Source organism: Elgaria multicarinata, chromosome 9, assembly GCF_023053635.1.
Source record: "Elgaria multicarinata webbii isolate HBS135686 ecotype San Diego chromosome 9, rElgMul1.1.pri, whole genome shotgun sequence".
Classification (NCBI taxonomy): domain Eukaryota; kingdom Metazoa; phylum Chordata; class Lepidosauria; order Squamata; family Anguidae; genus Elgaria; species Elgaria multicarinata.
The window spans coordinates 35,462,150-35,534,238 of record NC_086179.1 but is presented as its reverse complement, the minus strand read 5'-3'; the positions used below and the strand labels follow the sequence as shown (position 1 = coordinate 35,534,238).

The 72,089-nt window shown below is 45.8% G+C and overlaps 1 protein-coding gene across 1 annotated transcript; it reads left to right on the top strand.

Moving 5' to 3' along the window:
* Nucleotides 1–40,436: 40,436 nt before the first annotated feature.
* NPTXR (neuronal pentraxin receptor) lies at nt 40,437–70,204 on the top strand. The gene is made up of 5 exons (XM_063133534.1): nt 40,437–41,136; nt 64,037–64,259; nt 66,619–66,863; nt 67,440–67,619; nt 68,123–70,204. The coding sequence occupies exons 1-5, from the start codon at nt 40,504–40,506 to the stop codon at nt 68,345–68,347; spliced, it is 1,506 nt and encodes a 501-aa protein (XP_062989604.1). The 5' UTR covers nt 40,437–40,503; the 3' UTR covers nt 68,348–70,204.
* The last annotated feature ends 1,885 nt before the right edge of the window (nt 70,205–72,089 follow it).

The window sequence follows — 72,089 nt, the reverse complement described above, 5'->3', positions numbered from 1 at the left end:
AATGGGATACTAGCTGTGTCTAACACAGTTTTAAGTCAACCAGCCCTTTAACAGGTGGCAGTGTAGCTTTAAGTCCCTGGGATCCCAATGAATGGGACACTAGCTGTGTCTAACACAGTTTTACGTCAGCCAGCCCTTTAACAGGTGGCAGGGTAGCTATAACTCCTGGGATCCCAATGAATGGGACACTAGCTGTGTCTAACACAGTTTTAAGTCAGCCAGCCCTTTAACAGCTTTAAGTCTCTGGGGTACTAGCTGGGTCTAACACAGTTTAATGTCCGCCAACCCTTTAACGGGTGGCATTGTAGCTATAAGTCCCTGGGATCCCAATGAATGGGACACTAGCTGTGTCTAACACAGTTTTAAGTCAGCCAGCCCTTTAACAGGTGGCAGGGTAGCGATAAGTCCCTGGGGTTCTAGCTGTGTCTAACACAGTTTAATATCCGCCAACCCTTTAACGGGTGGTAGGGTAGCTATAAGTCCATGGGATACTAGCTCTGTCTAACACAGTTTTAAGTCAGCCAGCCCTTTAATGGGTGGCAGGGTAGCGTTAAGTCCCTGGGATCCCAATGAATGGGACATTAGTTGTGTCTAACATAGTTTTAAGTCAGCCAGCCCTTTAACAGGTGGCACGGTAGCTTTAAGTCTCTGGGGTACTAGCTGGGTCTAACACAGTTTAATGTCCGCCAACCCTTTAACGGGTGGCAGTGTAGCTATAAGTCCCTGGGATCCCAATGAATGGGACACTAGCTGTGTCTAACACAGTTTTAAGTCAGCCAGCCCTTTAACAGGTGGCAGGGTAGCTATAAGTCCCTGGGATCTCAATGAATGGGATACTAGCTGTGTCTAACACAGTTTTAAGTCAGCCAGCCCTTTAACAGGGTGCAGCGTACCTATGAGTCCCTGGGATCCCAGTGAATGGGACACTAGCTGTGTCTAACACAGTTTTAAGTCAGCCAGCCCTTTAACAGGTGGCAGGGTAGCTATAACTCCTGGGATCCCATTGAATGGGATACTAGCTGTGTTTAACACAGTTTTAAATCCACCAGCCCTTTAATGGGTGGCAGGGTAGCTATAAGTCCCTGGGGTACTAGCTGTGTCTAACATAGTTTTTAATCCACCAGCCCTTTAACGGGTGGCAGGGCAGCTATAAGTCCATGGGATACTAGCTGTGTCTAACACAGTTTTAAGTCAGCCAGCCCTTTAATGGGTGGCAGGGTAGCTTTAAGTCCCTAGGATCCCAATGAATGGGACATTAGTTGTGTCTAACATAGTTTTAAGTCAGCCAGCCCTTTACCAGGTGGCAGGGTAGCTTTAAGCCTCTGGGGAACTAGCTGGGTCTAACACAGTTTAATGTCCGCCAACCCTTTAACAGGTGGCAGTGTAGATATAAGTTCCTGGGATCCCAATGAATGGAATACTAGCTGTGTCTAACACAGTTTTAAGTCAGCCAGCCCTTTAACAGGTGGCAGTGTAGCGATAAGTCCCTGGGATCCCAATGAATGGGACACTAGCTGTGTCTAACACAGTTTTAAGTCAGCCAGCCCTTTAACAGGGGGCAGCGTAGCTATGAGTCCCTGGGATCCCAATGAATGGGATACTAGCTGTGTCTAACGCAGTTTTTAATCCACCAGCGCTTTAATGGGTGGCAGGGTAGCTTTAAGTCCCTGGGGTTCTAGCTGTGTCTAACACAGTTTTAAGTCAGCCAGCCCTTTACCAGGTGGCAAGTTAGCTTTAAGTCTCTGGGGTACTAGCTGGGTCTAACACAGTTTAATGTCCGCCAACCCTTTAACGGGTGGCATTGTAGCTATAAGTCCCTGGTATCCCAATGAATGGGACACTAGCTGTGTCTAACAAAGTTTTTAGTCCGCCAGCCCTTTAACGGGTGGCAGGGCAGCTATAAGTCCATGGCATACTAGCTGTGTCTAACACAATTTTAAGTCAGCCAGCCCTTTAACAGGTGGCAGGGTAACTATAAGTCCCTGGTATCCCAATGAATGGAATACTAGCTGTGTCTAACACAGTTTTTAGTCCACCAGCCCTTTAACAGGTGGCAGGGTAGCTATAAGTCCCTGTGATCCCAATGAATGGGATACTAGCTGTGTCTAACACAGTTTTAAGTCAGCCAGCCCTTTAACAGGTGGCAGTGTAGCTTTAAGTCCCAGGGATCCCAATGAATGGGACACTAGCTGTGTCTAACACAGTTTTAAGTCAGCCAGCCCTTTAACAAGTGGCAGGGTAGCTATAACTCCTGGGATCCCAAATGAATGGGATACTAGCTGTGTCTAACACAGTTTTAAATCCACCAGCCCTTTAATGGGTGGCAGGGTAGCTATAAGCCCATGGGATACTAGCTGTGTCTAACACAGTTTTAAGTCAGCCAGCCCTTTAACAGGTGGCAGGGTAACTTAAAGTCCCTGGGATCACAATGAATGGGACATTAGTTGTGTCTAACATAGTTTTAAGTCAGCCAGCCCTTTAACAGGTGGCAAGGTAGCTTTAAGTCTCTGGGGTACTAGCTGGGTCTAACACGGTTTAATGTCCGCCAACCCTTTAACGGGTGGCAGTGTAGCTATAAGTCCCTGGGATCCCAATGAATGGGACACTAGCTGTGTCTAACACAATTTTAAGTCAGCCAGCCCTTTAACAGGTGGCAGGGTAGCTATAAGTCCCTGGGATCTCAATGAATGGGATACTAGCTGTGTCTAACACAGTTTTAAGTCAGCCAGCCCTTTAACAGGGTGCAGCGTACCTATGAGTCCCTGGGATCCCAATGAATGGGACACTAGCTGTGTCTAACACAGTTTTAAGTCAGCCAGCCCTTTAACAGGTGGCAGGGTAGCTATAACTCCTGGGATCCCATTGAATGGGATACTAGCTGTGTTTAACACAGTTTTAAATCCACCAGCCCTTTAATGGGTGGCAGGGTAGCTATAAGTCCCTGGGGTTCTAGCTGTGTCTAACACAGTTTAATATCCGCCAACCCTTTAACGGGTGGCAGGGTAGCTATAAGTCCCTGGGATCCAAATGAATGGGATACTAGCTGTGTCTAACACAGTTTTAAGTCAGCCAGCCCTTTAATGGGTGGCAGGGTAGCTTTAAGTCCCTGGGATCCCAATGAATGGGACATTAGTTGTGTATAACATAGTTTTAAGTCAGCCAGCCCTTTAACAGGTGGCAAGGTAGCTTTAAGTTCCTGGGGTTCTAGCTGTGTCTAACACAGTTTTAAGTCAGCCAGCCCTTTACCAGGTGGCAGGGTAGCTTTAAGTCTCTGGGGAAATAGCTGGGTCTAACACAGTTTAATGTCCGCCAACCCTTTAACAGGTGGCAGTGTAGATATAAGTCCCTGGGATCCCAATGAATGGAATACCAGCTGTGTCTAACACAGTTTTAAGTCAGCCAGCCCTTTAACAGGTGGCAGTGTAGCTATAAGTCCCTGGGATCCCAATGAATGGGACACTAGCTGTGTCTAACACAGTTTTAAGTCAGCCAGCCCTTTAACAGGGGGCAGCGTAGCTATGAGTCCCTGGGATCCCAATGAATGGGACACTACCAGTGTCTAACACAGTTTTAAGTCAGCCAGCCCTTTAACAGGTGGCAGCGTAGCTGTAAGTCCCTGGGATCCCAATGAATGGGATACTAGCTGTGTCTAACGCAGTTTTTAATCCACCAGCGCTTTAATGGGTGGCAGGGTAGCTTTAAGTCCCTGGGGTTCTAGCTGTGTCTAACACAGTTTTAAGTCAGCCAGCCCTTTACCAGGTGGCAGGGTAGCTTTAAGTCTCTGGGGTACTAGCTGGGTCTAACACAGTTTAATGTCCGCCAACCCTGTAACGGGTGGCATTGTAGCTATAAGTCCCTGGGATCCCAATGAATGGGACACTAGCTGTGTCTAACACAGTTTTAAGTCAGCCAGCCCTTTAACAGGTGGCAGGGTAGCTATAAGTCCCTGGGGTTCTAGCTGTGTCTAACACAGTTTAATGTCCGCCAACCCTTTAACAGGTGGCAGTGTAGATATAAGTCCCTGGGATCCCAATGAATGGAATACTAGCTATGTCTAACACAGTTTTAAGTCAGCCAGCCCTTTAACAGGTGGCAGTGTAGCTATAAATCCCTGGTATCCCAATTAATGGGATACTACTGTGTCTAACACAGTTTTTAATCCACCAGCCCTTTAACGGGTGGCAGGGTAGCTATAAGTCCCTGGGATCCCAAAGAATGGGATACTAGCTGTGTCTAACACAGTTTTAAGTCAGCCAGCCCTTTAACAGGTGGCAGTGTAGCTTTAAGTCCCTGGGATCCCAATGAATGGGACACTAGCTGTGTCTAACACAGTTTTAAGTCAGCCAGCCCTTTAACAGGTGGCAGGGTAGCTATAACTCCTGGGATCCCAATGAATGGGATACTAGCTGTGTCTAACACAGTTTTAAATCCACCAGCTCTTTAATGGTTGGCAGGATAGCTTTAAGTCCCTGGGGTTCTAGCTGTGTCTAACACAGTTTACTATCCGCCAACCCTTTAACGGGTGGCAGGGTAGCTATAAGTCCCTGGGATCCCAATGAATGGGATACTAGCTGTGTCTAACACAGTTTTTAATCCACCAGCCCTTTAACGGGTGGCAGGGTAGCTATATGTCCATGGGATACTAGCTGTGTCTAACACAGTTTTAAGTCAGCCAGCCCTTTACCAGGTGGCAAGGTAGCTTTAAGTCTCTGGGGAACTAGCTGGGTCTAACACAGTTTAATGTCCGCCAACCCTTTAACAGGTGGCAGTGTAGATATAAGTCCCTGGGATCCTAATGAATGGAATACTAGCTGTGTCTAACACAGTTTTAAGTCAGCCAGCCCTTTAACAGGTGGCAGTGTAGCTATAAGTCCCTGGGATCCCAATGAATGGGACACTAGCTGTTTCTAACACAGTTTTAAGTCAGCCAGCCCTTTAACAGGGGGCAGCGTAGCTATGAGTCCCTGGGATCCCAATAAATGGGACACTAGCAGTGTCTAATACAGTTTTAAGTCAGCCAGCCCTTTAACAGGTGGCAGCATAGCTATAAGTCCCTGGGGTCCCAATGAATGGGATACTAGCTGTGTCTAACGCAGTTTTTAATTCACCAGCGCTTTAATGGGTGGCAGGGTAGCTTTAAGTCCCTGGGGTTCTAGCTGTGTCTAACACAGTTTTAAGTCAGCCAGCCCTTTAACAGGTGGCAAGGTATCTTTAAGTCCCTGGGGTTCTAGCTGTGTCTAACACAGTTTTAAGTAAGCCAGCCCTTTACCAGGTGGCAGGGTATCTTTAAGTCTCTGGGGTACTAGCTGGGTCTAACACAGTTTAATGTCCGCCAACCCTTTAACGGGTGGCATTGTAGCTATAAGTCCCTGGTATCCCAATGAATGGGACACTAGCTGTGTCTAACAAAGTTTTTAGTCCGCCAGCCCTTTAACGGGTGGCAGGGTAGCTATAAATCCCTGGTATCCCAATTAATGGGATACTACTGTGTCTAACACAGTTTTTAATCCACCAGCCCTTTAACGGGTGGCAGGGTAGCTATAAGTCCTGCGATCCCAATGAATGGGATACTAGCTGTGTCTAACACAATTTTAAGTCTGCCAGCCTTTTAACAGGTGGCAGGGTAACTATAAGTCCCTGGTATCCCAATGAATGGAATACTAGCTTGGTCTAACACAGTCTTTAGTCCACCAGCCCTTTAACAGGTGGCAGGGTAGCTATAAGTCCCTGTGATCCCAATGAATGGGATACTAGCTGTGTCTAACACAGTTTTAAGTCAGCCAGCCCTTTAACAGGTGGCAGGGTAGCTTAAAGTCCCTGGGATCACAATGAATGGGACATTAGCTGTGTCTAACACAGTTTTAAGTCAGCCAGCCCTTTAACAGGTGGAAGGGTAGCTATAAGTCCCTGGGATCTCAATGAATGGGATACTAGCTGTGTCTAACACAGTTTTAAGTCAGCCAGCCCTTTAACAGGTGGCAGCATAGCTATAAGTCCCTGGGATCCCAATGAATGGGATACTAGCTGTGTCTAACGCAGTTTTTAATCCACCAGCGCTTTAATGGGTGGCAGGGTAGCTTTAAGTCCCTGGGGTTCTAGCTGTGTCTAACACAGTTTTAAGTCAGCCAGCCCTTTAACAGGTGGCAAGGTATCTTTAAGTCCCTGGGGTTCTAGCTGTGTCTAACACAGTTTTAAGTAAGCCAGCCCTTTACCAGGTGGCAGGGTATCTTTAAGTCTCTGGGGTACTAGCTGGGTCTAACACAGTTTAATGTCCGCCAACCCTTTAACGGGTGGCATTGTAGCTATAAGTCCCTGGTATCCCAATGAATGGGACACTAGCTGTGTCTAACAAAGTTTTTAGTCCGCCAGCCCTTTAACGGGTGGCAGGGTAGCTATAAATCCCTGGTATCCCAATTAATGGGATACTACTGTGTCTAACACAGTTTTTAATCCACCAGCCCTTTAACGGGTGGCAGGGTAGCTATAAGTCCTGCGATCCCAATGAATGGGATACTAGCTGTGTCTAACACAATTTTAAGTCTGCCAGCCTTTTAACAGGTGGCAGGGTAACTATAAGTCCCTGGTATCCCAATGAATGGAATACTAGCTGTGTCTAACACAGTCTTTAGTCCACCAGCCCTTTAACAGGTGGCAGGGTAGCTATAAGTCCCTGTGATCCCAATGAATGGGATACTAGCTGTGTCTAACACAGTTTTAAGTCAGCCAGCCCTTTAACAGGTGGCAGGGTAGCTTAAAGTCCCTGGGATCACAATGAATGGGACATTAGCTGTGTCTAACACAGTTTTAAGTCAGCCAGCCCTTTAACAGGTGGAAGGGTAGCTATAAGTCCCTGGGATCTCAATGAATGGGATACTAGCTGTGTCTAACACAGTTTTAAGTCAGCCAGCCCTTTAACAGGTGGCAGCATAGCTATAAGTCCCTGGGATCCCAATGAATGGGATACTAGCTGTGTCTAACGCAGTTTTTAATCCACCAGCGCTTTAATGGGTGGCAGGGTAGCTTTAAGTCCCTGGGGTTCTAGCTGTGTCTAACACAGTTTTAAGTCAGCCAGCCCTTTAACAGGTGGCAAGGTATCTTTAAGTCCCTGGAGTTCTAGCTATGTCTAGCACAGTTTTAAGTAAGCCAGCCCTTTACCAGGTGGCAGGGTAGCTTTAAGTCTCTGGGGTACTAGCTGGGTCTAACACAGTTTAATGTTCGCCAACCCTTTAACGGGTGGCATTGTAGCTATAAGTCCCTGGTATCCCAATTAATGGGATACTACTGTGTCTAACACAGTTTTTAATGCACCAGCCCTTTAACGGGTGGCAGGGTAGCTATAAGTCCTGAGATCCCAATGAATGGGATACTAGCTGTGTCTAACACAGTTTTAAGTCAGCCAGCGCTTTAACAGGTGGCAGGGTAGCTATAAGTCCTGGGATCCCAATGAATGGGATACTAGCTGTGTCTAACACAGTTTTTAGTCCGCCAGCCCTTTAACGGGTGGCAGGGTAGCTATAAATCCCTGGTATCCCAATTAATGGGATACTCCTGTGTCTAACACAGTTTTTAATCCACCAGCCCTTTAACGGGTGGCAGGGTAGCTATAAGTCCTGAGATCCCAATGAATGGGATACTAGCTGTGTCTAACACAGTTTTAAGTCAGCCAGCGCTTTAACAGGTGGCAGGGTAGCTATAAGTCCTGGGATCCCAATGAATGGGATACTAGCTGTGTCTAACACAATTTTAAGTCAGCCAGCCCTTTAACAGGTGGCAGGGTAACTATAAGTCCCTGGTATCCCAATGAATGGAATACTAGCTGTGTCTAACACAGTTTTTAGTCCACCAGCCCTTTAACAGGTGGCAGGGTAGCTATAAGTCCCTGTGATCCCAATGAATGGGATACTAGCTGTGTCTAACACAGTTTTAAGTCAGCCAGCCCTTTAACAGGTGGCAGGGTAGCTATAAGTCCTGGGATCCCAATGAATGGGATACTAGCTGTGTCTAACACAATTTTAAGTCAGCCAGCCTTTTAACAGGTGGCAGGGTAACTATAAGTCCCTGGAATCCCAATGAATGGAATACTAGCTGTGTCTAACACAGTCTTTAGTCCACCAGCCCTTTAACAGGTGGCAGGGTAGCTATAAGTCCCTGTGATCCCAATGAATGGGATACTAGCTGTGTCTAACACAGTTTTAAGTCAGCCAGCCCTTTAACAGGTGGCAGGGTAGCTTAAAGTCCCTGGGATCACAATGAATGGGACATTAGCTGTGTCTAACACAGTCTTAAGTCAGCCAGCCCTTTAACAGGGTGCAGCGTACCTATGAGTCCCTGGGATACCAATGAATGGGACACTAGCTGTGTCTAACATAGTTTTAAGTTAGCCAGCCCTTTAACAGGTGGCAGGGTAGCTATAACTCCTGGGATCCCATTGAATGGGATACTAGCTGTGTTTAACACAGTTTTAAATCCACCAGCCCTTTAATGGGTGGCAGGGTAGCTATAAGTCCCTGGGGTTCTAGCTGTGTCTAACACAGTTTAATATCCGCCAACCCTTTAACGGGTGGTAGGGTAGCTATAAGTCCCTGGGATCCTAATGAATGGGATACTAGCTGTGTCTAACACAGTTTTTAATCCACCAGCCCTTTAACGGGTGGCAGGGCAGCTATAAGTCCATGGGATACTAGCTGTGTCTAACACAGTTTTACGTCAGCCAGCCCTTTAATGGGTGGCAGGGTAGCGTTAAGTTCCTGGGATCCCAATGAATGGGACATTAGTTTTGTCTAACATAGTTTTAAGTCAGCCAGCCCTTTAACAGGTGGCAAGGTAGCTTTAAGTTCCTGGGGTTCTAGCTGTGTCTAACACAGTTATAAGTCAGCCAGCCCTTTACCAGGTGGCAGGGTAGCTTTAAGTCTCTGGGGAACTAGCTGGGTCTAACACAGTTTAATGTCCGCCAACCCTTTAACAGGTGGCAGTGTAGGTATAAGTCCCTGGGATCCCAATGAATGGAATACTAGCTGTGTCTAACACAGTTTTAAGTCAGCCAGCCCTTTAACAGGTGGCAGTGTAGCTATAAGTCCCTGGGATCCCAATGAATGGGACACTAGCTGTGTCTAACAGTTTTAAGTCAGCCAGCCCTTTAACAGGGGGCAGCGTAGCTATGAGTCCCTGGGATCCCAATGAATGGGACACTAGCAGTGTCTAACACAGTTTTAAGTCAGCCAGCCCTTTAACAGGTGGCAGCATAGCTATAAGTCCCTGGGATCACAATGAATGGGATACTAGCTGTGTCTAACGCAGTTTTTAATCCACCAGCGCTTTAATGGGTGGCAGGGTAGCTTTAAGTCCCTGGGGTTCTAGCTGTGTCTAACACAGTTTTAAGTCAGCCAGCCCTTTAACAGGTGGCAAGGTATCTTTAAGTCCCTGGGGTTCTAGCTATGTCTAGCACAGTTTTAAGTAAGCCAGCCCTTTACCAGGTGGCAGGGTAGCTTTAAGTCTCTGGGGTACTAGCTGGGTCTAACACAGTTTAATGTTCGCCAACCCTTTAACGGGTGGCATTGTAGCTATAAGTCCCTGGTATCCCAATTAATGGGATACTACTGTGTCTAACACAGTTTTTAATGCACCAGCCCTTTAACGGGTGGCAGGGTAGCTATAAGTCCTGAGATCCCAATGAATGGGATACTAGCTGTGTCTAACACAGTTTTAAGTCAGCCAGCGCTTTAACAAGTGGCAGGGTAGCTATAAGTCCTGGGATCCCAATGAATGGGATACTAGCTGTGTCTAACACAGTTTTTAGTCCGCCAGCCCTTTAACGGGTGGCAGGGTAGCTATAAATCCCTGGTATCCCAATTAATGGGATACTCCTGTGTCTAACACAGTTTTTAATCCACCAGCCCTTTAACGGGTGGCAGGGTAGCTATAAGTCCTGAGATCCCAATGAATGGGATACTAGCTGTGTCTAACACAGTTTTAAGTCAGCCAGCGCTTTAACAGGTGGCAGGGTAGCTATAAGTCCTGGGATCCCAATGAATGGGATACTAGCTGTGTCTAACACAATTTTAAGTCAGCCAGCCCTTTAACAGGTGGCAGGGTAACTATAAGTCCCTGGTATCCCAATGAATGGAATACTAGCTGTGTCTAACACAGTTTTTAGTCCACCAGCCCTTTAACAGGTGGCAGGGTAGCTATAAGTCCCTGTGATCCCAATGAATGGGATACTAGCTGTGTCTAACACAGTTTTAAGTCAGCCAGCCCTTTAACAGGTGGCAGTGTAGCTTTAAGTCCCTGGGATCCCAATGAATGGGACACTAGCTGTGTCTAACACAGTTTTAAGTCAGCCAGCCCTTTAACAGGTGGCAGGGTAGCTATAACTCCTGGGATCCCAATGAATGGGATACTAGCTGTGTCTTACACAGTTTTAAATCCACCAGCTCTTTAATGGGTGGCAGGATAGCTTTAAGTCAGCCAGCCCATAACCAAGGGGCAGGGTAGCTTTAGGTCTCTGGGGTACTAGCTGGGTCTAACACAGTTTAATGTCCGCCAACCCTTTAACGGGTGGCATTGTAGCAATAAGTCCCTGGTATCCCAATGAATGGGACACTAGCTGTGTCTAACAAAGTTTTTAGTCCGCCAGCCCTTTAACGGGTGGCAGGGTAGCTATAAATCCCTGGTATCCCAATTAATGGGATACTACTGTGTCTAACACAGTTTTTAATCCACCAGCCCTTTAACGGGTGGCAGGGTAGCTATAAGTCCCTGTGATCCCAATGAATGGGACACTAGCTGTGTCTAACACAGTTTTAAGTCAGCCAGCCCTTTAACAGGTGGCAGTGTAGCTTTAAGTCCCTGGGATCCCAATGAATGGGACACTAGCTGTGTCTAACACAGTTTTAAGTCAGCCAGCCCTTTAACAGGTGGCAGGGTAGCTATAACTCCTGGGATCCCAATGAATGGGATACTAGCTGTGTCTAACGCAGTTTTTAATCCACCAGCTCTTTAATGGGTGGCAGGATAGCTTTAAGTCCCTGGGGTTCTAGCTGTGTCTAACACAGTTTCCTATCCGCCAACCCTTTAACGGGTGGCAGGGTAGCTATAAGTCCCTGGGATCCCAATGAATGGGATACTAGCTGTGTCTAACACAGTTTTTAATCCACCAGCCCTTTAACGGGTGGCAGGGTAGCTATAAGTCCATGGGATACTAGCTGTGTCTAACACAGTTTTAAGTCAGCCAGCCCTTTAACAGGTGGCAGGGTAGCTTAAAGTCCCTGGGATCACAATGAATGGGACATTAGCTGTGTCTAACACAGTTTTAAGTCAGCCAGCCCTTTAACAGGTGGCAGGGTAGCTATAAGTCCCTGGGATCTCAATGAATGGGATACTAGCTGTGTCTAACACAGTTTTAAGTCAGCCAGCCCTTTAACAGGGTGCAGCGTACCTATGAGTCCCTGGGATCCCAATGAATGGGACACTAGCTGTGTCTAACATAGTTTTAAGTTAGCCAGCCCTTTAACAGGTGGCAGGGTAGCTATAACTCCTGGGATCCCATTGAATGGGATACTAGCTGTGTTTAACACAGTTTTAAATCCACCAGCCCTTTAATGGGTGGCAGGGTAGCTATAAGTCCCTGGGGTTCTAGCTGTGTCTAAGACAGTTTAATATCCGCCAACCCTTTAACGGGTGGTAGGGTAGCTATAAGTCCCTGGGATCCAAATGAATGGGATACTAGCTGTGTCTAACACAGTTTTTAATCCACCAGCCCTTTAACGGGTGGCAGGGCAGCTATAAGTCCATGGGATACTAGCTGTGTCTAACACAGTTTTAAGTCAGCCAGCCCTTTAATGGGTGGCAGGGTAGCGTTAAGTCCCTGGGATCCCAATGAATGGGACATTAGTTGTGTCTAACATAGTTTTAAGTCAGCCAGCCCTTTAACAGGTGGCAAGGTAGCTTTAAATTCCTGGGGTTCTAGCTGTGTCTAACACAGTTTTAAGTCAGCCAGCCCTTTACCAGGTGGCAGGGTAGCTTTAAGTCTCTGGGGAACTAGCTGGGTCTAACACAGTTTAATGTCCGCCAACCCTTTAACAGGTGGCAGTGTAGATATAAGTCCCTGGGATCCCAATGAATGGAATACTAGCTGTGTCTAACACAGTTTTAAGTCAGCCAGCCCTTTAACAGGTGGCAGTGTAGCTATAAGTCCCTGGGATCCCAATGAATGGGACACTAGCTGTGTCTAACACAGTTTTAAGTCAGCCAGCCCTTTAACAGGGGGCAGCGTAGCTATGAGTCCCTGGGATCCCAATGAATGGGACACTAGCAGTGTCTAATACAGTTTTAAGTCAGCCAGCCCTTTAACAGGTGGCAGCATAGCTATAAGTCCCTGGGATCCCAATGAATGGGATACTAGCTGTGTCTAACGCAGTTTTTAATCCACCAGCGCTTTAATGGGTGGCAGGGTAGCTTTAAGTCCCTGGGGTTCTAGCTGTGTCTAACACAGTTTTAAGTCAGCCAGCCCATTAACAGGTGGCAAGGTATCTTTAAGTCCCTGGGGTTCTAGCTGTGTCTAACACAGTTTTAAGTACGCCAGCCCTTTACCAGGTGGCAGGGTATCTTTAAGTCAATGGGGTACTAGCTGGGTCTAACACAATTTAATGTCCGCCAACCCTTTAACGGGTGGCATTGTAGCTATAAGTCCCTGGTATCCCAATGAATGGGACACTAGCTGTGTCTAACAAAGTTTTTAGTCCGCCAGCCCTTTAACGTGTGGCAGGGTAGCTATAAATCCCTGGTATCCCAATTAATGGGATACTACTGTGTCTAACACAGTTTTTAATCCACCAGCCCTTTAACAGGTGGCAGTGTAGCTATAAGTCCTGAGATCCCAATGAATGGGATACTAGCTGTGTCTAACACAGTTTTAAGTCAGCCAGCGCTTTAACAGGTGGCAGGGTAGCTATAAGTCCTGGGATCCCAATGAATGGGATACTAGCGGTGTCTAACACAATTTTAAGTCAGCCAGCCTTTTAACAGGTGGCAGGGTAGCTTAAAGTCCCTGGGATCACAATGAATGGGACACTAGCTGTGTCTAACACAGTTTTTAGTCCACCAGCCCTTTAACAGGTGGCAGGGTAGCTATAAGTCCCTGTGATCCCAATGAATGGGATACTAGCTGTGTCTAACACAGTTTTTAGTCCACCAGCCCTTTAACAGGTGGCAGGGTAGCTTAAAGTCCCTGGGATCACAATGAATGGGACACTAACTGTGTCTAACACAGTTTTAAGTCAGCCAGCCCTTTAACAGGTGGCAGGGTAGCTATAAGTCCCTGGTATCGCAATGAATGGGATACTAGCTGTGTCTAACACAGTTTTAAGTCAGCCAGCCCTTTAACAGGGTGCAGCGTACCTATGAGTCCCTGGGATCCCAATGAATGGGACACTAGCTGTGTCTAACATAGTTTTAAGTTAGCCAGCCCTTTAACAGGTGGCAGGGTAGCTATAACTCCTGGGATCCCATTGAATGGGATACTAGCTGTGTTTAACACAGTTTTAAATCCACCAGCCCTTTAATGGGTGGCAGGGTAGCTATAAGTCCCTGGGGTTCTAGCTGTGTCTAACACAGTTTAATATCCGCCAACCCTTTAACGGGTGGTAGGGTAGCTATAAGTCCCTGGGATCCTAATGAATGGGATACTAGCTGTGTCTAACACAGTTTTTAATCCACCAGCCCTTTAACGGGTGGCAGGGCAGCTATAAGTCCATGGGATACTAGCTGTGTCTAACACAGTTTTACGTCAGCCAGCCCTTTAATGGGTGGCAGGGTAGCTTTAAGTCCCTGGGGTTCTAGCTGTGTCTAACACAGTTTTAAGTAAGCCAGCCCTTTACCAGGTGGCAGGGTAGCTTTAAGTCTCTGGGGTACTAGCTGGGTCTAACACAGTTTAATGTCCGCCAACCCTTTAACGGGTGGCATTGTAGCTATAAGTCCCTGGGATCCCAATGAATGGAATACTAGCTGTGTCTAACACAGTTTTTAATCCACCAGCCCTTTAACGGGTGGCAGGGTAGCTATAAGTCCTGAGATCCCAATGAATGGGATACTAGCTGTGTCTAACACAGTTTTAAGTCAGCCAGCGCTTTAACAGGTGGCAGGGTAGCTATAAGTCCTGGGATCCCAATGAATGGGATACTAGCTGTGTCTAACACAATTTTAAGTCAGGCAGCCCTTTAACACGTGGCAGGGTAACTATAAGTCCCTGGTATCCCAAAGAATGGAATACTAGCTGTGTCTAACACAGTTTTTAGTCCACCAGCCCTTTAACAGGTGGCTGGGAAGCTATAAGTCCCTGTGATCCCAATGAATGGGATACTAGCTGTGTCTAACACAGTTTTTAGTCCACCAGCCCTTTAACAGGTGGCAGGGTAGCTATAAGTCCCTGTGATCCCAATGAATGTTATACTAGCTGTGTGTAACACAGTTTTAAGTCAGCCAGCCCTTTAACAGGTGGCAGTGTAGATTTAAGTCCCTGGGATCCCAATGAATGGGACACTAGCTGTGTCTAACACAGTTTTAAGTCAGCCAGCCCTTTAACAGGTGGCAGGGTAGCTATAACTCCTGGGATCCCAATGAATGGGATACTAGCTGTGTCTAACACAGTTTTAAATCCACCAGCCCTTTAATGGGTGGCAGGATAGCTTTAAGTCCCTGGGGTTCTAGCTGTGTCTAACACAGTTTAATATCCGCCAACCCCTTAACAGGTGGCAGGGTAGCTATAACTCCTGGGATCCCAATGAATGGTATACTAGCAGTGTTTAACACAGTTTTCAATCCACCAGCCCTTTAATGGGTGGCAGGATAGCTATAAGTCCCTGGGGTTCTAGCTGTGTCTAACACAGTTTACTATCCGCCAACCCTTTAACAGGTGGCAGGGTAGCTTTAAGTCCCTGGGATCCCAATGAATGGGATCCTAGCTGTGTCTAACACAGTTTTTAATCCACCAGCCCTTTAACGGGTGGCAGGGTAGCTATAAGTCCATGGGATACTAGCTGTGTCTAACACAGTTTTAAGTCAGCCAGCCCTTTAACAGGTGGCAGGGTAGCTTAAAGTCCCTGGGATCCCAATGAATGGGACATTAGTTGTGTCTAACATAGTTTTAAGTCAGCCAGCCCTTTAACAGGTTGCAAGGTAGCTTTAAGTTCCTGGGGTTCTAGCTGTGTCTAACACAGTTTTAAGTCAGCCAGCCCTTTACCAGGTGGCAGGGTAGCTTTAAGTCTCTGGGGTTCTAGCTGTGTCTAACACAGTTTTTAATCCACCAGCCCTTTAACGGGTGGCAGGGTAGCTTTACGTCTCTGGGGTTCTAGCTGTGTCTAACACAGTTTTTAATCCACCAGCCCTTTAACAGGTGGCAGCGTAGCTATAAGTCCCTGGGATCCCAATGAATGGGATACTAGCTGTGTCTAACACAGTTTTTAATCCACCAGCGCTTTAATGGGTGGCAGGGTAGCTTTAAGTCCCTGGGGTTCTAGCTGTGTCTAACACAGTTTTAAGTCAGCCAGCCCTTTAACAGGTGGCAAGGTATCTTTAAGTCCCTGGGGTTCTAGCTGTGTCTAACACAGTTTTAAGTCAGCCAGCCCTTTACCAGCTGGCAGGGTAGCTTCAAGTCTCTGGGGTACTAGCTGGGTCTAACACAGTTTAATGTCCGCCAACCCTTTAACAGGTGGCAGGGTAGCTATAAGTCCCTGTGATCCCAATGAATGGGATACTAGCTGTGTCTAACACAATTTTAAGTCAGCCAGCCCTTTAACGGGTGGCAGGGTAACTATAAGTCCCTGGTATCCCAATGAATGGAATACTAGCTGTGTCTAACACAGTTTTAAGTCAGCCAGCCCTTTAACAGGTGGCAGGGTAGCTATAAGTCCCTGGGATCCCAATGAATGGGATACTAGCTGTGTCTAACACAGTTTTAAATCAACCAGCCCTTTAATGGGTGGCAGGGTAGCTATAAGTCCCTGGGGTTCTAGCTGTGTCTAACACAGTTTACAATCCGCCAACCCTTTAACGGGTGGCAGGGTAGCTATAAGTCCCTGGGATCCCAATGAATGGGATACTAGCTGTGTCTAACACAGTTTTTAATCCACCAGCCCTTTAACGGGTGGCAGGGTAGCTATAAGTCCATGGGATACTAGCTGTGTCTAACACAGTTTTAAGTCAGCCAGCCCTTTAACAGGTGGCAGGGTAGCTTAAAGTCCCTGGGATCACAATGAATGGGACATTAGTTGTGTCTAACACAGTTTTAAGTCAGCCAGCCCTTTAACAGGTGGCAGGGTAGCTATAAGTCCCTGGGATCTCAATGAATGGGATACTAGCTGTGTCTAACACAGTTTTAAGTCAGCCACCCCTTTAACAGGGGGCAGCGTACCTATGAGTCCCTGGGATCCCAATGAATGGGACACTAGCTGTGTCTAACACAGTTTTAAGTCAGCAAGCCCTTTAACAGGTGGTAGGGTAGCTATAACTCCTGGGATCCCATTGAATGGGATACTAGCTGTGTTTAACACAGTTTTAAATCCACCAGCCCTTTAATGGGTGGCAGGGCAGCTATAAGTCCATGGGATACTAGCTGTGTCTAACACAGTTTTAAGTCAGCCAGCCCTTTAACAGGGGGCAGCGTAGCTATTAGTCCCTGGGATCCCAATGAATGGGACACTACCAGTGTCTAACACAGTTTTAAGTCAGCCAGCCCTTTAACAGGTGGCAGCATAGCTATAAGTCCCTGGGATCCCAATGAATGGGACACTAGCTGTGTCTAACACAGTTTTAAGTCAGCCAGCCCTTTAACAGGTGGCAGGGTAGCTATGACTCCTGGGATCCCAATGAATGGGATACTAGCTGTGTCTAACACAGTTTTAAGTAAGCCAGCCCTTTACCAGGTGGCAGGGTAGCTTTAAGTCTCTGGGGTACTAGCTGGGTCTAACACAGTTTAATGTCCGCCAACCCTTTAACGGGTGGCATTGTAGCTATAAGTCCCTGGTATCCCAATTAATGGGATACTACTGTGTCTAACACAGTTTTTAATCCACCAGCCCTTTAACGGGTGGCAGGGTAGCTATAAGTCCTGAGATCCCAATGAATGGGATACTAGCTGTGTCTAACACAGTTTTAAGTCAGCCAGCGCTTTAACAGGTGTCAGGGTAGCTATAAGTCCTGGGATCCCAATGAATGGGATACTAGCTGTGTCTAACACAATTTTAAGTCAGCCAGCCCTTTAACACGTGGCAGGGTAACTATAAGTCCCTGGTATCCAAAAGAATGGAATACTAGCTGTGTCTAACACAGTTTTTAGTCCACCAGCCCTTTAACAGGTGGCAGGGAAGCTATAAGTCCCTGTGATCCCAATGAATGGGATACTAGCTGTGTCTAACACAGTTTTTAGTCCACCAGCCCTTTAACAGGTGGCAGGGTAGCTATAAGTCCCTGTGATCCCAATGAATGTTATACTAGCTGTGTCTAACACAGTTTTAAGTCAGCCAGCCCTTTAACAGGTGGCAGTGTAGCTTTAAGTCCTTGGGATCCCAATGAATGGGACACTAGCAGTGTCTAACACAGTTTTAAGTCAGCCAGCCCTTTAACAGGTGGCAGGGTAGCTATAACTCCTGGGATCCCAATGAATGGGATACTAGCTGTGTCTAACACAGTTTTAAATCCACCAGCCCTTTAATGGGTGGCAGGATAGCTTTAAGTCCCTGGGGTTCTAGCTGTGTCTAACACAGTTTAATATCCGCCAACCCTTTAACAGGTGGCAGGGTAGCTATAACTCCTGGGATCCCATTGAATGGGATACTAGCTGTGTTTAACACAGTTTTAAATCCACCAGCCCTTTAATGGGTGGCATGGTAGCTATAAGTCCCTGGGGTTCTAGCTGTGTCTAACACAGTTTAATATCCGCCAACCCTTTAACGGGTGGCAGGGTAGCTATAAGTCCCTGGGATTCAAATGAATGGGATACTAGCTGTGTCTAACACAGTTTTTATTCCACCAGCCCTTTAACAGGTGGCAGGGTAGCTATAACTCCTGGGATCCCAATGAATGGTATACTAGCAGTGTCTAACACAGTTTTAAATCCACCAGCCCTTTAATGGGTGGCAGGATAGCTTTAAGTCCTTGGGGTTCTAGCTGTGTCTAACACAGTTTACTATCCGCCAACCCTTTAACAGGTGGCAGGGTAGCTTTAAGTCCCTGGGATCCCAATGAATGGGATCCTAGCTGTGTCTAACACAGTTTTTAATCCACCAGCCCTTTAATGGGTGGCAGGGTAGCTATAAGTCCATGGGATACTAGCTGTGTCTAACACAGTTTTAAGTCAGCCAGCCCTTTAACAGGTGGCAGGGTAGCTTAAAGTCCCTGGGATCCCAATGAATGGGACATTAGTTGTGTCTAACATAGTTTTAAGTCAGCCAGCCCTTTAACAGGTTGCAAGGTAGCTTTAAGTTCCTGGGGTTCTAGCTGTGTCTAACACAGTTTTAAGTCAGCCAGCCCTTTACCAGGTGGCAGGGTAGCTTTAAGTCTCTGGGGTTCTAGCTGTGTCTAACACAGTTTTTAATCCACCAGCCCTTTAACGGGTGGCAGGGTAGCTTTACGTCTCTGGGGTTCTAGCTGTGTCTAACACAGTTTTTAATCCACCAGCCCTTTAACAGGTCGCAGCGTAGCTATAAGTCCCTGGGATCCCAATGAATGGGATACTAGCTGTGTCTAACGCAGTTTTTAATCCACCAGCGCTTTAATGGGTGGCAGGGTAGCTTTAAGTCCCTGGGGTTCTAGCTGTGTCTAACACAGTTTTAAGTCAGCCAGCCCTTTAACAGGTGGCAAGGTATCTTTAAGTCCCTGGGGTTCTAGCTGTGTCTAACACAGTTTTAAGTCAGCCAGCCCTTTACCAGGTGGCAGGGTAGCTTCAAGTCTCTTGGGTACTAGCTGGGTCTAACACAGTTTAATGTCCGCCAACCCTTTAACAGGTGGCAGGGTAGCTATAAGTCCCTGGTATCCCAATGAATGGGATACTAGCTGTGTCTAACACAATTTTAAGTCAGCCAGCCCTTTAACGGGTGGCAGGGTAACTATAAGTCCCTGGTATCCCAATGAATGGAATACTCGCTGTGTCTAACACAGTTTTTAGTCCACCAGCCCTTTAACAGGTGGCAGGGTAGCTATGACTCCTGGGATCCCAATGAATGGGATACTAGCTGTGTCTAACACAGTTTTAAATCAACCAGCCCTTTAATGGGTGGCAGGGTAGCTATAAGTCCCTGGGGTTCTAGCTGTGTCTAACACAGTTTACAATCCGCCAACCCTTTAACGGGTGGCAGGGTAGCTATAAGTCCCTGGGATCCCAATGAATGGGATACTAGCTGTGTCTAACACAGTTTTTAATCCACCAGCCCTTTAACGGGTGGCAGGGTAGCTATAAGTCCATGGGATACTAGCTGTGTCTAACACAGTTTTAAGTCAGCCAGCCCTTTAACAGGTAGCAGGGTAGCTTAAAGTCCCTGGGATCACAATGAATGGGACATTAGTTGTGTCTAACACAGTTTTAAGTCAGCCAGCCCTTTAACAGGTGGCAGGGTAGCTATAAGTCCCTGGGATCTCAATGAATGGGATACTAGCTGTGTCTAACACAGTTTTAAGTCAGCCACCCCTTTAACAGGGTGCAGCGTACCTATGAGTCCCTGGGATCCCAATGAATGGGACACTAGCTGTGTCTAACACAGTTTTAAGTCAGCCAGCCCTTTAACAGGTGGCAGGGTAGCTATAACTCCTGGGATCCCATTGAATGGGATACTAGCTGTGTTTAACACAGTTTTAAATCCACCAGCCCTTTAATGGGTGGCAGGGTAGCTATAAGTCCCTGGGGTTCTAGCTGTGTCTAACACAGTTTAATATCCGCCAACCCTTTAACGGGTGGCAGGGTAGCTATAAGTCCCTGGGATCCAAATGAATGGGATACTAGCTGTGTCTAACACAGTTTTTAATCCACCAGCCCTTTAACGTGTGGCAGGGCAGCTATAAGTCCATGGGATACTAGCTGTGTCTAACACAGTTTTAAGTCAGCCAGCCCTTTAATGGGTGGCAGGGTAGCTTTAATTCCCTGGGATCCCAATGAATGGGACATTAGTTGTGTCTAACATAGTTTTAAGTCAGCCAGCCCTTTACCAGGTGGCAGGGTAGCTTTAAGTCTCTGGGGAACTAGCTGGGTCTAAAACAGTTTAATGTCCGCCAACCCTTTAACAGGTGGCAGTGTAGCTATAAGTCCCTGGGATCCCAATGAATGGGACACTAGCTGTGTCTAACACAGTTTTAAGTCAGCCAGCCCTTTAACAGGGGGCAGCGTAGCTATGAGTCCCTGGGATCCCAATGAATGGGACACTAGCAGTGTCTAACACAGTTTTAAGTCAGCCAGCCCTTTAACAGGTGGCAGCGTAGCTATAAGTCCCTGGGATCCCAATGAATGGGATACTAGCTGTGTCTAACGCAGTTTTTAATCCACCAGCGCTTTAATGGGTGGCAGGGTAGCTTTATGTCCCTGGGGTTCTAGCTGTGTCTAACACAGTTTTAAGTCAGCCAGCCCTTTAACAGGTGGCAGGATAGCTGTAAGTCCTGGGATCCCAGTGAATGGGATACTAGCTGTGTCTAACACAGTTTTATGTTCACCAACCCTTTAACAGGTGGCAGTGTAGCTATAAGTCCCTGGGATCCCAATGAATGGAATACTAGCTGTGTCTAACACAGTTTTAAGTCAGCCAGCCCTTTTACAGGTGGCAGTGCAGCTATAAGTCCCTGGGATCCCAATGAATGGGATACTAGCTGTGTCTAACACAGTTTTTTATCCACCAGCCCTTTAACAGGTGGCAGGGTACCTATAAGTCCCCGGCATCCCAATGAATGGGACACTACCTGTGTCTAACATAGTTTTAAGTCAGCTGGCCCTTTAATGGGTGGCAGGTTAGCTATAAGTCCATGGGATCCCAGTGAATGGGATACTAGGTGTGTCTAACACAGTTTTATGTCAGCCAGCCCATTAACGGGTGGCAGGGTAGCTTTAAGTACCTGGAGTTCTAGCTGTGTCTAACACAGTTTTTAATCCACCAGCCCTTTAACGGGTGGCAGGGTAGCTATAAGTCCCTGGGATCTCAATGAATGGGATACTAGCTGTATCTAACACAGTTTTAAGCCAGCCAGCCCTTTAACGGGTGGCAGGGTAGCTTTAAGTCCCTGGGATCCCAATGAATAGGATACTAGCTGTGTCTAACACAGTTTTTAATCCACCATTCCTTTAACGGGTGGCAGGGTAGCTTTAAGTCTCTGGGGTTCTAGCTGTGTCTAACACAGTTTTTAATCCACCAGCCCTTTAACGGGTGGCAGGGTAGCTTTACGTCTCTGGGGTTCTAGCTGTGTCTAACACAGTTTTTAATCCACCAGCCCTTTAACGGGTGGCAGGGTAGCTTTAAGTCTCTGGGGTTCTTGCTTTGTCTAACACAGTTTTAAGTCAGCCAGCCCTTTAACAGGTGGCAGGGTAGCTATAAGTCCCTGGGGTCCCAATCAATGGGATACTAGCTGTGTCTAACACAGTTTTATGTCAGCCGGCCCTTTAACAGGTGGCAGGGTAGCTATAAATCCCTGGGATCCCAATGAATGGGATACTAGCTGTGTCTAACACAGTTTTTAATCCACCAGCCCTTTAACGGGTGGCAGGGTAGCTATAAGTCCATGGGATACTAGCTGTGTCTAACACAGTTTTAAGTCAGCCAGCCCTTTAACAGGTGGCAGGGTATCTATAAGTCCCAGGGATCCCAATGAATGGGACACTAGCTGTGTCTAACACAGTTTAATGTCCGCCAGCCCTTTAACGGTTAGCTATCAGTCCTTGGGATCACAATGAATGGGACACTAGGAGCGGATCTACACCGAGTCGTCGGGGCGCCCTGAAGGCGCTTGCGTGCACCTCCAGGGCGCCCCAAAACTCCTAGTGTAGATACCTGTCCAGAAGTGGCGGAGGAGGAGGTGGCAGCGAAAAGTTTCCAGGGCTCCTGTCAGATGCGAGGTGGGATGGCTCCCAGTGAGTGACACCGTTGGTGCGTAGAGTGTCCTTGCCGCCACCGCTCACCTCTCCGCCGGCCTCTTCTCGGGCTTCTTCCACCGAGCTCTCCAACCTGGTAGCCTCTGTCACCGGCAGCAGGAGGCCGGCGGGGAGGTGAGCGGTGGCGGCAAGGACGCTCTAGGCACCAACGGTGTCACTCACTCGGAGCCGTTCCTCCTCGCATCTGACAGGAGCCCTGGGAACTTTTCGCCTCCTCCTCCTCCTCTTCTGGACAGGTATCTATACTAGGAGTTTCGGGGCGCCCTGGAGGCGCACGCAAGCGCCTTCAGGGCGCCCCGACGACTCTGTGTAGATCCCCTCTAGCTGTTTTTAACACAGTTTTTAATCCACCAGCCCTTTAATGGGTGGCAGGGTAGCTTTAAGTCTCTGGGGAACTAGCTGGGTCTAACACAGTTTAATGTCCGCCAACCCTTTAACAGGTGGCAGTGTAGCTATAAGTCCCTGGGATCCCAATGAATGGGACACTAGCTGTGTCTAACACAGTTTAATGTCCGCCAACCCTTTAACGGGTGGCAGGGTAGCTATATGTCCCTGGGATCCCAATGAATGAGATACTAGCTGTGTCTAACACAGTTTTAAGTCTGCCAGCCCTTTAACGGGTGGCAGGGTAGCTTTACGTCTCTTGTGTACTAGCTGTGTCTAACACAGTTTAATGTCCGCCAACCCTTTAACAGGTGGCAGGGTAGCTATAAGTCCCTGGCATTCCAATGAATGGGACACTAGCTGTGTCTAACACAGTTTTAAATCCGCCATCCCTTTAACAGGTGGCAGGGTAGCTTTAAGTCTCTGGCATCCCAATGAATGGGACACTAGCTGTGTCTAACACAGTTTTAAATCCACCAGCCCTTTAACGGGTGGCAGGGTAGCTTTACGTCTCTGGGGTACTAGCTGTGTCTATCACAGTTTAATGTCCACCCACCCTTTAACGGGTGGCAGGGTAGCTATAAGTCCCTGGAATCCCATGAATGGGATACTAGCTGTGACTAACACAGTTTTTAGTCACCTTTAACGGGTGCTAGGGTAACTTTAAGTAACTGGCATCCCAATGAATGGGATGTTTGCTGTGTTTGTTTTTATGATTCTCTTTTCGCACGCCTACAAATTATACTCTCACCTTGTGAAAAGAGAATTCATAACTCGTTTGCACACTTACCTGGGAGAAAGCTAATAAGCAACTTAATGTTTTAAAAGGTAGCACAAGCAAGGTCTTACAACTAAGTTCTTTGAACAATTAAGAACAACTGTTAAAACCATATTATACATTATTAATTATAATGCTAATTGCCAAATGTTGGAAGTACGCAGAAAGTTTAAACATAAGGAGATAGTACAATGTATTATGTTAAGTAACTCTGACAGAAACTTATTGAACATTTGAGAGTATTAAGAGGCGAAAAGAAAAATGACACTTTTGTAACAGAATGCCGGTGTTTTATTATATGCACAAACGAAATGAAAGCACCCACACGATTTTGAAATGTCTTTAATAGGTTATCATTACAATAGTTTCTCAGGAGAAAACATTAAAATACACAGTAATAAACTGACAGCCTTCCTTTTGATTTGGGACCTATCCTCTCATTCGTTAATTATATTTTAAGTCTGCCTAAGAACTAATGTTAAATTTGTACTGTGTATTTATAGTGTTGGACTCTATAGTTGGACTTTATTTCTTTTTTTAAGAAGTATTTGCAATTTACTACTTACTCCTTGCATGCTGATATTTAAGTTTTATATTTGCAAATAAATTAAAATAAAATGCAATCCACAGCAATTCAAACCACGAAATATATTATGATGTAAAATGCAAAAGCACAATTATAAAGCCAGGAAGTAATCTTGGTAAGGGTTTTTTAATCCTATCACTGCTAGCCAGTTTTCCTCTAAATCACCATCCCCCAACCTGGCACCCTCCCATTTCACAGTTAAAGACCTTGGGATTTACTTCTAATTAAATACATGTAGAGGTGTGCGATAAAACCCTAAAAATGACACAAACCAACTCCCACAACTGATCTCTGGGCAGTTTCCAACAATTCAGAGCACAAAATGCATCATCAAATGAAATTCAATCCACATGTCAAACCACAAAATGCATCATCAAATGAAATTCAATCCACAATTCAATCCACAAAATGCATCAACAAACAAAATGCAGTATTAAATGGGAAAGCACCATTAGAAAGCCATGAAGGAATCTTGGTAAGGTGTGTTTAACCCTGTTATGGCCAGCCGTTCTTCCTCTACAACATCCTTCCCCAACCTGGCACCCTCCCATTTCACAGTTAAAGACCTTGGGATTTACTTCTAATTAAATACATGTAGAGGTGTGTGATAAAACCCTAAAAATGACACAAACCAACTCCCACAACTGATCTCTCTGGGCAGTTCACAACAATTCAGAGCACAAAATGCATCATCAAATGAAATTCAATCCACATATCAAACCACAAAATGCATCATCAAATGAAATTCAATCCACAATTCAATCCACAAAATGCATCAACAAACAAAATGCAGTATTAAATGGGAAAGCACCATTAGAAAGCCATTTAGGAATCTTGGTAAGGTGTGTTTAACCCTGTCACGGCCAGCCATTCTTCCTCTACACCATCCTTCCCCAACCTGGCGTCCTCCCATTTCACAGTCAAAGATCTTGGCCTTGTTCAGTAAACACCCAACACCTTAAACCACAGTGGTTAATGCTTTTTTGTTAACAAAAAAACCTTAACCACCATGGTTTAAGGTGCCTTCTGAACAGGGCCATTGGGATTTACTTCTGATTAAACACACACAAGATTGTGTGATAAATGCTAAAGAATGACACAAACCAACTCTCAAACCACAAAATACATGACAAAGTAAAATGCAACTCCCAACAATTCAAACCACAAAACATGTTATAAAATCAAATCCCAGGCACTTACCTTTCTTTGAAGCAAGCTGATCAAGCAGATAGACAAGCTGGGGAAGAGAAGTGAAAATGTACAATTACGTACAAGAACAAAACACACACAGTAAGACCAAAAAAGGTAAAAGTTACTAATTGCAATATCCCAAGAGACACCTTAGTTTTCAGGTGTCCCTCAAGCAGAAGCTGCATTTCAATAGGGATTCTTTGCTCATTTGCCATTCAGTACACCCAGGAGGAGAAGGCCAGTACAGCTAGCTCAGATAAGCCATGACAGGCAAGGGTCAAGGGAAAATGTGGTGGGCTGAGCCGATGCTAGTGTCTTGTCCACATCCTAGGCTCCAAAAACTGGGATCGATCCCACAAAACAGGATAAGACCATGCACTGGACACCTCAACAGACACTGAATCAACAGTGGCATTTGAGCCAGCGTGAAAGTGAGCAATTTTATCCTCAATGTGTCTTGCAAACTCATCACAGTGAGCCCTCGAGGGTTCTAGTATTGAATTGGGTGGGTTAGATGCAAGTAATCCCTGAACCACTCTGAAAAGCTTAGCTAGACAACAGCTTGATGCAATGGAGGCAGCGAAGTAAGCCTTCTTTGCTGCCTTCACCACCATGCAGTAGGCATGATTATACACTCTTATGCATGTTCGGTCACCTTCATGATTAGTCTTACGCCACTTACACTCCAGCCATCTTCTGACCTGTTTCATTGCCCTGATCTCCCCAGTAAACCACGGTACCTTCCAAGTCCTACAGTGTTGAAAAGGGCACTCAGGAGTGATTGGGTCAATGGTCCTTCGCACTGCATCCTTCCATAGTATGACAAGGGCCTTGACAGAATCGCTGGCTCTGGCTACTGAAAATTCTCCCAAAGCATTCAGGAACCACTCAGATTTCATAAGTCTCTGGGGACAGACCATCTTAATGGGTCCCCCACCCTTGCAGGGAGGGACTGCCAGTGGCAGCACCAGAAAGGAAACTCGGGGGGGGGGGCAGAGAAGGGGCAAAGTATATTTCTAGGTGAGTGGGCTGTGTCTCACATAAGTTCTCTGAAATAAAAATAATGGTATATTCTCACACTAAAACTGCTATCCTAACCATATATTCTGAAGTCATCTATTGATTAATTTACCCAGTAGGTGTTTGTTTTTTAATCTAGCATGTATGGGCCAAATTCTAATTACAGTAAGTAGAAAAGCTTTCAAACAAGTTAAGAGTCACTACACAAACATTTTCTTGATGTACAGATTAGACAGACAGAACACTTTCTTTAGGAAACAGTTACTTTTGAACCAGTACACGGTAGACTCCTAGTATAAGGAAAGTAAGAGCAAACTGAGGCAAGATCTACACCAAGCAGGATATGACACTTTGAAAAATGGTTTGAAAACTGTACATGTAGTGTGTCCTGGGCCCCAACAGTTGTCACTACTGTTATAAACCATTTTAAACTGGGGAGAGGTAACGGGGGGGTACCACAGGGCTCAGTCCTTTACCCAGTGCTCTTCAATATTTTTATTTATGACTTGGATGAAGAGGTTCAGGGAATGCTTATTAAATTTGCAATTGACACAAAATTGGGTGGGATAGCTAATACCCTGGAAGACAGAAAAAACTTCAAAGTGATCTTGACAGGCTGGAGCAGAATGAAATTTAGTAGCGATAAATGCCAAGTTCTACACCTGGGGAAAAGAAACCAAATGCACAGTTACAAGATGGGGGGTACTTGGCTCAGCAATACTACAAGCGAGAAGGATCTTGGAATTGTTGTAGATCACAAGCTGAATATGAGCCAACAGTGTGATGTGGCTGCAAAAAAACAAATGCTATTTTGGGCTGCATTAATAGAAGTATAGTGTCCAAATCATGCAAGGTACTGGTTCCCCTCTATTCGGCACTGGTATGGGCTCATCTTGAGTTTCTATGAAAGCAGTAGTGTAGATCCTGCCTGAGACACCTGGGCCCTGTACAGCTAGGAAACCCAATGCATGTTGTTCTGTTTCTAACTTACAGCCATCTTCGGCCAGGGCCGCCTGAAGACATTTTGCTGCCCGAAGTGGAATAGCAAATGACTTGATGCCCCCCCTCAAAAAAAGTCACAGTGCACAAGCCAGTCAAGTCATTTTGGCACTTGAGGCCAGTTGACAACAGCTTATTATGCCTTAATAAAGTTGTGAGTCTTCACGATGTCACAGGACACTTTATAACTTTTGAAACCAAAAGAAGAAGAGTTCCCTATGCTTCTCTTAACATCTGTTCACCTTTCTCTAGCAAGTGCAAACCCATGCCAAGGAGGACTATACCACAACCTGGCCTTGTGGATCATATAACTAGCAGGTACAGTCCAGAAAGATGTTTTGAGAGCCAAGGAAACCCAGACACAAGCAATTCAAGCCAAACCACACTACATACCCACATATTATCTTGCCCCTAGCCCAAACGTTGCTGCTCACATCCCTTTTTGGTGCAGTGCCACTTCTGTCTCTTTAACCCAGATAAGGGGCCTGGGCAGCTTGGAAGAAGCAACAGGTAAAGAAGGCCTCTGGCACTCCATTGAATATGGCAGAAGCCAGTCCACCCACTCCTCCCCTTGCCAGGACCCTCACCGTCTATAATGGCAAAGAGTAGTAATTGGCTGGGCACCTCTTTCTGCATAATCAGGTAGTAGCTTACAATGGTGTTGTTAAGCAATTTTAGATACTTATAGGCCCCTTTACATATTAAAATGTATCACTTCAGTTCAAATGGCAGATATACCTTCCACACTGACAGCTGCTACATTCCTGATACTAGAGCAATTATATCAATCAAAAAATCGATCAAAAGTTTACTGGCTAAGTCTTCAGACCATTTCACACACAATAAACTTGTGTTAAAAACAAACAATACATGAATCTTAAAACATTACTTTTAAAAAGTCTATAATTAAGGTTATACAATATTTTAAAAGATCAAAGTACATGCTCCTATTAAGGCCCCACAAGATTTAGAAGCGGATACATGGCTCATTTAAAACACACACACGTATGTGTGTGTGTGTTTCAACACATGTTGAGGAGATTCACATTTTAAACTCATTTAAGGTGCAACCCTATGCATGCTTGGAAAGAAAAAAAAGTCCTACAATTCTCAGCATACCCTAGCCAGCATACCCTAAGAGTTGAAGGACTTTTTTCTGTCTAAACATGCATAAAATTGTGCCTTTAACTCATCATGCCACACTAGCATGAATACTGGAATCAAATAGGATTTCCTTTTGCAGTGGAACATGCTTACTTAGGAGTAAGCACCATTTTTTTATAGGAAAGGATATGTTTTTAATTAAAAAAAAACCTATCTGTTACCTGGTACAGAGTTTTCTCATGGAAAACCTAGCTGGTTCACTGTTGCAATTATTTGATTGAGACTAAAATACAGTTACACATGAATGAAGGAGAGGGGCACTAATTTTAAGGGCACTAACCATTACTGTACTTATTATTTTCTTTAAATTTGGTTAAACATCCCACAGTTATCTTGCTGTTCTATTTCTACAATGCCTTCATCGGTATCCTTTTCTCTTGCCTTTACTTCACCCTCCCTTCTTTTTCAGGCTGACTCTTATGCACATTTACCTCAGAGTAAGTCCTACTGATCTCAGTGGGGCTTACTTCTGTGTAGACATACTTAGGATTGTGCTGCAGCTCTGTTTTTAAGGTGAAACAAGATACACACCTACCATGTTTACCAAAAGAACAGCTTGAAAAAAGGGGGTTGGACACCCTAAAATTAGCAAGGGCAGATAAGAATGGTTTTAGCAAACATTCTGAAAAAAGTGCTGCTGATGAGTCCTCCTTAACCCTCCCTCCTTTCTCTCTCAGTCTTGCTGGAGTCCAGACTTGGGGGTTGGGGAGAGAGAAAGAGCTAAGGAGAGAACACTCAAACATACAGCTTCTCTCTCTCTCTCCTTGGTCAGCAACTGTCGCGAGAGGTCAGGCAGAGCAGCTCATAGCAAGGAGCGGCTGGGTGGGGGAGTGAGCGGAAGAGCGAGTGAAGGCAGCGGCTGGGCCAGTGAGAAAGATGTCCTTGGCCTTCCTTTGCAGGAGCAGGATGGGGAGAGCAGCTGAATTTGCCACTCTTTCCTGCTCCACTGCAACTGGGGTGGCAAGCTCTTTGTTTGGGGGGAGCATTTACCCCCACCCCCGCCACTGTGTGAGACCAGATTTCACCAGGAAGTAGCCTGACCATGACAATGGGGTAATTTCCATTCCCCACAAAATCCAGACCACCCCCTCACACCCTGAGGCAAAGACCGAGTCAAGGGTATGCCCTGCCCTGTGTGTCGGGCCTGCGACAAATGGAGACAGCCCCACAGTTGTCATGGAGAATATGAAATCCTGAGCTGGTCCTGTTAAGGCAGCCTCAACGTGAATATTGAAATCCCCCAGGACCAAGGCCCTAAGATTTCCCAAGACCACATCCGAGAGTTCCTCAGGCAGCTCAGTCAGGGAACCCATTGTGTAGCAGGGTGGGTGGTACACCAATAGTATCCCTAATCTGTCTCTTTGGCCCAGCACAAGGTACAGGCCCTCATAGCCTATCCCAGGGCATAGGGGATCTCCTGGTGAGCAAGATTTAACTTTTATGGATCATGGCAACTCCCAACCCTGGCCCTCAAGCCTGGATTGGTGCTGCAATAAATAACCAGATGGGCAAAGCTGGGTCATGTCTACACCATAGGGTGACCATACAGAAAGGAGGACAGGGCTTCTGTATCTTTAACTGTTACATAGAAAAGGGAATTTAAGCAGGTGTCATTTGTATGCATGCAGCACCTGGTGAAATTCCCTCTTCATCACAACATCTAAAGCTGCATGAGCCCTGCCCCTTTTTGTATCTGATAATAATAAAAGTATTTATTTCTGACCCACCTCTCCATTTTGATTGAGGCAGGGAACAACAGTATAGCTCCTGCAGCTTTAACCGTTGTGATGAAGAGGGAATTTCACCTGGTGCTGCATTCATAAAACAGCACCTGTTGAAATTCCCCTTTCAATACAAATGTTAAAGATACAGGAGTCCTGTCCTCTTTTCCAAATGGTCACCCTGCTACACTGCCCAGCTCACTGAACCATGTCTCAGTGATGAGTGAGGTCTTGTTGCAAGCTAACCTGGCATTCACCACCAGCACCACAACCAGAATAGCTGTTTCCACAAGGATACTGTTGTTTTTATGCTTATGTTTTTAAATTTTGTATATTTGTTCTAATGTTTACTGTTTTTAACTTTAGTAAACCGCCCAGAGAGCTTCAGCTATGGGGCAGTATATAAATGCAATAAAGAAACCAAGCCAGAGGGTTCAGTAGCCAGTCCACCAGGAACCTGGGGTGGGGATCTGATCAGAAAGGGCAAAGGCTTGTAGCCATCTAGCTCCCCCACAGCTTCGATAACATTTCCTCCCCATTGTGCCAGACCTTCCCTTATCCATGACAACTGCTATGGCAGCACCCTCTACCTCCATCTTACCCTCCCTTCTATCCTGGCTTGTAAAAATCCCTACCCCCGAAAAGAGAGAGAGAGAGAGAGAGAGAGAGAGAGAGAGAGAGAGAGAGAGAGAGAGAGAGAGAGAGTAGGGTGACCATATGAAAAGGAGGACAGGGCTCCTGTATCTTTAAAGTTGTATAGAAAAGGGAATTTCAGCAAGTGTCATTTGAATGCATGTACCACCTGGTGAAATTTTGCCTTCATCATAACAGTTAAAGCTGCAGGAGTCCTGCCCTCTTGACCAGATACAAAAGAGAGGAGGGCACCTGCAGCTTTAACTATTGCGATGAAGAGGGAATTTCACCAGATGTTGAATGCATACAAATGATACCTGCTGAAATTCCCTTTTCTCTACAACTGTTAAAAATACAGGAGCCCTGTCCTCCTTTTCATATGGTCACCCTAAGAGAGAGAGAGAATGAATTAATAAGAAAAGCGAGAAAGAAGGGGGAGAGAAATGCCCAGCTTGCCCCCAAGATGGCACCTTGCCCCACATTTGGAACAAGCCAGGCAAGCCCCCTCCCCATAGGTTTGGATGTTTATGAGCCTCTTCCAGGTGAGGCTCTGGCCCAGTCCATCCACCACACAGTCCCCAGCAGCAAACCCTTACCAGCAAAGCTGCAGATTGAAACAGTCCAGGTAGGCAGGCTGGCCACCAAGCAGAGCTTGGAGAAGCAAGAAGGCACTCTTGCTGGCAGGTAAAGCAGCTAAGGCAGAGGGTGAGGCATTTTGTGTGGCCCAATCAGCCCCATGCTGCCAGTTGGGCCCTTGTGTTGCTGGAAGAAAGGAAAGCCACGGCAGGGCTGGTACTTCCATGAGCCTCTTCCAGGTGAGGCTTTGGCCCAATCCAGCCACCACACAGTCCCCAGCAACAACCCCTTACTAGCCAGCTGCAGATTGAAACAGTCCAGATAAGCAAGCAGGCCAAACGAGAAGGCACTCTTACTACCAGGTAAAACACAGCTGAAGGGCTAGCTTTCTTGTGTGGCCCAGTAAGCCTCATGCTGCCAGTTGGTCCCTTGTGTTGCTCCCAGGAAGGCACAGTAGGGCTGGTTCTTTCATGAGCCTCTTCCAGCTGAGACTCTGGCCCAATCCAGCCACCACACAGTCTCCAGCAGTAAATTTTTACTAGCAGGCTGTTGATTGAAACAGTCCAGGTAAGCAGGCCAGGCACCAAATAGAGCTTGGAGAAGCAAAAAGGCACTGTTGCTATCAGGTAAAATGCAGCTGAGGCAGAGGGCTGGGTGTTTTTCGTGTGGCCCAGTAAACCTCATGCTGCCAGTTGGTCCCTTGTGCTGCTCCCAGAAAAGAAGCCCATGGCAGGGCTGGTTCTTTTATCAGCCACTTCCAGGTGAGTCTCTGGCCTAATCCAGTCACCACAGTCCCCGATGGCAAATCCTTACCAGCAAAGCTGCAGATTGAAACAGTCCAGGCTAAGCGAGAAGGCACTCTTACTAGCAGGTGAAACACAGATAAGACAGAAGGCTCATTGCTTCGTGTGGCCCAATTACCCCCATAGTGCCACTTGGGCCTTTGCGCTGCTCTCAGGAAGGACGGAAAGCCATGAGAGAACTGGTTCTTTTTTGAGTTTCTCCCCTCTGCAAACTCTCTACCTAACTAAGGAACTGGGAATACTGAGAGATTATATGCACTGTGGCTCTGTAGCTGCAGCTGAATTGAGTCTGGCTCGTTAGTATTCACAGGTGGTTCTTCCTTCACTTGAGTAGACCCCTCTAGTCTTCACCCTTTTGCTCCTGAGCAGGAATTTTCAGCCTTGAGCTTTTCGGTGTTCTGTAATGTGACAAGGTGGCATATATATTTAATTGTGGGGGAACTGGTTCTTCCAAAGCTGATTTTCTCCTGCAAAGTAGGTGCATTGCTACTGAGCAACAGCGCCAGTCCTCAATCCCCTTTAACTCTGCTTATGGGAAGGAGGGGGGAATGGACCCCTTCCCCTTCTGTAGCTGAAGACTCTAGACTGGGGGAACCCATGGCTTTTGTTTCCTTTCAGTTAATTTTACTGTGAGGGAGCAGTGCATCTAATGGGTGATTTGTGGCAGAGGTTTTTCTTGAAAAGGGACATGGAGGTGGGGTGGGTGCCTGAGAGTGAGGAGAGAGATTAAAGACTGAACTGTGGAATGGGGCGGGGGAGAGAGTAAAAATCCCAGACATGAGGGAATACTAATATTTACTTTGGGGGTTTTGAGATTGCTTGGTGACAATTCTGTCTGAAGGACTTGAGAAACATGGCTGCTGCTGCAAGCTTCTTAATGACTTTTTACCTCAGGCCAAATTCCCTAAACCTTCACCCTCAGCAGATACACCCACAACCAGGTCCACCTCTTGGGTACAGTCTTCCTCTCACCCCTAATGTTTGTTACACTGCAGTCAGCTGTTACTAATTGCATTCTGATTTCTTTGTCTGGGAACTGCTCTGTTAGGAGTTAAGGAGTTGCTCCTTTTGTTTGGGTGGGGGGATTTTTCTTCAGCATTGCTACCACCTATGTGGTTTCTTATTTACAGCAAATGCCTATAGAAACACTCAACTGTAAGTACCATCAGTTTTGAAGAGTCCAAGCGTCCCCACTGCCCAGAGGCATGGGGCCATGATGCTGAAATTGCTGGGTGCCTTTACCACCACCTGGGGGAGAGGTGCCACACTGCTGCTGAAATCACTGAGCCTCTCCTCCCAGAGGAAAGGCTCCTGCTGAGACCACTAGGCTTCTTGCTTGCCAGTTGTATTGAAAGGGGAATTTCCACAGGTGTCATTTGTATGCATGCAGCACCTGGTGAAATTCCCTCTTCATCGCAACAATAAAAGCTGCAGGAGCCCTGCCCTCTTTTGTATCTGGTCACGCTAGGCACAGAATTAATTTTTAAACTTAATTTGTGTTTCAGGTAGACACTTCCTGCAGTTGGAAGCTCTACCTTTAAAGTAGACTATTTATTAGGAAGCAAAATCTGATTAACAAATACAAGGAGTTATTTACTAGACTTTACCACCATTTTAAGAGACAAAGGCAGGATCTACACTACTGCTTTAAAGCACTTTATAACAGTTTTGACAACTGTTGGGGCCCAGGACACACCCCATATACTGTTTTCAAAACATTTTCAAAGTGCTTTAAAGCGCTTTAAAGCAGTAGTGTTTCTTGAGAATGTTCTTTCTGTGCCACACAGCATTCCTTGACAGGCTTTATATTCGTAATATCTACTTCTAAACAAGCCACAGGATTTTGTTTACAATTTGGCATGGCAGAAACTTTAGACTGGGTTTGCTCACTCGAACTGGGGGATCTTTAAAAACTGGCCCTTTCATGCACTCACTTGGCTTAGGAAGTGAAGCCTCAACTTCTCTGGCTGAGGGGAAATTTCCCTTGTGCATTTCTGGGAGAGGTTTCTTTGGCAGTTAAGACTATTGCTTCCTCCATTGGCGAGGGTTTTAAGGAGAGTCTGGATTTCTGTTTGCTGCTTTGGGAAGTCTCTTTCTGACACTTTAGATTCTCCCTTTGGCAACAATTGTGCACCTGCACTGCCTATACTTACTTTTGCTGTTGGCTGGGCTAAGTATCCTGGTTCCCACTGTAGCCCTGTCAGGGGGGCATCCTCTGAACATTACACTGAAGCTTCTTGTTCACTTGAGGATGTCCATGGGGGAACCGGGCATCCCTATACTGCTGCACATGCTTCTCTCAAGACCTGCCTTTGCTCAGGAGTTGGCATCAGTAATTGGTGCTGCCTTTGCTCTATTAATAATGCCCAAACCTTATACAAGAGTACAGTTGGCTGCTTGTCATCCATGTCTTCCCCTAAAGAACTGAGTTCATTCCATAGGGAAAAAAATCTGAATGGATCTATTTTCATTTCTGGGGGAACCTGTTTTGAAACTCCCTTCCTACTGCTTCCACTCAGCAGGCTTTGCTGACCAGGGCCCTTGGTAACTGGCACGAAGTTGGGGACCCCTGCCTTGCTTGGGTTTAACTGAGGAATGGGCTCCAGTAGGCAGAAGTTACAGCCTACAATGGCTCCAAGTGTGTCTTTCCCCCCCGGGAGGACATCTTTAAGTTACCAGAGGTCCTTAGCAGTTTGGAGGCTTGCAAAAACCTGACTGTGTGAAACCAAATATTGAAAACACTCAACTTTTCTTTTTAGATGCCAGCACCGCACAGCAAGGAGCTAAATCAAAGTGCACCCATGACTTGAGTGTACAAATACTAACGTTTTTGTAGGGTGACCATATGAAAAAGAGGGCAGGGCTTTGATATCTCGTAGGGTGACTGTGAGAACAGAAGGACAGGGCTCCTGTACCTTTAACAGTTGTAGAGAAAAGAGAATTTCAGCAGGTGTCATTTGTATGCAAGCCACACCTGGTGAAATTCCTTCTTCATCACAACAGTTAAAGCTGCAGGCGCTATAATAGATTGACCAGATACAAACAGGGGAGGAATTTCACCAGATGCTGCATGTGTACAAATAACACCTTCTGAATTCCCCTTTTCAATACAATTGTTAAAGATACAGAAGCCCTCTCGTAGTTTTCACATGGTCACCCTATCTCAAGGGGTATCTTAAAACATCATTTGAGGATGTGTGCATCTGCCTCTTTACCACTTTTGAGAAAGCTCAGCTTAGCCGTGTTCACTTTGGGTCTGATTTTGTGAATTCAGAGCTATTTCACCATCCCTTAGAGCCTTTCCTTTCACAGGTCAAACCTCCCCGCCCCCTCGATGTTGCCTTTCCCCTTTTGTTTGTCAGAGTTTGATATGACCACAATGCCCTTTGCAAGATTGTGGGCCTGTTCAGAAGACACCTTAAACCCTGCTGGTTAAGGTCTTTTGTTAAGCAAAAGGCCATGTTTGGGTGGGCACGCCCCCTTGGGGGCTGGACATGTTGGTGGGCACGCCCTATTGGGAGCTGGACATATTGGTGGGCATGCCCCCTTGGAAGCGGCCATGTTGTCCTCCTTTTTGGTTTCCAAAATATGATCACCCTATACAGGTCTTCCTGGAAAAATATAAAATGGACAGATACATGCGCTCACGCACACAAATTAAAGTACTCAGCATGATTTATTAATTATTTACAAAGGCATTTCTCCTCCCATCAAGCACTCTGAATTCTTGCAATCAGTTTTCCAACAACAGTAATAAACACTTCTCCCTCTAGATAAAACTCCTTTTCCCATTCAGCCCATCAGAGGCAATAATCAACATTAGCAAAAGAGAAACTTTGGGTTGGATCCAAAATGAGTGATGCTTAGAAGGACTTGGGCTGAATCCAGGGTCTGCCTTCCATGAAAAGAAGGGTTCCACGTATGGAAGGTCTCTCCCCCCATTACTTGGTGTTGGCCCCACATCATTCCCCATTTGGCAGGAGTAGTTCCTGACTCCATAGCATTTTTAGATGGCTGGAGGGGCCTGCCATGAGAAGGAGGGGGCAGGAAGTCTACTTTGGCCAGCCCAGTTACACTTAAATATGGCTCCAACCCATGGAAATCAAAGGGACTTAAGTTAGTCATGACTAAATTAAGTCTCATTGATTTCAATGGGTCTACTCTAAGTATGACTAAGTCTAGATCCAACCCAATGTTTATCCCCTATATAAAACCATTATTCTCTTAAGATGTTTACAAGAAGACAGACATATATTTTGGGCATCCTCTTGCCTGGACCACTGTCTCCATTCTTTAGTTAATTCTTTAAGATGAAAGGATATTGGTGCCTTTGCATAACCAAGTGATGTTTTTTTCCTCTGGGGCCACAACAACACTAAAATGTGGGTGTCTTACATATAATCAATAAAACAAGAAAGTCCCTGGCTGCATGTTTATAATCTAAAAAGACATGACACACAAGGAAAGAGGAATGTTGAGGGTTTTATTCTGGTTGTACTTTTATATTGTGTTTTTACATTGTGGTTTAAGTTTTATACTTTAAATTGTACTTTAGGGTTTTGATTTTTGTGAACCACCCAGAGAGCTTTGGCAATTGCATGGTATAGAAATGCAATAAATAAATAGATAGATAGATTAACTCTTTCATCATGGAATGGCCCTGCTTCCCCTCTCAGCAAGCTCGGTATGGCCTGCTAATTAACATGTTCAGAATTGCAGCCTTTGTTCTAAAAAACACCACCACCACACCAATTTCTCTACTCAAGGTAAGTTACTTCCCAATGGGATGTCATTCTCCTCATCCTGGCTTTCCTTCTTAAATGGTCGGTCCTCTCTTTTGTGGCCAAGTTTGTGCCAGCTCCTTTAAACGGCACTTTTACCCACTACTAGATCTTTTATCCTTGTCAGTTCACCTCAGTTTGTTTTTGTTCTGCTCAAGAACTTCTAGCCAATCTCGCATATGGAGTACTTCGCTAGAGAGTTACATCCTTATTCAAAGTAAGGATGGCCGTGGTTGTATGCTCACCGACAGCACCTTTTTCTTGCTGAGCTGTGGGTCTCTTTGCCTGGAGAGAGGGAGAGACCATTTCAATAGTGAGTACCACTGCTTTGCAAAGGACCTGTAGCCACATAACCATGAAGAGCACACAGAACTTCCAATCACATACTTTCTTGATGAAGTTAACCTTGCCAAGCATCTTCTGCCTTGTGATGCTAGGATCTTAGTGTGCCCAACTCAAAGATCTCCATCCTTGTGTTCATTCTGCAAAGGATGCCTTCCTCTTCATACTCTTGAACTGGTTCCTGATTTGGTCTGGTCTGGTTCATGCCCTGGTCCAAGCTGTAGATCTGAGCCATCTAAGGCCTTGCACACGTTTTTATCCAGAGGTTGACTTTGCCAAATCAGCAAAGCCTATCCACTCTACCCAGCTGCCAGCAATTACAGTTTCCTTCCATTATCCCAACCAGTTCTAGCAGGGAAGGTTATAAATTCAGACAGGTAGATTTCTCAATCTGCTTTTCCTCTATAAGTTGTGGGCATCTGGATTACTCCCAGTGCAGGGGCTGTGTACTCCTAGGGTATGGCAGCTACAGGAGCCTGAACCTACTCACTGCCTTTATGGGGTAAAGAAATCTACAAAAGGCTTTTCTTCATCAGTGTTTCTAGGTGGCTGCTGATTTGTCTCCAACCTACTAACTACCACAGTGGGCTGCATGGTCTTTTCTTTTAATTCCTGCAGATTCTTTTCATGGCATCTTCTCCATTCCTGTATCTTTTCCTCCAGTTCTTCACTCTTATTGCTGCTGTCAAGGCATCATAATCCTCAGCTACTGAATGCAGCATACCACAATCTAAACTCATTGGCTACTTGTTCATAGACCTCCTTGGTCAGCTCCAAATGGGTCCATCCCAACTGGGCTTTCAGGTCAGCTTTGGTCCCTGTAGCACCTGGACTAGTCCCTGTAGCATTTCCTCCCATGAAGACTTCACTTTCAGGCTGTGCAGGCATGTGTTACGGTCCCTGTTCAAACTGACTGTGAGGACCTCTCATTTGTTATTGGGACTTGCTGGGAATGCAACATCTAGTTCCTCCATTCTTTCCCAATCTGTTCACTTTAAACATTCTTCTCCAAGGAAACAAATACCTCATAGTCCTGACCCCCAGTATTAACCATGCCCCACTTCTGTGATTGGACCTTTGATCTGATTCAGCATGGCTCTTCTTATGTTTTTACATACACATTCTTGCCATTTAAAAATGGCACATGGGGAGGGGCAGAAGTATAGGGCAGTTCAGTGAAATGTAAATTTAAAAATTATTCCCCCAAAGAAAATGCTAAATCTAGTAAGATATTTTGTTATTTGTAGAGATGGTTAAATATATGATCACTTCCTCCTTTCGGGACCTGATCATCCAAACCAGGGGTGCACAACAAGCAGGCAAGGAGGGGAGAGGTGAGGAGGGGGTTGTGTGCACATATGTGTATGTATGCTCACATGTGTTGCACCTGAATCTCAGCCAGCTCTGGATGCAGCCCTCAGGGCCAAAAAAGTTGTGTACCCTTTGTGAACATAAAAATTTCAGAACACCAATAAAAGTAAGGAAAAAGTGGGGGGGGGAAGGCAAGGAACACAAGTTTCTGCTGGTGCATATTCTGGGAGCAGAACAAGTGTATACCAAGGAGTGGGTTGAATGGATTTACATTGCAGGTGGACACATGGTGAAGGAATCAGCTGGTAGCTTCATCACTCAGCCACATCAAGAGTCAACTGACAATGAGTTCAGTCTCTATATTTTTCATGTTGCTCTTTGTGGGCTGTCTGGTTATTTGGCTTCAGGAAGAAACAATCACATCATTATGGGAGAGTACACTAATGTGGATCCATTCGGTTCACACATTCACTCATCAATTTAGTCAGGAAACTCAGCCAACAATTAAAAGCTTTTGAGAAGAATACTATTTGAGGGGAGAATTTGGAAGATGTGAGAAAGACACTACAGAGATATTCCAAGATAGAACTCTTCAGTCTTTATTGTGTAGTCTTTATTATGTAATAGTTTAGGCTATCACAAGGTTTCAGCATAAACAGATAAAATCAAGAATTAAATAAATCTGTACTTAAGGTAAAAACAATACCTGGTTGTATATAAAAAGGCCAAGATGGAATTCCACTAATGTTGCTCCACTAACAGAATGCTTCCGTCAGTGGGAGTGTGATGCAATTTCTTCTCCGCAGCCCCTCATGGTCCTCTAAATCAACTTCAGAAGGTTGAGGGACCAAACACAGTGTTGTAGGGCTTCAAATAAAATTCATGCCACAAATTTGAAGGAGAGAACAAATGCAAAAGGGTGCCAATATAGTTAACTTACACCAGTCCAGATGTATTCACCCAAGAATTCTAATGAGAACATTTTGGGTCATTTAGCAAAAATATAAATGTATTGCTAATTTATTGTTGATTTATTGGCCTCTTTACTGGAGGAGTGGAAGGTACATTAGTTGACATATACCCCCCTTTTTTTGTAAGTGTGGTGGTGGGGGAGGGGGGAATCAAGGAAATCATAGATCTGCCAGCCTAATTTCTGCCCCAGTTAATCAGAAAGCATTGTCAATTATAAAATTATTAAAGCATAGACAGAATAAGTGTTGCACAGTGGAGTCACTGTGGACTTTGTCTTTCACACCAACTCTCAATGGCTTGTGTATCCACTTTTAGCCTAACTTAAGTCTCAGTCATTTCAATAGGCAGTGGAAGCTGGTGGCTCTTATTTCATGGGGGCAGTGAATCCGCTCTGGGTTTCAATCAGAACTCTAAAGGAGCTATCCAAGGTGCTGAACCCAATTTGGGGGGTGATAGGGTCTACCCTAAGCAGGTCTAACCCTGGCTGCAACTCAATGCCTCCACGTTGGCCAGTTCAGGGCCAGCTTCTAAATCATTATTATACTCCCTTTGTATGTGAATTTGACGGGAAATTATTCCAGACAGCGTGGAAACTTTCCCTTCCATCCTTCACTGCAGAAGAGGCTTTATCAATGCGATTGGAGCCGCAGCTCGGATAGTCTTTACTTTCTCTTTCTCTTCCCCCCCTCGTTCTCCCCCCCCCTTTTGAAACCACATCCGCTCTGATGATGAGGATGCTGATGCCGATGCTACTTCAAGGCGGCGCACAACCAGGTCCCCTCCGTCCTCCCGGCATGGAAAGGGTTACGAGGAAGGAGCGGAGGGGCCCAGAGGGGAAGAGCCGGTGACGTCCCCGTCTTCTCCCTCCAATCAAGATATAATCAACAGCGCTGGTCCAAGTGGCAGAAGGCAGCGAGGGCTCCTCTCCGGCAGCCCTTCCCAGCTTCCCCTGCCGCTGGCTGGCGGGTTCCCCGGACGTCTTCTCCCCGGCCGCGGCGTGCCGCTTCCCCCCCTCCCCTCCCTCCTCACCGCCCCCCAGCCCACCCTCGGGCTGCCCCATTTCTCTTGGCCTCTGCCCCCCTGGAAGCTGCCACCCTGAAGTTTCTGGTAGTGCTGCTGGCCGCAGGGATGCTGGCTTTCCTTGGTGCAATCATTTGCATCATCGCGAGCGTCTACCCTGCGGCCAACAGCGGCGGAGCTCTCCAAGGTGCTGACAATGGCTCCAACGCCGCGGCCGCTGCCCTGCTGCCCGCCGCCGGCTCGGACAAGACGCTGGGCGCTCTCCACGGTGCTGGAGAGAGCTCCTACGGGGGCTTCTCGGCCGGCCCCCAGGACTCTCTGCTGGACCTGCTGGCCAGCGCCCGGCCCCAGCAGCACCAACAGCTCTTCAGCCGCTTCCTGTGCACCCCGCTGACCGTCGAGTGCCCGTCGGAAGGCCGCCCACAAGGCGACAGCCCCGGGGCGGCAGCGGCGGCGGCCAGCGAGGAGCTCTTCTTCCTGCAAAGCACGGCCGAGCAGCTCAGGCAGACGGCCCAGCAGCAGAAAGAGCAGATCCGCACGGACCAGGAGACCATCCGGGAGCTGACCAGCAAGCTCAGCCAGTGCGAGAACGGGCTGGAGATCACTTTCCAAGACAGCCCCTCGGTCTGGGGAGTCCCCAGGCAAGACACCATGGGCGATCTGCCCTGGGACTCGCCTGCCATGATCCAGGAGCTGGAGGAAGCCGTCCGGGCGCTGAAAGACAGGATCGACAAGATCGAGGTAAAAGAGTCAGCCGCCTCGTTGCCCCGTAGAAACCCATTCATTATCGCCTCTCCCCCGCTTTTCCCAGCTTATCCTCCACCCCTACCCCCACCCCCGTGCGCCTTGTACAAGGCCTGTGCACACGTTACATTTGCCCTCTTTGCCATGGTCAGAGATTACTATTACTATATTTTCCGGTGCTTACAAACATAGACTAAGCCGTGGCTAGGCAAGGCTCGCTAGAGGGAAGGCAGAATCTAACTAGGAGGCGACTGCAGCCCATGTCCAACGCAACAAAAGGGCAGATGGCAAGTTCATTCTGCTAAAATAAATTAACTTCAAGGTAAACGCTGCAAAGGAAAGGATGGGTACACATATAGCTGCAGTTGCCCAGGCTGCTTCCTCTGAGTGAGCACAGCATCTCCTCATTCATGCCTCTCCCCCCACCCTCCTCCCAGATTGCCAGAATGTTTAAATAAAAAATCAAGCAAAGATATTTATATATATAAAAAAGCCCATAAGCTATCTTCCCAATAAGGATAAATAATTGGTTTGTGAACGCCTTTCCCCCCTTTTCTGGTGTCCATAGGGTGTTTGTTTGTTTAATTACATTTTAATAATTCATGTATATTAGGTAAATGTAATTTAATCAGAGCTATGATACATGTTCTGGTAAATCACTTGGCTTTAACTGGGAAAGATGTGACTGTCTAGGTCTGGGACTTGGGGATGAAAGATGAATGTGTGTATATGGAGAGAGAAGAGGGAGAATACTTGGCTGGCATACTGAGTATACTTGTGTGAATTGCATTCCCTGGTACCTTCAGTAAACCATCTCTCCTCATTGGATCATGAGTAGTAAAGATGGGCTTTGCTTAGAAATATGCATAGCTGCAAATGAATGGATGGGTAGATGGAGATTTTGAAAAACCACAACACCCCATACAAATAGACACGTGCTTGGTACTTGGATTAGACTACCATTCCCCCATCCCCCAAAGCCACTTGTCCCCAGGCAATATAAAATCCTTAGAGAGCATTTTATTTTCAGCCACATTTTAATTAATTCTCAGGAGACAGAGCTTTCTCGATTTCTATTGAAATACTGTTTATTATGGAAAGAGCTAGAGGGCATTTTACATATTAGAGCATCTGATAGTAGAACTGGCTCTTGAAATCTAATTTTGTATTAGGGAATTCAAATCATACTCAGTTTTGTTTTGGACTGATTATTGCCCTAGTTCCCCATATGCCTGGTCTTGGGTCTGTGATATTAATTGCTCAGAAACATTTATTTTCATGCAGTACAGCATCCTTTATTCTCAATACTCCCAATCAGCTACTCAGAATAATAAAGGCAACATAGTAAGTTTTTGGAGAGGGATCCAGTCATTCTTGTTTTCCTTTGGTAGACTTATTGAAGGTCTATTGAAGTAAATGAAATGATTTTACTCTATTGCATACATTGCACACAGTATTACCAGTAGGCCAACATAAAATGCTAGACAAATCTGGTTCTATGTAGTTGGGTGTTTTTTTTAAAATAATAATCATCATAATATATTGAAAGTTGTTTGGGAAAGCAAAAGATTATTTCAAGGAATTGGCCCGATGGCATTTTTTTTCTTCCTTTCTTTTCAATATTATTTTTTCTTAGCACACAGCTTGGGATCCTTGCCCCAGATTTCTTCCCCCTTGCCTGATTACAAATGGATGAGAGCAAACCTCACACAAAGAAAGGCAGTTGTGGATGATGTTCCCCTTGAGAGATATTTTGTATTTTATGACTGTGTGCAAAAGAGAGAGGCAGGGAAAGAGTCTTGGACTCCCAGGTTCCATAGACAGGCTTTGACTGAGTAGCTGGTGTTGAGATCAGAGATTATCCATGTACACTTATCAGCACTGCAGGTCCCCAGGTTTTTGAGGGTCCTTGGGCAAGACACCATCAATGTGCCTCCTGTCAAGTGGTCCCCCTTCTCACCATCAGCTGATGCTCCTCATCCTCTCCCTCATCTTTGAGACCACTTGCTTGCTTGACAGGCAGAGAACCAGTGAAGGAAGTAGGCAGTGGCGTCTCCTGCTCCTCCTTCTCAGCACTGCTGTTGTCTGGGCCAGAGTGAGAGGCAGGGGAACAAGCAAGTTGCAAAGGTGAAGAGGAGGAGCAACTCCAGGGGGCACTTGTCAGTGGGCCCCTGCTGGGGTGTGGGCCCTCATCAGGAACCCAACCATACCTACCCAAGATGCTGGCCCTGCTTATCAAATATAATTGCAAACATGTCTGCATCATATTGACAGTTTACTGTTATAGATGTATATGCAGTGGAGGCTGGTGGCTCTGATGTCAGTGGGGCGGCAAATCTGCTCCTGGTTTCAGTCAGATCCAGTCGGAATTCTAAAGGAGCTTTCCAGTTGTGGATACTTCCTTTCAAGTTCTGGCTGGTTCTGACTGTAACCCAGAGCAGATTCGCTGCCCACTGACATCAGAGCCACCAGCCTCCACTTTGTACATGTAAAATAACACAATATGCTGTATGTACACTTCTACTTTTATGTACACCTGTACATGGCATTATAGTTCTCTCTTTTGGCCAGAGCTTGGTCCTGGGCTCAGGAGAATCTCTGCCTAATACCCCTGGATTCAAGGCCTCCCACGGCCTTGGGTGCTAACAGAAGCTAGTAAACCATGGTGTATAACCAAGTTTCCCATAGTAACAACTAAAAAGAAAAGTCTGGTGGTAGCAATGATACCATGGTTGAACTTCCAAGCTGAACTCCTTTGAGGATTTGTGAGATCTGTACTGGTCATAGTCACTGAGTTCAGTCATAGCCTGCCTGTACATTTCCATAATCCTCTTCACAGACCATGGTCTCAGTGCATACACCATCTGAAGTGAGGCAGATAACCACTGGAGACAGGGCCTTTTCGGTTCTGGTGGCCAGCTAATGGAATGCTCTCCCAGGAAAGCCAAAATGGATTCCTTTCCAGAGTTAGCTGAAGAACTGTTCATTTTCCAAAGTATTTAATTTTCACCTGTGGTATAAGTGTTTTCATTGCTCCTTTTACTCCGCTGCTTTTTTTTTTATCATTGTGTCTTTATATCTGTTTCTATATGTTGTTTTTAACTTAATTTCTGTAAGCTGACCCAAAAATGTTTTTACAGTGAAGGGTGGGGATATATAAATTCATAAAGTAAATGAATAGACCGTCATAACTCATTTTACAATGACTTCATTGAATTCTGGGGTTCTGTTCCTTCCAGAAACAGGAGTAGTAGAACATGTTAAGCAATGTCTCTCATTTGTAGATTCCATCTCGCCAGGCTGCAAGCTAAGCTATATGGATGGGTTTATTAAAAATTCAAGGCAGAGAGATTGCTATATTTGTTAATTATTAATAATAACCATGCCTATAGCACATTATAATGTTGAAGTTGATTTTATAAACCTTCCCTTGTACTCACTTTGACTACAGTTCTTTAAGAACCCTGGTCTTCTGGATTCAAGTATAACACTCTATTGAACTGCACTGGCTGTCTTGTGGAGCGGAGGCGGGGGAGGGATTTGACGGTGAAGAAGTAAAACATGTCCATAGCAATCACTAAAAGGCAGCACTGATAGATGATCCCTTTCATATAGTCTACTCTCACACAAAAGGCCTTAAGATGGTTCATGTGATTGACTTGTGTCTCAGACTCCATTTCTTAATTCTTGAAGATGAAGTGGTCCGGGCAAGATGTAAGTAACTGCTGCCTATGAATGTGTCATTTTATGGAAGGGAGTGAGTGTTCCATACAGGACTGAAGGAGACCTGCTAACCAGCCCTAGCTTCCTCGTGGCTGTTCCTTACAGCAGTTAGGGAATTATTTGTATGTTCAACCGCTCCCATCCAACCGGTGCATAAAGGCGGAATGTACCATTGTAGAAAACCCTTTCCTGCTCATCACATCCAACCCTTATGCTTTCCAGAAGGAGGGCTTGTTGCTCAGGGGTAGGATTTCCAGGCAATTCAAATAATATTAATTCATGTTTAAAGCACTCCAGAATGGTTAGTCCCATGCTAAATTCTCAGGAATTTCTAACAACCCTTTAAGATGGAATAGTATTCTTCTTCTCAGTAATCTTGAGAACAACCCTTTAAGATAGGTCACTGTTATTATTCTCATGTTGCAGATGCAGGTCTGAGACTAGTGGTTTGCCTAAGCTAGTAAGTTTGTCGCTAAAGTTAGATTTTACTTATTCATTCCTTTTATTTGAGAGATATACTGCTTTTCAGTTAAAAAAATCCCAAAGATAAAAAGATAATATAAAATAAAATAAAACCAGTCAATAAATATATATATACCTTGGATAACTTCTTAGAGTTCTGACTGGTTCTAACTGAAACCTGGAGCTGATTCACTGCCCCACTGATATTGGAGCCACTGGCCTCCACTGAATAAAATGGATAAAACAATAAAATCTCATTAAAACAGCCAGGGGGTAGCTGGCAATGCTAGTAGTCAGGAAATGCCTTGGCAAACAAATGTGTCTTAAGCGGCCAATGGAAACACTTCACACTAGAAGCCTACCTGATCTCAGTCACCAGTTTAGTGGTCAAACACCTGCTTTGAATGCAGAAAGTCCCAGGTTTGATCCCTGAAATCTCGAGGTAGGGTGGGAAAAGCTTCTGCCTAAACCCCTGGAGAGCTATTGCTGCCAGTCAGAGTGGACAATACTGGGCTAGATAGACCAAAGGTCTGACTCAGTATGAGTCAGCTTCTTATGTTCCGATGTAACAGGGAGTCAATTTGCCATTGGTGGATGCCACAGTAGGGCCTCCACCACTCCACAGCCAAATGAACACCAATATCCCACAATATGGTCAGCAAGGCCTCCTCCTCAGAACATAGAGGCTGGGCAGCTTATAGGAGAGAAGGCGGTTTCTCAGCTAACTTGGTCCTGAGCTGTTTAGAACCGTGAAAATGACTCGGTAGCTAAGTGGCAGCCAGTCATAGCACAAGAGTCATATGTACATGGTAGGGAGCTCCTTTGAGCAATCTAGCTGCTGCATTATGCATTAGCTGCAGCTCCTGAAACAATCTCAACATTAAGTGCATTATAGTAGTCTAGTCTTGAGGTTACCAAAGCAGGTATCATTGTAGCCAGGCTATCCCTGTCCAGGAATTGTTGTTGCTGCTGTATCATCCGAAGCTGGTAATAGCCACGCTTCGACACCCAGGCCACCTGGGCCTCCAGTGGCAGAGATGAATCCAAGAGCACATCCCTGAAGAGGGAGTGCAACCCCACCCAGCACAGGTGGATATGGGAACTGTCCACCTACAAAGACTCAGTCTTATCAGGATTCAATTTCAGCTGATAGGCCTTCATCTCATTTTACCCAGGGGCATCACATTCTTAGCTATTGCATATTCTTATTGCATGCTTCACTGCTGCACTACACTAGCTCTCTAAAGCCCCAGTACCTCTGACTATATCAGCTACCCAAGGAATCTCTGCAAAGATGGGATGCATCACATAGATTCGTCCCTTAAGGTTGGTGTGGAATCTGCAGCTAGTGCAGAACGCAGCAGCTCAACTATTGTTTGGAGCTGTTTTAATGTATAAAGCCCTAAACAACTTGGGACCAGGTTGTCTGAGACAGCATCTTCTCCTTTACCAGTCTGCCTGGACACTGAGGTCATGGGATGGAGCACTCATGGTGGTTCCACATGGACCTTGAGGTCACGGTAATGGACTGGATGAGGGCTAACAAACTGATCCTCAATCCAGACAAGACAGAGGTACTGTTAGAGGGTGGTTCATCTGTCTGGCGAGGTGATGTTTGCCCTGTCCTGGACGGGGTTGCACTCTCCCTAAAGGATCAGGTCCGTAGTTTGGGGGTGCTCTTGGATCCAGAACTGTCACTTGAGGCACAGGTGAACTCAGTGGCAAAGAGCATCTTTTATCAGCTTAGGTTGATATACCAACTACGCCCTTATCTGGACAGAGATAGCCTAGCTACAGTTATCCATGCTCTGATAACCTCTCGTTTGGATTACTGCAATGCGTTATACATGGGGCTGCCTTTGAAAATGGTCCGGAAGCTTCAGCTGGTACAAAACAGGGCAGCCCGTTTACTAACAGGGACTGTCCGGCGAGATCACATTACGCCAGTCCTTTTACAACTTCATTGGCTACCAATCCAGGTCTGGGCCCGATTCAAAGTGCTGGTATTGACATTTAAAGCCCTAAACGGTTTGGGGCCAGGTTATTTGAAGGAACGCCTCCTGCCGTATGTACCTGCCCAGACCTTAAGATCATCTACAGGGGCCCTTCTCCGTGAGCCCAAGCCAAAGGAAGTGAGGCAGGTGGCTACTAGGAGGAGGGCTCTCTCTGCTGTGGCACCCCGGTTGTGGAATGAGCTCCCCAGAGAGGTCCACCTGGCACCTACACTGTACTCCTTTCGTCGCCAGCTGAAGACCTTTTTATTCTCTCAGTATTTTAACACTTAATTTTAACTTAAATTTAAATTTTACTGTTTTAATTCTATTTTAATTTTATATCAATTTTGCTGCGTGGTTTTTATCCTGGTTGTGCTTTTTATACTGTATTTTGTATTTGTGCTTTTAACCTGTTGGTTGTTTTATTATGGTTTTAATTTTTGTGAACCGCCCAGAGAGCTTCAGCTATTGGGCGGTATAAAAATGTAATAAATAAATAAATAAATAAATTGGAGTCCACTTGGAGTAGAGCCTTCAGTGTCTTGCCTCCCTCTCTATAGGATTCCCTGCCTCTTGATAACAGGCAGGCAGCTTCCATTTTCATCGTCTGCTGAAGACATTTTTATTTAAACACGCTTTCCCCGATTATGAGATGCATCCAAGGTTTTATTGGCACAATATGATTTTAAAAGTTTTAATTCCATGTTGTTGTTGTTGTTGTTGTTGTTGTTGTTGTTGCTGCTGCTGCTGCTATTATTATTATTATTATTTCCCTTGTATTGTTTACAGCTCTGATATTTTATTGAAATAGAGCAGTATATAAATTGTGTAAATAAATGAATAAGTCCCCAACTGATTCATAATAGAACAACAGTATTCCTTACAAGTTGGCTATGAGCTCCCAAGACAGTCCTCTCTTTATCTTAGCCGGTGAATGTGAATTTGTTGAATTTGTCATGAGGGGGGTGGTTTTTCAGACACTTTAGCAACTGAAGTCTCCTTATATAAATGTGTGTGACTATTTGACAATGAATGAAATTAATCAACTCTAAGTACGCTCACACATTGCAAAAGCACAGGCTGTTTCTCCCCCCCCCCCCCCGCCACCCCATTTTCATTCCAGACGCTGACATTTCACATGATTAATATTACCTGGCATATTTCAATCTTTTTGATGGCTTGGCAGCGAAGAAGCGTACACAAACCCCCACGCCCCACCCTCACTCCAGCAGATGGGAAATTATGAGCTCACCCAACAGCCTTTAAATATGCATTCTGAACATTTTCCTTCCCCCCTCCCAAATATTCTTGGATAAATACCTCATTGTGTTCAATAAGATAATTGGGTCGAAGAGAAAGAAAGGCTTCAGGCCATGAGATCTGAAGAGTTCTAAATTCCCTGGCAATTTACAGAGCGGGCTCAGAGGAGGCTGAAATATCTGACCTGCACAATCCACATCAAGGTGCAGATAAAAAACACAGTTGTTTTGAGAATTCAGCCTCCAAGCATTGCTCAGTTCTTGGGCAATTACATTTGGATTTGCAAAAAAGGTCAGTTAGGTCCTATTTGTTCCAAAAACCTGGGCTTTACTAATAGTTTTCCTATTGGGAATATAATTGAAAGCTACTGGGAGTATACCATTGAGCTGCTTTAAATGAGTGCTTTATAGCACGCTCATGACTGGTCACTCACGGATGTTCGTGGCTAATTTTGAAGACACTGTCAGCCTCCTGCACGTCTCAAGCGCCATTTCCCAGTTTTAGCTTCATAAATTAAGCCACAGAAAATCCGACTCTTCTGAAATAAGTCAGTATTTGTCGGGATTTCCTGCTGTGTGCAGTTACTCTATAAAATGCCCACTAGTGGGTGCTGTTCCCATTGAACTGTATGGGACACATGGTTGCTGCTCTCTTCCTCATGTAATTTCAGCTCATTGCAAATGCGGAAGAGAAGCAGGAGGCAGAGCCACAGTAAGGAAATGTGATTTCCTCCCCTGTCTAAAGGAGCTCATTGTCTTCCACTTTGACTTTTCTTTTATTTCCTAAAATGGGACAGTGAAGTCTAATCAGTGGAGGCTGGTGGCTCTGATGCATTTGGATAGCTCCTTTAGTGTTCTAACTGGTTCTGACTAAAACACATAGCGGATTCACTGCCCCACTGACATCAGCGCTACCAGCCTCCACTAAGTCTAAACGAGTCCATTTCCTTATAAAATGGTGCTCTGCCATGCCTCTCTACAAAGGACAAAACCATCTTCGCAAAGGGTAGGAGTGATGCTCTGGGAAGGTCTGTTTCTTGATTAGTTTTGCATTCTATCATAGCCAGAGCTGTGTGCATCCCCCAATCACTTTGCAGAACTGAAGAAGCCGGGGACATTAACTCAGAGGCAGAGCTCATGTTTTTCATGTCGCAAGTTCCAAATTCAACCCCAGCTAGGTCTAGACCTACCTGAAACCATAAACAGCTGGATGGATTGAGTCAGTATAAGGCTGTTTTTTCTGTCTGTTGCTGTTATGGCCAGAAGAAAAGTGGATTTTTAGTCCTTAAGTTTTTGAAGATAGAATTGCAAGTGTAAAGGTAAAGCCTGGTGAAATTGAGAGGAGGAGCTGAGCATGTTTTCTAGGCATGGGGGAGGTGGATGTTTCAACGCTCTCCATGGCTCGTGGGTCCTCCGCAACTCTAGCAGAAGCATAGTAAAGAATGCAGAATATTTGTAGATCTATGTATATATCTGTGTTTGAATAATATATACAAACCACAGAATTCACCTTGTCTTGATGCAGGAGTTGGTTATACCAGCACAGAACTTTGCTAGTTTTCATGCAAAGCATCCAATATGGTGTTACTATTGGAATGATGTGTTAGGGCAGCCTTCCTCAAACTGGCGACAACTCTCATCATCCCGGATCATTGGGTATGCTTCTGGGGCTGATGGGAATTGTAGTCCAAAACATCTGAAAGTTGCCGGGTTGGGCAAGCATGCTCTAGGACATGCCCTGAACTGAGGGCTGGATTCCTCCACATTATAGTGCAGAGCAAATACAAACTATGCTGCTGCAGTTGTGGCCATCTTTGATGTGTATAACGAACAGAGCTGTAGGCCAGGGATGGGCAGAAGGTATATCTTCAAATGGTTTGGACTTCAACTCCCAGAAGCCCCTACCAGCATGGCCAATGGTCAAGAATGCTGGGAGTTGAAATTCAAAACATCTAGTGATCTACTTCCAGATTTACTTCCAGGTCAAAGGTTGGTACAAGCAGGCAGGTCCCAAACAAGGGGGGAAATGTCAAAAAAAGGCAAAATCAGTGAGCAATAAAATTCAATTTTACTGATCCCACAATGAACCCTTGAGCAAAAGCTGGCTGATTATATTCCTTCCATCACACATATTTTTGCAGGTGGATGTTTCTTTCCCCAGTTACCTTTCCTAACATTCTTTTACATTTATCAACTTCAGTTTGCAGCAATGAAATTTTTTTTTCCACCTAATTACGGTATTAGTGCCAGAATGGGCTCCCAAAGAAAATAAACCAATCTAAAGCAGGGAGAAATAAAAGGAACAGGAATACTAGGGTCTAACTGTATACTTACAGCCCCATATGAGATTACTTAGAGAATTGGCAATTGTCTTTCGCAGTTGTAGTGATTGCAGTATTTCTGAGATCTTTGGAATTCTCTGATGTCACCTTCAAAAGACCTTTGCCCCATTTCAGAGATCTGTGAGAACATGAGCCCTCATGAATTTTCCTCCCAAACAGTGGGAGGAAGGGAATTTTGTGCTTACATTCTCTCGAGGAGGGAGAAGTGCTGTGGAGTTTCACAAACACAGCAGTGGGCAAATAGCTTGCTACAATGCTCATATTTCTCTGGATCTTGGGAGAACTAGGACCAATGCTTTTCATTTTATTCATAAATGATCTGGAATTAGGAGTGAGCAATGAAGTGGCCAGGTTTGCTGATGACAAGAAATTGTGTAGATGCTTAAAACAAAATGGGATTGTGAGGAGATCCAAAAGGGACTCTCCAAACTGGGAGAACGGGCATCAAAATGTCAAATGCAGTTCAATGTAAGCAAGTGTAAAGTGAGGCACGTTGGGGTAAAAAAATCCCAAATGTATACACTGATGGGATCTGAACTAGTAGTGACTGACCAAGAAAGAGATTTTGAGATTGTGGTGGACAGATAGATGAAAATATCAACCCAGTGAACAGCAACTGTAAAAAATGCAAATTCCACGTTGGGCATAATTAGGAACGGAATTGAACATAAAACCACCAAGAATGTATTCCCCTTATACAAATTTATGGTGTAACCACACTTCGACTATTGCATACAGTTCTAGTCATCACACCTAAAAAGGACATTATAGAGTTGGGAAAAGTGCAGAAAAGGGCAACTAAAATGATCAACTTCCCTGAGGAAAGATTTCAACAGCCGGGATTGTTTAGCTTAGAAAAAAGGACAGCAAGGGGAAACATGAATAAGGTGTACAAAATTATGCATGGAGAAAGTGGATAGAGAGACCTCTCTCTCTCTCTCATAATACTAGAAACCAGGGTCACCTCCACCACTCCTCCCATCCTGCACTGGGTGATCGTAAACCTACAAGTTTGGGTGCTTACAATCATTGAGGATTTGCCCTAAATGTCCGAGGCACTACAAATGGACAGAGGCTGTCAAGGAAAGCAGGGAAAGTTGATAAAGAGCATCATCACAAATCATGTTTGCTTGCCATCGCTTCTCCGCCTGCACATTTGTCCCTCATTACTTCCTCTTTCGAAAGAGGAAATAAACAATTTGCATGTGGCCCATTCACTGGGCCATTTTGATCCCGCTGCTTCTCCTGCACACAGCACGAGATAGAGGCAACTTCCTTCTCAAAAAATAAGTCGAATTTACTGGGGTGTTCTTTTGACACACAAAAAAGGCTAGAAGGGGTGGTTATTTATTTATTTATTTATTTATTTATTTATTTTATATAATGCCCCATAGCTGAAGCTAGAAGGGGCAGGGTGTGTGAGGGAGGCTGGCCATGTCATGAGAGGGACCCGCAAAAATCTGTGAGTGCCCACTAATGAGCATGCAATAAAACACTTGTCTGATGGAGCTCAAAGACTCTCCCTTTTGTTTATAACCAATGGGAAGTAATATCTGATGGCATAATGTGAGCAGTTGGAATGTGTAGGAACAAATCTTGTTCATTTCCTTTGCAGTGTCAGAGCCAGGGCTGTCATTCCCTAACAATGATGGGAAATAAAGTCATGGAGAGTAGAAGGAAGGAAGGAAAATGAACTTTAAAGGACCTGGAATTTCATTTCACAAAGGCTATAGAAAGGAGAAAATAAAAAAGATAAATTACAGAGACAGAAAATAGAAAGAGACGGGGGAGAGAGAGAGAGAACCCTTTCATTATTCAATATAGGACAGATTGTCTTGACGTTAACAACAGAAACAAAAGCTAAAACCCTTTCTTCCGTTAACAGATGGAGTCATACATGAAAACCGGGATGTGACATTTAAATCCAGACCTAGAACAATCAAAGGGTGCAGCAGAGAGTATTTCTACACCCTTGTCAAAACCAGCCAGACTCAATGGATCAGAAAACCTCTCCAGCCATTCGGCAGCACCAATTTGCAAAAAGGGAAAAGAGATCATGGCCCGAACCACCAGCATGGAATGCAAATACAAAGCTCTTATCAGAAAGCGTTGCTCCCTCCGCCATTCCCATTGCGGGGCAGGGGGTGACTTTTCATCCCCTTTTTAAAAATCTTCCCTTTTCACCACTCAGTTCTCCCAATGGCCTCTTTCCATTGTGGATGCCCCCATTTTCTAGCCACATGGCATTTGAACAGGCCACATTCTATATGTGACACATCCTACAGAGAATAAGCCCAGAGCTAATGGGGGCAAAAGCAAAGGGAAGAGAAGCTGTGATTAGAGACCTAGAAGCATCCTCCTAATGGTTACTAATTGATTTAATGCAGTGTGGAACAGCCTCTCAAGGGCACAGTATGAGACTCTGAGTTGAGAAAATTAAAACTAGAACAGCGCCATTCACCAAAGAAAACATCCCAGAGTCCCATCCTGGCAGGAGGGAGCAGATGACCCTAACTAATATTTCTCTTCCATCATTAACGCCTATGATTCAATTATTATCAAATAAATGGAAGCTTCTTCATTTTGCCCCCTGCTGAAGGAAGAGATAGGGAAACACTCAGCGGGGTTACTAAGGCACACAGCTGCCCTGCTCTTATCCTCCGCTGAAGTATTTTCCTGTCAGTTCTCTCCTCTTATAAAGGGTAACATCCAAGCGCTTTTATTCGACACACTATGCTCTGTGCCTCGTTTTGTCCACAGAGATGCAGAGTCTTTTCCCTTGGTATCAATGGAGTTTGTACCACTTTTTTGGGGGGGGGGGGGGAACCCTATTATTATTAGTAGTATTGCTAATCATAAAAGACCCACCATTATTACAATGAACTGGAGGTTAAACTAGCCCAGATTCTATCGTTCCAGGCACAATGGCACTCTTTTTTGTAGCAAAACAGAGTTGGATGGGGGAGGGAGATCACTTGGGTCCTTTCTACACCTAAGGATTATCCCAGAAAAATGGAGGAACCATCCCTGCCTGCTCCCAGGGTACCCTGTGTGGCATTTGCATGCACAGGGATGATCCCGGGGGAAATGGCAGGTGTAGAAACAGCCTTAATTTTCCCCAGCCCTTGTTGACAGAAAGGTTTTGTTCTTGCCTTTATTCACTCAATGTCATACAAGGCAAACTAAGAGCCAGGACAAAGACCCATCTCTGTGGGAAACTGTATTTTCCCATTTATTTATTTATTTATTTATTTATTTGTTTATTTATTTATTTTTGCATTTATCCCCTGCCTTTTTTCCACCAAGGAAACCAAGGTGGTGTACATAATACCCCTCCTCTCCAATTTATCCTCACAACAACAACCCTGTGAGGTAGGTTGGGCTGAGAGTCTGTGACTGGCCCAAAGTCACCCAGTGGGTTTCCATGGCCAAGGGGGGACTAGAACCCAGATCTCCCGACTCCCAGGCCAACACTTTAGCCACTACACCACACTGGCTCATTACAATTGGCTTTACCTAACAGTAGGACAAAGAGTTGGCTCATGCATTATAATCTGCACCAGTATCTGCCCACGAGTGGTCTACTTCGGGGGTGATGAGCAGTAGAATGTCAGAGAAATTCTGACATTCTGAACTGCCCAGAGAGCTTCGGCTATTGGGCGGCATAAAAATGTAATAAATAAATAAATAAATAAATAAAAATGAACTTGTGCATGATCGTTGCAGGATTGCTCTAGTTCTTCATTATTAATTTACATGTTTCCAGATCGAGCTCTAGTATGAAAAATACCTTTGAGAGCTGATCAAACGAGTTCCGTGGCAGTACCGAGGGAGGGGCTAGAAGGGGGAACTTCATGAATGGCTGTAGCAGCTGTTGGAATCGATAGCTGTTACAGTCACCCCCAACGCTTCTGAATATGTGGTGAGTCATGCATGAGCTCATGTGTGACTGTGGGCTGCAGCTCCCTTTGAGTCCTGAAACCACATCTCACATCCTTTGGCTTATCCTGCCTCAACCCTGTTTTGGAACATGGTCCGAGAGTCTGTGCTGCATTGTTAAAGTTAAGGGGGTCTGATCCTGGTCAGTGCCTGGATGGGAAACTGCCTGGGAATTCCATGTAAGCTGCTCTGGATAGAAGTGTAATGTTTCCAACGCGCACTGCCTGGCACATTTGCATAACCAGCCCTAAAGATGTTTGGCACACACCTGCCAAAGGAATCAGATGAACTTTTCTCTCAAATGAACGTTGAGGGCTGCTCCACATTTTACAAGTAAAGTAAGCTCCCATTTGTTCGCCATGTGTCTGGGGGAGGGGGGTAGCGTATCATAGAATCATAGAATAGCAGAGTGGGAAGGGGCCTACAAGGCCATCGAGTCCAACCCCCTGCTCAATGCAGGAATCCACCCTAAAGCATCCCTGACAGATGGTTGTCCAGCTTTTGTGGGTTCTGTGTGACAAATGGTTGTGTATGGGCCAATGGATAGGGATAGAATCATAGAATCATAGAATAGTAGAGTTGGAAGGGCCCTATAAGGCCATCAAGTCCAACCCCCTGCTCAATGCAGGAATCCACCCTAAAGCATACCTGACAAATAGGTTTCCAGATGCCTCTAGTGTGGGAGAGCCCACAACCTCCCTAGGTAACTGGTTCTATTGTCGTACTGCTCTAACAGTCAGGAGGTTTTTTCCTGATGTCCAGCCAGCATCTGGCTTTGCGTAACTTGAGCCCGTTATTCTGTGTCCTGCACTCTGGGAGGATCGAGAAGAGATCCTGGCCCTCCTCTGTGTGACAACCTTTTAAGTATTTGAAGAGTGCTATCATGTCTCCCCTCAATCTTCTCTTCTCCAGGCTAAACATGCCCAGTTCTTTCAGTCTCTCTTCATGTCATTGAGAATGTGGTACAGATGTACATGGGAGTCAGGACCATGTGTTAGACATGTGGCTCCATTCCATGTGTTGCAGCAATCGCCATGGACACAAACAGAGTTTAACGGCAATGTCACTCTTGTAACATGTGAAGGAGCCTTGAGACCCTCAGGACTTTGAGGAAATCAGAGCCCTGGTTCACACATAAGTGCATGAATGACTCTCAGGGGTTCATCAGATGAGTGTTTTATCACACACTCACTACTGCCCACTTACGGATGTACGCGCATCCTTTACACAACGTTGTCCGCCTCCTGTACACCTCCCACTCCTTCCACTCATTTTTCCATTACAAAAAAGACTCCTTTTAATCTGACTTTTTTTTAAAAAAAATGGAATGTGCTGCGATCTCCTGCTGTGTGCAGGAAAAGCAGCATGACGCAAGTGCCCCCTGAATGAGCTACATGGTCTTTGTTTACTTCCTCTTTCCTCTCCAGGCTGAAAGAAGGAGTAATGTGGGACAAAAGTGGGGGCAGAGAAGCGACAGTAAGGAAACGAGATTTTCCCCCATGTGATGAAGCTCTCAGACTTCACATATTTAGAAGCCCCTGGGTGATTATGCAGACATAGATTCTGTCAGTGGCTATAGCCATCTCTTAGGAGTCTCCTTCTAGCATTTTGCCAGCACTGCTGCTTACTTGCATACCTTCCTTTCCTCTAACAGCAAGCAACTGGCTTCGTCTTCTTGCAGAGAAGAGGTTTGTTCCCACAAAGAGAAGACAGCAGGCACTGCCAAAGGAAGAGTAGACTAAATGAATGAGTGGATGCTGAAAAATGGTTGGAAGGCAGCTCTCTATGAATGACTGTAGCAGCTTATCGGAACTTGTAGCTGCTTCAGTCAACCAGTGGCTGCCGCTACTGTGGCAGATTATTCGTGGGCTCCCAAGTGAACCGGAACATAGACATCATCTTTGAATAGCCAGATTCTCATTATCCAGTGCAATCATGGTTGTGTAGGTATCTGGGCCCTCTACAAAGAGAACACTGGTAGAACACCAATTGCGGGGAGGAGGGAAGAAGCCGGGTTGAGCGCCTGCACCACCCGTGGTCCTTGGGATCGTCCCAGGACCATGGGTAAAACCAGGATAACTGAGGTCTTGGGTATCCCGGGGAAATGGAGTGATTGCCCCTGCCTGCTCCCAAGATCCCCTGTGTGTCATTTGGATGCAGAGGGATGGCACAGGGACAATCCCAGGAAAAATTGAATGTGTAGAAAAGGCCTCAGTTGGTGGCCACATGAGATTTCTGCACAAAGCACATAGTTAAACTAGAGAATTCACTAAGATATCATAATGGCCACCAAGGCTTCAAAGAGGTGTTAGACAAATTCATGAAGGAGAAGGCTATTTATTTATAACATTTATATCCTGCCCTATATCATTAAGATCTCAGAGCGGCATACAGATAAAAACATACAGTATAAAACAATAAATATGAACAGTTAAAAACAAAGTAAACTATCAATGGCTACTAGTCCTGATAGCTAAATGCTACCTCCAGGATCAGGGGCAGTATGTTTATGTACCCCAGTTGCTGGGGAACATAGGTGGGAGGGTGCTGTTGCACTCATGTCCTGCTTGTGGGTCCGTGGTTGACTGCTGGGTGGCTGCTGGGTGAGCAGAATGCTGGACTAGATGGACCCTTGGTCTGATCCAGCATGATGCTTCTTATGGACTTATGACAAGACTTGTGGAATCCCGATCCTTTGTGAGGCCTTTATGACTTTATTCTGGGACATCTTCCTGAGGAGCACAAATATGTTTCACTTTCAACTAGTAAACAATGGCTTTAGTCCTTGCTGCAGCAATGTGTTTTATTGTGCTTTAGTTGGTTGTTTCATTGCTTTAATGCAGCCTCTGCCAACTTGGTGCCCTCCAGGCAAGGCAGTAAGATATGTTGGCACACAGCTCCCACCATCGCCACCATCCCCAGACAACTGCTTGCTGTGGCGATGGGAGCTATAGTCCACACCCATCCAGGCTGCTTTAATGGATGGACTGTTTGACTGAATGTGTAATTTGCCCTGAGCCCATGGTAGGGAGGAAGACAGGCTAGGAATGAAACAAGCTATCTGTAGTTGCAAATCTTGGCCTAGAAGGTATTTTGAAAATTTGGCTGGGAGACTAGACCCTAATCTAGGGTGACCATATTTGGGAAACCAAAAAGGAGGACAACATGCCCCCCAAGGAGGCATGCCCACCAACATGCCCAGCCCCCAAGGGGGTGTGCCCACGCAAACATGGCCTTGGACACAAGGCTGATTTCACACAACACAATTAAGATGCACAATTCACACACACACACACAGAGGATCACCCATTCCAAAGCACACTCAAACAACCAGGCACCCTCACCCGTACACTCACTCTCACACACAGACACAGACACAGACACAGACACAGACAGACACACACACACACACACACACACACACACACACACCTTAGTCTTACCTTCTACTTGCTGCTGCTGCTCCTTCCCCTTCTTCTTCCCCTTCTCCTTCCTCTTCTTCTTCAGCACTGGGGGAGGGGGTGCTGGAGGCCGAATTGCTGAAAGTTCCCACACGCAGCCCTCAGCCACTCACCTCACTTCGATCTGAGGCTTTTCTTGGTCGGTGCCATTGCGCCGGCCAAGTTAAGTCCTGGATGTGTGATGCGAGATGACAGGTGGGACTGGAGGCTGCAATCCCACACTTCTGGGAATGCAGCCTCAAGCCCCGCCCATCGCCTCGCCTAGCATCGATCTGAGGCTTTTCTTGGCCGGCGTCATTGTGCCAGCCAAGAAAAGTCCCTGATATGCGACGCATCGCCCTCATGCTTGTCAGCATGAGGGTGACGCAAGGCAGGGGGAGGGGCTCCATCTTCACTCCCCATCTTCGCTCCTCGGTGCAGCAGGAAGTGAACTGAGCCCCGCTCCTTGCCTCACGTCGCCCTCATGCCGACAAGCATGAGGGTGACATGAGGCAACAGGCAGGGCTCCGTCTTCGCTCTGCGTCACAAGCAGCTGGGCCAGGGAGTGAACTGAACCCCATCTCCTGCCTTGCGTCACCCTCATGCAGGCCTTCTTCTGCGCACTGGAGCGATGACGCCAGCATGCAGGAGAAGCCTAGGTCGGTGCTGGGGGGGGAGAGGAGCTGGAAGACACATTCTGGACTTCTGGGAACGCATCTCCCAGCCCCCACCTCCCAGCGCTGATCTAAGGCGGCTCTGGGAGGGCTGTTTTGCCTGGACATAATGGGGAAAACAGGGATTTCCCCCAGATCGGGTTTGCCTCCCCTGATTCCAGACATGTCCGGGCAAAACCCGACATATGGTCACCCTACTCTAATCTACACCAAGCAGGATATAGTACTACGAAAGTAGTATGAAAGCAGTATATAAAAGGCAGGAGCCATACCAAGCAGGATATAGCACTATGAAAGTGGTATATGGTCTGTGTCAATGGGCCCCAACAGTTGTCAGTGCACTTCAATACTGCTATATAGCAGTAGTGTGGCTCCTGCCTTTTATGTCTCCCTTTCATACTGCTTCCATAGTGCAATATCCTGCTTGGTGTAGATTAGGCCTCAGACAGACATAAAAGGTTATGCTGGGTAGCAAGCAGGAAGCCACTGATAGAAGATTTACATAAAAATAAGCTAACAAGGTGACTGAATAATCTATGTTACAGACACCTGGGCTGAGCGGTGAGGGCAGAGAAAGTAAAGCACAGTTGACAATACAGGCCAATTCCAATCTAGCATGTTTTTCTTCGTCACCGCTCAGTTTACCTGATCAGGTCATACTCTCAGATGCCCTCTCCCTGAGTAATGAATTAAGCTGTGATTATCCAGAGGCCTTTAGAGCAATGACCTCACTTCAGGCCAGTGTGGCGCACAAGAGTTGAACACAAGTGTGCCTTTCACACACTGGTTTCACTTTGGAGATCCTCTGTTTCAGATTAATGTACTGGAAGGAAGTGAACATCAGAGGCATATGGTCACATGTAACAGAGATAGTGTCTGTCCTGTCCTGGAGTGTGGTCACACCCGGTGTGTGTGTGTGTGTGTGTGTGGAGATTGTGTCCTTACCATCACTTCTCCTCACCGTGTTTTTGTCCCTATTTACTTCCTCTTTCAAAAGAGGAAGTAAACAACATGCACGTAGCCAATTTAGTGGACTGTTTTGATCCCGCTGCTTCTCCTGCACACAGCAGGCTATAGCAGCAAGTTCCATCTCAAAAATAATTTGGATTTACCAGGGTCTTTTTTTGTCGTGTGAAGAAAGCTTGAAGGGGCGGTAGGCATGTGGAACGCAGACGATGATGTGAATCGGACTTGCGAAAAATTGCCATCTAGGGAATGAAGGCGGTACTGCAGACAGACATTTCGGTTAATTTAAATTAATTAATGCATTTTTAAAAACCAAATAACCCCAAGGTGCACAACCCTATGCCACAGACAGGCAGGCAGGCACACATCCCCTTATTACTATAGATAATATAATGCAACAATATATATTTTTAAAAGTGCAAATGCAATAAAACAGTAAATGTACCATTATTAAAAAGAAACAAGCAGTCAAGGGCTGGCAGATTAAAATAATAAGTACAGTACTCTAGGGTGACCAACTGTCAGGATTTTCCCGGATTTGTCCTGGTTTTTGTTCTTTGCATGGTGTCAGGGGGGATTTTCTATAATTTTCAATAATGTCCTGGAATGACACACCTTCCTCTTTAAGGCTGCCATTAGCATGGCAGGAGGGAATGACATGCTTTCTTGAGGCACATCATTCTCCCACCCCGAGCTCCAATTGAGGTCTTAAAGGGGAAAGTGGGTCATTCGTGGACATTATAGAAAAGGCCCCAATTGGAGTGGATGGTGGTGGTGCAGAATGAAATCCTTTCCCCTCCTCCACTCCAATCGGGTTCTTTAAGGTGGCGGGGGAATAACGTACTTTCTGCAGGACTCAGAAAGCTGCTTCCCAACACACACACTAGGTGTCCTCTTTTTTGGTTTCCCAAATATGGTCATCCTAAAAATGACCAAATAGGTTTCAATGATGCCATAAGAAACCCAAGATGGGAGACCATCAGGGAAGGGGTGAGGTGGGCATTCCAGAGTTTGGGGGTGACTACAGAAAATGCCCTCTCCCTCATCCCAGTTGGATGTCACTTTGAGACACCCAGAAGGGCCTCTTTTGATGAACTTTACACTTGGGCAGACTCATATCGAAGAAGGAGGATTAAAATATAGGTGTCCTATGCTCTCAGATCGGGGATGAGCATCTGCTGGAGGTCCAGGGGCCATTTCCACCTGTTGGAACCCCCTCCACCCACCACAGGCTGTACTCCATGGGGCACCACACAGTCCATTTATAAGGGGTGGAACACTGGTTCGCAAGGGCTCCATATTGTCCAACCTTGTTTTAAATACTTCCTTTAATATCTCCACTTGGCCACTGTCACAAAGATGGACTCATCAGTCATCATTAGGGTGACCATATGAAAAGGAGGACAGGGCTCCTGTATCTTTAACAGTTGTACTGAAAAGGAAATTTCAGCTGGTGTCATTTGTATATATGGGGAACCTGGTGATATTTCCTCTTCATCACACCAGTTAAAGCTGCAGGTGCCCTGCCCTCTTTTAAATCTGATCACTCGCGTATAGCCCCTGCACCTTTAACTGTTGTGATGACGAGGGAATTTCACCACCTTCCCCATATATACAAATGACACCTGCTGAAATTCCCTTTTCTATGCAACTGTTAAAGGTACAGGAGCCCTGTCCTCCTTTTAATATGGTCACCCTAGTCATCATGCACTTAAGGAGCACCTTTTACAGGGGGAGGAGAGCCAATGGCAGCCTTTTGCCCCCTTTTGGGGGGCAACTTGCCCTTCTTAAGGAAGCTGAGCTGCTGCTGTTTCCCATAGACATACACGATTAACCTATTCAGATCGACGTGGGCCTGCTTTTTCACTTGGCAGGAAAGGCAGTATTACCCCCTGCACAACAGAAGGAATGCGCTCTGCATAATTATGAGATGAGCAGCTACAGTTTTAATTAGGAGGCCCTTAGGAGTGTTTCATCAAAAACCAGAAACGTATTTGAATAATAGACATGTTTCTCTAGACGAGCTTTTGCTGTAATAAATGAGCACAGTGGGGAGTCGTAGAGGACAGAGGCCCTCCGAGCCTTTTTGCCTTCACGTCTCTCCTCACACACAGGATGGCGAAGGGGCTGAGGCGAGCACTGCAGCGGATTAATAGGCAAGGGCCCATGAAATGTCCAGGGTGGGATGAATGGGGAAAAGAGAGGTCTGCTTCCCCTGGCATTACCCTTTCACTCCATCCTGGAATTTCTTCTCCTGTCCTTGATTCAGCCCCAGCCAGGATGGAGAGATCCATCTATTTCCAGTTCCTGTCAGTTTCTCATGTGTTGATTCATAAGGTCTCTTCCGTCACCTGACACGCATTGACCTGCTATTTTTTTATTATTATTTTTTAAAAAAAACACCTCTACAAATCATCATTTTTAAAGATGTCTTTAAATATGTCCTTTTGAATGTATTTTCTCACAAAACACCCATTTCTAAAAGTAGTTCCTTTCAAAGGTCATTTCTACATCAGCCTGGTGTAGAGGGAAGGAGGGAGGGGGGAGGATCTCACGATATCCTGATCGTGAGGATCCTCCCCTTAGTCCACATGTGGGCGCGACATCCTGGGAGGAAGGAGGGTGTTGCGCCCGCCATTAATTAATTAATTAATTTATTTTAAAGGAGCTGAGCGCACGTGCACTCCACCCCGCTCCCCCACATTCCTCCTGGCCCGGTTTCTTCCCTCTGCTGATCAAGAGGGCACATCTGCGTAGACATGAGATATTTCTATTTTGCGCTTGAGTGTTAAAACAGAAGGGATGAAACATTCTCTGACATTACTCCCCAAATGGCACAGACTGCATTGATCACGCCTTTCCTAGTGATCTCCCCATCTGTAGTGCAGCTGGGAGTGAGGTGAGTCAGGACATTTGGCTTGGAAGCTGGCAAGATGTGGCTACGCTGAAAGGATGCGCGTGATCCGGATGAAGCAACATCGTTAAACTCGGGGCCGGGGGGGGGGGCTTCCCGATGAGGCTTTTATTGTGCAATCGCACTGCTTCATTGGCAGTATTTTAGAGGGGGTCCATACCTTCCCCTTGCCAGCCTCCCATGTTGACTCACTGCTTCTACCATCGTTTTTTTCTCATCCAGAAAAAAATAAAAAATCCATTAAGGCAGAAAAGCTGGACTAGCCACACAATGCATTTGGATTGGTAGCGCCAGGAGCAGTCTGTCTGGAAGCACAGTCAGGGTTTGCGGTCAGTGAGCAAACGCACAAAGGGTAGCCTTTAAAAGTAGCTGGTCGGTACTGGCAGGCAGACGATAACCAGGACTTGCTCCAATTGTGGCTGGCCCCTGCCCTCGCTATGTAATACCTGCTGTGACCTCTCAGCACAGCGACGCCCAGAGCTAAGAGGATTACAGAACTATTATGTGATGTCAAAATGACAGACTTTGCTCAAAGTGGCAGGAAAGATGCCCACTAGTTGTTCATCCTCAGCTGGAGGGCATTTTAACCCCACTTCTACCCACAGCAGCTCAGTTTTTTTTATGAGAAATTGGTGCTCTGAATAAGCGGAATTCCATGGACTTCTTTTTCCATACTGAGGTCACAAGAACGTGGAAAGAGCAGAAAGCGTCATTCCCAGACACATATAATGTTTTATCAAGGGTGTGTGCTCTGAGGATTCACTAAAGATTCTTCAAGGCAGGCTGGATGGTTTCGGAATTTTCAGGCCATTTTTTGATATAAACTCACATTTCCAAAGCAGCTAACAATAAAACCATTTAAAAAAATCTTTAAGAAGAGCCATGCTGGATCAGACAAAGGGTCCATCTGCTCCAGCATTCCATTCACACAATGGCCCACAATCAGGACACACATGCAACAGCACACTCCCACCCATGTTCCCCGGCAACTAGATTATATAGGCTTACTGCCTCTGAGAGCACCATGCTATTTTTTCAGACCAAATCAATGTTTTCTGCATAAATTCTTTTGTGGGTGATACTTCTGATAGGATATTTTAACAACCTGGGTTTTTTCCCATTCTCTCTCTCTCCCTCTCCCTCTCCCTCTCCCTCTCCCTCTCGTATCTTTCCCATGAGTGTAGCAGGATATCCCAGCCCGAATAAATGCCTCTTCCACTTCTGCCCCTGTGCCAGCCCAAGAGACGATCCATACCAAGATGGAGGAACTGGAGGAGCAGATCCTCTCCAAGATTTTAGCCCTGGAGAAAGAACGCTCGTCCATCACCAGCAGCCATGATGTGCAGCAGCAAGATGTGGAGAAAGAGCTGGATGCTCTTCAAAACCGGGTCTCTGAGCTTGAACATGGTCAGTCCTGGCAAGGGAGGGCACAGAATCCAACAGTTCAAAAGAGTCTCTCTCTCTCTCTCTCTCTCTCTGTGTGTGCATATGTCTCTGTGTGTGTCATATATCTAATTTCTTAATGTGTGTATCTATCTATCTATCTATCTATCTATCTATCTATCTATCTATGTGCAGCATGTCGGGGGGGAAGCAGCAGTGGTTGCCCTCAAATGCTGTGCTAATAGGTCCCTCCTCTTTGAGGCTCTTGCTGATAAATTTCCTGTTTTGATGCTACAAGGAACATTACCTATCATGGACCAGGATCCAGAACCCTCATCCTCAGAGGATGCTCAACTCTTATCCTCTGAGGAAGCTCCAGAGTTAATGTTTCAGGGAGAGCATTTGGTCATGGAAAGGCATTATGAGGTTTTCACCTCTCCCAGGATGCATTTCCCTAGAAAGATCCCAGAGGCTGGCTCCCATGTATCCAGAGACTGCCTGTATCCTGAGATTATCAGACTCTAAGGACTCATGCCAAGAAGACATTGGCATGCCACTCTCACACTGTTGCAGGTTGAGGCTAACAAAACAGGCCAGGCTCCGTTAAGAAATAAAGCCCATCAGTGTGGAGGAGAAACCAAATTCCTTCTTAAGGCTCAAACTTGATCTGTTCCTTGTTGGAGCAACAAGAGACAACCCTATCTGGGTCCCAGCTCCACTCAGAGCTTTCTATGGTACAGATCTGTTCCTGTCTGGCTTCCTTATGAAACCTGACCTACTCAGGGACTCAGATCTGGCTCCTAGTTGAACTCTGCAAACCAAGCTACAGGAATACACAGCGATGTGAAGCCCTTGCTAAAATTGAGGTGGTGCAGGACCCATGCTACTATCTAGAAGCACCCATAGATTAATGCCTCACAGACCAATAGCATTGTGTTACTAAGAGGATCTGTTGTCTTTACACAGAACCTTCCTGCTGATTTGGTCCAACTAGTCAGGAAATTCTATTCCATTAGGCCTTGATCTGTATTGCATCCCAAATCTGTTGCTAAAGGCATGATATGGCATCCATGTGTCAGAGTTGCAGCACCTCAGCAGGTCCCACTGCTGCTGAGTAGCTTGGAGCGGCCATTTTAAATTTCCCACATGTCTGGGGTGACTTTACATCAGCTGACATTTAAAATGTCAGCTCCAAATTCCCTAGCTGCTGGTCACTGCCAGATAATCCCGCTGAAGCCCAACAGAGAGCACTCTGCTGAGGAGCCCCTGAAACAAGGAGGCAGCCCAGGAAGTCTGCCAACCCACAGACAGGCTTCCCCATTAGTTATCCATCTTTGTGGCATCATTAATGTTCAGATGTCCAAACACAAGCTTCATTTCAGCCAGAGATCAACCCCAGAACTTGCTTTCAGAGACTAGTCATCCTGGAACAAGCAGTGTAACAATAAAGGACCCTCAAGAATATGCAGACTGCAGTGCCCCTTGAGCATGTGCAGTGAGCCTATTTTCCTTTGACGTTCCAACTGGTTTCACGCGGAAGAGATTAGGGCAAAAGAGGTTCATGACAACAGTACCATTTTCAGGCAGCCTTCACACATTTCATTTTAGAAATGAAGCATCAGTGACACATAATTACACAAGGCCTTGATCGCGCTCTGTAAGAAGAATTCTGCTGGTTATGACCAATGCTGCATCCAGCATCCTATTCCACAAAGCGGCCAACCAGATGCCTCAGAGAAGGCCACTAGCAGAACATGAAGGAATTGTTCTCTCTATCAGTTGTTCCGCATCAAGTGCCATACAGCGGCGGATTACCTCTGAACCTGAGGGTTCCATATAGCCATCAGAACATAGCTACTAGCCATTGAGAGATGTACTCTATGACTTTCTGGAATCCCCTTTTTAAAGCCATCTGAGCTAGTGCCCGTTGGCAGAGCAAGTGGCAATGAATTCCATATGTTAATTATGCGCTGCATGAAGAATTACTTCCTTTTGTCTATCCTGTCTCCATAGCTGGTTAAATTCATTGGACCCTCCAAATTCTAATAGAGGTTACTGGCTTGTAAGAGCTGATGCCCCCTCCCCCATTTGAGCAGTGGTGCTCTTGTGTAGTTCAGCCTTTCCCAACTTGGCACCCTCCCAAAGTTTTGAACTACAATTCCCAGAATTCCTGACTATTCATGCTGGTTGGAGCTGAGAGGAGTTGAAGTCCGAAACATCAGGAGGGCACCAGGTTGGGGAAGGCTGGTGTAATTAGTATAGACAAGATCTGATTGAATTTCTGGTTCTAAGGGTAACTTCTTCTGTGATCTGTATCTACTGTAGTCTCCACTGCAGTCCTCCTTCATCTTTCTTGACCCCTGTTTCTCTGTCATGCACACAGAAACGACGACTTTCAACCCTCCAGAAGCCTTCAAGGTCTCCATCCCCGTTCGAAACAACTATATGTATGCCCGGATGAAGAAGAGCTTGCCAGAGCTTTATGCTTTCACAGTCTGCATGTGGCTGAAATTCAAGGGGCCAGCAGGAGTGGGCACCCCTTTCTCCTATTCTGTGCCCAGCCAAGCCAATGAGCTTGTCTTGTTGGTGTGGGGAAATAATCACGTGGAGCTGATCATTAACGATAAGGTAAGGTAGGAAGGCCTTGGCATGAGCACTGAGAAGATGCAGGCACAAACCTCCCTTAGGTGGAGAACAAACCCTGTGAAGGCTGATGACTCCAATTTCAGTGGGGCTGTGAATCCGTTCTGGGTTTTAGTAAGGAGCTGTACAGGGTTCTGAGCCTATCTTGGGGATACGGTTCAGCACCTTGGGCAGCTTCTTTAGAATTCTGGCTGGTTCTGACTGAAATCTGGAACAGACTCACTGCCTCACTGACGTCGGAGCCTAGCACACTTACTACGATTAAACTAGTGAGCTTCATTAGTTTTCTTTTCATAATGTTGTCCCAGCAGTAATGATTCTGATAATAGACAGTAGTTTGTGGCAATCCATTGTCTCTCGTCCCCTGTGTCCCTCCCCCCACCCTGCCGCTTCTTTTGAGCCGTATCACTAGCACTTTACAGCCAATGGGAGAGGACTTCCTAATCTTGACAGCGATGAAAATGGTGATGTTAGCAACAGACAAGAAGGCATCAGCCAGAGAATTTCCCCAAATTTATATTGCACTGTACACTTAAGGCATTGTTCTGTTTTGTTGTAAAGGTGGCTCAGCTGCCCATGACTCTAAAGGATGGCACGTGGCACCACATCTGCATTACCTGGATCACCCGGGATGGTATATGGTCAGCATATCAAGATGGTGAGGAGCGTGGGGCCAGTGAAAACCTGGCATCTTGGCATCCGATCAAGGCTCACGGGGTGATGATCTTGGGCCAGGAACAGGTGGGTCCAATTCCTCCATTGCCTTGGAAATTGTTATCTGGAACATCTTTCAAGGAACCTGCCCAGGCTTCAGGTCTAATACAGCAACATTTGACAGCATGAATGTAAGAGATCCTCAGTTCACATCTTGGCCAAGCCACATGGATCATCCTTGAAACCTAGGGCCACACAGGCCTTCTAGTATGGATGTTATACAGTTCTGTGTTTCCCAGAAGGGATGCCCATACAGAAGCTTCCCAAAGGCTTGGTTTTGCATTTTAATGCAAAAACTGGACATGCAGAAACCCGTGGGGGGAGAAATGGAAGGATGTTCTTTAGCAGTGTATATATATATATATCCATATCGTGCACCATATTGCTAGAGAAAAACCTAGAATTACACACAGCCCCGGCATTGTTTTGTGCTCAATATCCTATATTTTACCTTCTCTGTCTCACCCCGCCTTTAATTGGCTCCTTTTTCTCTTTCATTGCCTCCCCTCTGCTTTTCTTTCTCTCCACAGGATACGTTCGGTGGAAGGTTTGATGCCACTCAGGCCTTCGTTGGTGAAATCTCTCAGTTCAACCTGTGGGATCATGTCTTGAAACGGGATGATATCGTGGGCCTGGCCAACTGCACCCGCCACCTAGAAGGCAACATCATCCAGTGGGATGAAAACCTGGTTGAGGTCCATGGAGGAGCAACCAAGCTGAGCTTTGAGATCTGTGAGGAGAAGATGAAGGCTTGAGAGGTCCTGGTCTCTTCCAAAGGAAAGGAGCATGAGAGTGACTTCCCCTACCTTCAGCCTATTTCAGGAATGAGGCAGCCAAGGAGTCCTTCTTCCCAAACAGAAACATCTTGCAGGACTCTGAATCAGTCTGGGGAAAAACTGTGTGTGTGAGTGTGTGCATGTGTGCAAGGGACAAAGAACTTTAAAAACAAAAAAGAAATTGTGACGCTGTGTTTTCCATTGTTTCAGTAAAGCTTCTTTCTGATTCATACCGTGAGTGGCAACGGCCCTCCACCTAGAAGGCTAGGATGATTAGAGGGTGATAGCCATATCCAGATAACAGTGTGATCCAGGCCAGGAATTGTTGCTGAGGGTGGGAAGCAGTTGGTGGAAGTAGTGTCCCCAACGTTTCTCTTTCTTTTCACATTTTGCTGATACCTTCAGTGATGACGTATGGACACTGGATGGGATTGTGAAGACTTTTAACACCTGCGTGGTAGCGGCATTTGCCCATGGAAAGCCATTGATAATCTAGGAATACACAAGCCAACGTTCCTCTAGTCTCTGCATGCATGCGTCAGGAATGTCCCACTGTCTTATCTGCCTTCTAGCCTCTGTTCCATAGCCTCACTAGTAAGGTAGCTCCTCGCCAGTAGGCAATAGTGCCAACGGATACCTTAATTCCGCGAAGGCCTACATTCTTGGTTCAGGTTATCTTTTTTATTTACAATGATCCAACATTCCATCCAAGATGTAATTTAACGGATAAGCTATTTGAACTGCTGTATGAACCCACAGTCCTATTTCTTTTAACAGGGCATAAGATTCTGAATTCCTTGTTCTTTTTTTTAAAAAAAAAATGAATTCATTCCTTTAATCAGTGTGGCAGTTTTTAAAGAGGGAGACTGTAAGTGGCAACCACAGATTTCTAACATTCCTGCTCCACCCTTTTCCTCCTATATTTCTTCATCTCTCCCCTTCCTCCTAAGGGCTGATTCACACATGCCTATTCCTTTCCTTGGTATCTCTTCACGTGATGACATTATTACTTGGTGACTTGCAGCTGAACATGTGAAATGTTTCCATTCAAAAGCATCATGCCTAATGTGACCTGCTACAAAAAGCACTCACTGAGATGTTTAATCTGTAATGGCTGTTTCACCCACGCAAGCCAGTATTTTGTGATGGAGTCATCAAGTGTTGGGCTAGCATGTGTGAATCAATAAGCCTTAACTCTACGGAGTTTCTTAAAGAGCTAGTCAAAATTAAATGCATATGACTAGATTAATTCCCCCGCTGTTGACCCCAGCAGGGAAATGATAGCATGGAAAGAAGTTGGGCCATAGATTGATCACTGTCTGACAATCCAGTATCCTTGACCAAGAAAAGCAGGCACCAGGTGATCCCTTTTGGTAGGTACTCCAAATTCTGTCCAACTCTACAACTCCAAGGGAATGCAATAGCTATAGCACCGCTTAGCAATGGTGCAATTAGGTCATTTTAGACTCTGGACTTAATGGTCTTAATGAGGGGTGGGGGCTTTTTAGGTGGTAATGTGTATTACTGCTGTGTTTTGCGGGAGGGGGGCTCCTGCTCAGTCTACTGAGTGATGCCCTGGGCCTCTGCCCCAAGCCCTGCCCTAACAGCATTGTTGTATTTCTCGGATGCATACTGGATCTTAAACTGTGTGCTTTCTTCTACTGCATGATCTTAGCTGACAAATTTATAGCTGGGGTGGGGTGGGGCTCTCTCTTGTTGGAGGTAGGGATGTCGGAGAAGTCTGCAATGGAAACCAATTGAGTTCAGATTTCTATGAATCTAACCTGTGGATTCCTCAGCAGACCAGCTTTTCCTGAGAAGCACAGATTCTGTGGACTTGCAAACCAATTTTGGGTTTTTGTTTTGATTTGTTTTTTTGTTTTCACTTTCTAGAATTTTACACAAATTTAGTAGTAGAAAAATACAACACATTGACCAAAAATGTGCATTTCCCCATAGGGCAAAGCATGAAAATGCAATTTGGGCGGGGTGCATTTTGGGTGGGTTGCGCATTTTGAAAGGGATTTGTGAATTTGCGCAAGTGTGAATTTGCAGAAATTCAGGAAATTGGGAAAAATCTGATTCCGTCAATGAGCAGACAATGGAACGAAAGGCACCTGACACCCCATGAAATGCAGACAGGACAGATTTTATGAAATCCAGGCAGGGCCTTAACCTTGCCCATCTACAATGAGCACCCGGACAGCAGGCAGAGCAGGCACACCGATCACTGCACCAGTCTCTCCACTAGGGTGAGGTGTCTTGTATTTCGATTTAAATAATTGTTCTTATTTCTAAATTTCCACATAGTTCAATGGTAGAGCACCTGCTTTGCATGCAAAAGGTCCCAGGTTCAATCCCCAGTATCTCCAGGTAGGACCAGGAAAGAATCCTCCTTAAAACCCTGGATAGCCGCTGCTAGTCAGTGCAGACAATATTGGGCTAGAAGGACCAAAGGTCTGACTCAGTATAAGGCAGCTTCCTGTGTTCCTGTTTTCCTCTTTACATATGCAATTTGCTATCCCGTTTTGTCCTCTTTTTTGGAGATGCTTTTCCTCTTTTTTTGGTGATGTGTCAGTGGCCACCATAGGGTAGAGTGACAGTCAAAGGGCTGCAGTACTGACTCCCCAAACATCTCACTGATTTTGCAGCTCTGAAAGGCAGAGGAGCGCTCTCCAAGGCCAGGTATTCGCTGTGACACAGGGGCCCAGTTTCATGGCTGAGTGAAACCAAAGCCTCCTGCCTCCACTCCGTAGATTCCTGCAATCCCATAGCAGTCAGTGAGGAAAGCATTAGTGAGTGTGCATGTGTGGGCATGTGCCGTGTGTTGAGCTGGGTTCTGGTTCTGCCAGGTCCAAGTCATCAGTCAGGTTCTTTTTGCACAGGTGGCTTGTTTCATCTTGATAACCAAAAGAACCTGATTGCTGACTTGGACCTGGCAGAACTCGAACACAACTCAACACAACTCAAGTGTACCACTTGCTACAAGGCAGGACCAAGCCCACACTAACTGAAAAGAAGCCATCTCCTGGTAATGGTAGAATGGATCTGATTGCATCAATCCACTCTAAGCAACGACTCCCAAAAGCTCTTGGGCAAACATGCACAAATACAACCAGAACTTATTAGGAGTGAAAATGTGGGGATAAAGCCAGAGGGGAAGCCAGTGGGTTTTGCTGGGCCCAGAGTTAGAATTCAGCACAAAAGCTACCAGTTCACCTAAGATGTGTACAGCTGAAAACAAAAGGCATCTGGGATCAGGGGTGGGGGAAGCAAAGGCCTTGTCCTTTGCTTTTCTGAGAAGTAGCCAGAAATCTATTTTTTTTAAAAAAAACTGACCATGCTGGCCTTCCCCCCCCCCTTCCTGGTTGCTTGATGACCTTAGAACCTGTCTTTCATGGAAATATCTAACAGGAATCACCATTTGTGCTGGAGTACTTTTTTCAGCTCCTCTGACCAAAACTACATCTGTAATAACCCATTTGCATATTGCACAAATGGTATGCTGTCAATGTGCATCCACGGCTGATGGGAACTGCACAAATGTGAATGAAAAGGACTGGGTGTGAGTCAGCCCTTCATAGGCCCACTTCTGAGTCAGGATGTTGCCATGCCTATGCAGGAAGCCAGCTGTGCTCCTGTTCTTGTCGCAGTTCCCAGCACTTTTCAATCTCTTCGTGCCACATCTTGGGAAGGATTTATGATGCTCCTAGAGCAGCTG

Excerpts from the sequence above, each read along its gene's own strand:
- NPTXR (XM_063133534.1), top strand. The coding sequence starts at position 40,504 with ATGCTGGCTTTCCTTGGTGCAATCATTTGCATCATCGCGAGCGTCTAC. Across the intron at positions 41,137-64,036 it reads ACAGGATCGACAAGATCGAG|CAGGATATCCCAGCCCGAAT; the intron begins GTAAAAGAGTCA and ends CCATGAGTGTAG. Across the intron at positions 67,620-68,122 it reads TGATCTTGGGCCAGGAACAG|GATACGTTCGGTGGAAGGTT; the intron begins GTGGGTCCAATT and ends TTCTCTCCACAG.